Source organism: Equus asinus, chromosome 15 (assembly GCF_041296235.1).
Source record: "Equus asinus isolate D_3611 breed Donkey chromosome 15, EquAss-T2T_v2, whole genome shotgun sequence".
NCBI lineage: Eukaryota > Metazoa > Chordata > Mammalia > Perissodactyla > Equidae > Equus > Equus asinus.
In genome coordinates this window covers 21,230,280-21,302,368 of record NC_091804.1, presented here as the reverse complement: position 1 = coordinate 21,302,368, position 72,089 = coordinate 21,230,280, and the positions used below count along the sequence as shown (strand labels likewise).

Genomic DNA, 72,089 nt, shown 5'->3' with positions numbered 1-72,089 from the left:
CACTCATACAATTCAACAACAACAATAACAAAAATAACTCAGGCAAAAAATAGGCAGAGGATATGAACAGACATTTTTTCCAAAGAGGATATACAGATGGCCAACAGACACATGAAAGGATAAACATCACTAAACTTTGGGGAAATGCAAATCAAAACTACAGTGAGATATCACCTCACACCCACGACAGAGGTTATTATTAAATAGACGAGAAATAACAAGTGTGGGAAAGGATGTGGAGAAAATGGAACCCTCATCCACTGATGGTGTGAATGTAACTTGGTGCAGCCACTATGGAAAACAGAAAGGAAATTTCTCAAAAACTTAAAAAGAGAAATATCATAAGATTCAGCTATTCCACTTCTGGGTACTTATCCAAAAAACACAAAAACAGTAATGTGAAAAGATATATGCACCCTTATGTTCATTGCAGTGTTATTCACATATCCAAGACTTGGAAGCAACCTATTGGAAGCAACCTAAGTCCCCATCAATGGATGAATGGATAAGAAGTTGTGGCATATATATATATACATATATATATACAATGGAATATTACTCAGCCACAAAAAAGATGAAAGTGTGCCATTTGCGACCACTTGGTTGCACCATGAGAGTATTATGCTAAACGTAATAAGTCAGATGGTGAAAGACAATTACCATATGATTTCACTCATATTTGGAAGGTAAACAAAATAAACAAACACACAGATAAGGAGAACAGATTGGTGGTTACTAGAGGGGAAAGGGGTGGAGGGAGGATGAAAGGGACAGAGCAGCACGTATGTATGGTGATGGATGGAACCTAGGCTCTTGGTGGTGAACACAATACAGTCTACACAGAAGTCGAAATGTAACGATGCATACCTGTAATTTATAGAGTGCTAGAAACCAATGTAGCCTCAATAAAATAAACTGTCAAAAAGAAAAAGAAGGGGTATGTCAGCATTATGGTGGAGTGAACTTGCCCAGGACTCTCTCCCCTGCAATATACAACAAAAAGGAGCAACCATACTCCAACAGAAAATATCCTAACAACACAAAAACATTGGAGAGACACGCAGCCACACAACGAAGGGCAGAGAGTCTGGAGACCCCTCTGATGAGAATGGAACAGGGTAAGAGAGAACTTCGCTCCCTCCCCTAAAGACTGTGGTCACAGCGGCAGGACACTCCATGAGGGAAGGAGCAGGGGAGGGGTTGCGTGTCTGCGGGATCACCCAGGACTCCCTAGGGCCCTTGCAGCCTAGAGGGAAGCCCTCTAACGGGGCAAAATCTTTCATGCAGGGTGACCTCATCAAGCCAAGACCCCAGGAGACCAGGTAGCGAGAGCTGATCCAGAAACCCTCACTGCACGCAGGCGAAAGCACCCCTCCCCCGACCTGCACCATCTCTGCTGAAGGTGGAGGGCTCAGACTATGCAGCTCCAGACCCCCACCCAGTGGTGATAGGCTGTAACTGCAACCAAATAATATTAGAATGAGGAAGAGCCAACCTTCCGACATCAGGCACTACATCAAGTCTCCAGACCAGAGGGAAAATGACAAGCACCCAGAACTCAGTCCTGGGGACACAGAAATGTGTAAGCTAAACGGCAATGACTTCAAAATAGCTGTCATCAAAAAGCTCAATGAGGTAAAAGAGAATATAGAGAAACAATTCAATGAGTTCAGGAGCTACTTCACAAAAGAGATTAAAACTATAAAGAAGAATCAATCAGAAATGTTAGAGATGAAAGGCACAGTGGAAGAGAAAAAACAAAATACGGGTTTCCTGAACACTTGAGTGGACATCATAGAGGAGCTTATCACCACAATCTAAGACAGACATGTTGAAATGCTCCAGACAGAGGAGGAAAGAGAACTAAGACTGAAAAAAAATGAAGAAAGTCTCCGAGAAATATCCAACTCAATGAGGAAATGCAACATAAGAATTATAGGTATTCAAGAAGGTGAAGATAAGGAGGATGGAGCAGAAAGCTTGTTCAAAGAAATGATAGCAGAGAACTTCCCAAATCTAGGGAATGAGAGGGAAATATGTTTGGAGGAAGCTTCTAGATCTCCTAGATTTGTCTATGTAAAAAGACCTATTGCAGGCGTATAGTAGTAAAAGTGGCAAAAAGAAAGAATACTCAGGGCAGCAAGGCAGAAGAAAATAACCTACAAAGGAACCCCTATCAGGCTTTCAGCAGATTTTTCTGGAGAAACCTTACAAGCTGGGAGAGAATGGAATAACATATTCATAACTTTCAAAGATAAAAATCTTCAGCCAAGAATACTCTATCCAACGAAAATATCCATCAGGTATGAGGGAGAAATTAAATCTTTCCCAGACAAACAAAAGCTAAGGGACTTCATAACCATGAGACTCCCCCCCTCCCCCCAAGAAATCCTCAAGAAGGCCCTCATACCTGAAAAAAGAAAAAAGAGAGAAAGGGTCACAAAACACAGAGTAAGGAGATAATAGGTAGGCAGAATCAGAATAGGATAGCAAATACTCAAGTATAGCATTAGGCTAAAGGGAAGGAAAACACAAAAAACAAAGACAGTCTTGTCACTTTAACCACAAACTCACAACACAAGTTGGAATAAGATATGAGACAAACAACTTAGGAGGGGAGGAGGAAAAGGACTGAATCAGTTTAGACTAAGGAAATAAGAGGCCATCAGAAAATGGACTATGTTATCCACAAGATTCTGAATACAACCTTCAGGGTAGCCACTAAGCTAAAAAGCAGAACAGAGACACAAAAAATAAATAAGGAAAAAACTAAGAAGCACAGCATAAAAAAAATTCATAATTCAATGGGTAGACCCCAACACACAGGATGAGAAACAGAGGAAATGCAGGAAAACCAGAAAATGAGTGATATAATGACAGTAGTAAGCCCTCATATATCAATAATCACCCTCAATGTAACAGGATTGAATTCTCCAATAAAAAGACACAGAGTAGCAAGATGGATTAAAGAACAACATCCAACAATTTGTTGCCTCCAGGAAACACACCTCAGCTCCAATGACAAACACAGGCTCAGAGCGAGGGGCTGGAAGATGATACTCCAAGCTAATGGCAAACAAAAGAAAGCAGGTGTCACAATACTTACATCAAAGTAGACTTCAAGATAAGGCAGGTAAAGAGAGACAAAGAGGGGCAATATGTAATGATCAAAGAGACACTCCACCAACAAGAAATAACGCTTATAAATATCTATGCACCCAGCAGAGGAGCACCAAAGTTAGTACAGAAACTATTAACAAACCTGAAAGAAGATATTAAAAATAACGCAATAATAGCAGCGGAGCTCAACACCCAACTCACATCAATGGATAGATCATCCAGACAGAAAATCAACAAGGAAACAGTGGAATTAAATGAAAAGCTAAACCAGTTGGACTTTATAGACATATATAGAACACTCCATCCAAAAACAGCAGAATACACATTCTTCTCAAGCACGCAGGAAACATTCTCAAGGATAGACCATATGTTGGTAAACAAGGCAAGCCTCTATAAATTTTAAAACATTGAAATAAAAACAAGCATCTTTTTCTATCATAATGCTATAAAGGTAGAAATTAATTACAAGAAAAAAGCTGAGAAAGGGGCGAAGATGTGGAGACTAAGCAATATGCTATTGAACAAGCAATGGATCATTCAAGAAATTAAAGGACAAATCAAAAAATATCTGGAGACAAATGAAAATGATAACATACCATAGCAACTCATAGGGGATGCAGCAAAAGCTGTATTAAGAGGGAAATTCATCACAATACAGGCACACCTTAACAAACAAGAAAAATCCCAAATAAGCAATCTCAAATTACACCTAACTGAATTAGAAAAAGAAAAACAAAGCCCAAAGTCAGCAGAGGGAGAGAAATAATAAAAATCAGAGCTGAAATAAAAGCTATTGAAACAGAAAAGCTAGTAGAAAGGATCAATGAAACAAAAAGCTGGTTCTTTGAGAAGATAAATAAAATTGACAAACCCCTAGGCAGACTTCACAAAGAAAAAAAGAGAGAAAGCTCAAATAAACAAAATCAGAAATGAAAGAGGAGAAATAACAGCAGACTACACAGAAATACAATGGATTATAAGAGAATACTATGAAAAACTATATGCCAACAAAATGGAGAACCTAGAGGAAATGGATAAATTCTTAGACTCGTACAACCTCCCAAAGCTGAGTCAAGAAGAAACAGACAATCTGAACAGACCAATAACAAGGAAAGATTTTGAAACAGCAACCAAAAACATCCCAAAGAATAAAACCCCAGGACCAGACGGCTTTCCTGGGGAATTCTACCAAACTTTCACAGACGATTTAACACCTATCCTTTTCAAGCTATTCCCAAAAATTAGACATAATGGAACACTTCCTGACACATTCTATGAGGCCAACACCGCTCTAATAGCAAAGCCTGACAAGGACAGCATGAAAAAGGAGAACTACAGGACAATATTGCTGATGAACATAGATGCAAAAATTCTCAACAAAATTTTGGCAACCCGAATTCAGCAATTCATCAAAAGGATCATGCATCACGATCGAGTGGGATTCATACCAGGGACACAGGGATGGTTCAAATATCTGCAAATCAATCAACATGATACGGCACATCAACAAATTGAAGAGTAAAAACCACATGACCACCTCAATAGATGCAGAGAAAGCATTTGACAAGATCCAACACCATTTATGATAAAAACTCTGAACAAAATGGGGATAGAAGGAAAATTCCTCAACATAATAAAGGCCATATATGTATGACAAACTCACAACCAAAACCATACTCAATGGGCAAAAACTGAGTGCCATCCCCCTCAGAACAGGAATAAGACAAGGATACCTTCTATCACCACTCTTGTTCAACGTAGTTCTGGAGGTTTTGGCCAGAGCAATTAGTCAAGAGAAAGGAATAAAAGGAATCCAAATAAGGAGTGAAGTGAAAGTCTCGCTCTTTGCAGATGATGATATTATATATAGAAACCCCAAAAATATCCATCGGAAAACTAATAGAAATAATGAACAACTACAGTAATGTTGCAGAGTACAGAATCAACTTACAAAAACCAGTTGCTTTTCTATACTCCAATAATGAACTTACAGAAAGAGAACTCAAGAATACAATTCCATTTGCAATTGCAATTAAAAGAATAAAGTACTTAGGAATAAATTTAACCAAGGAGGTAAAGGACTTATACAATGAAAACTAAGACATTTATGAGAGAAATTGATGATGACTTAAAGAGATGGAAAGAGGTTCCTTGCTCATGGATTGGAAGAATAAACATAGTGAAAATGTCCATACTACCCAAAGCAATCTACACATTCAATGATATCTCAATCGGAATCCCAATGACACTCTTCACGGAAATAGAGCAAAGAATCCTAAAATTCATATGGGGCAATCAAAGACCCCGAATTGCTAAGGCAATCATGAGAAAAAAGAACAAAGCTGGAGATATCACAACCCCTGATTTCAAAATGTACTACAAAGCCATAGTGACCAAAATGGCATGGTACTGGTACAAAAACAGGCACACAGATCAATGGAACAGAACTGAAAGCCAAGAAATAAAACCGCACATCTGTGGACAGCTAATCTCTGACAATGGTGCCAAGAACACAGAACGGAGAAAAGATAGTTTCTTCAATAAATGGTCTTGGGAAAACTGGAGAGCCACATGCAAAAGAATGAAGGTAGACCATTATCTCACGCCATACACAAAAATAAACTCAAAATGGATCAAAGACTTGAAGATACGTCCTGAAACTATAAAACTCCTGGAAGATAATATCGGTGGCACACTCTTTGACGTCGAACTAAAAAGGATCTTTTCAAATACCATGGCCTGTCAGACAAGGGAAACAAAAGAAAAAATAAACAAGTGGGAGTTCATCAGACTAAAGAGCTTCTGCAAGGCAAAAGAAACTAGGATCAAAATGAAGAGATGACCCACCAATTGGGAGAAAATATTTGCAAATCATATATCTAACAAGGGGTTAGTCTCCATAATATATAAGGAACTCACACAACTGAACAATAAGAAAGCAAACAACCCGATCAAATAGTGGGCAGAGGAGATGAACAGACATTTCTCCAAAGATGATATATAGATGGCCAATAAACATATGAAAAGATGTTCAACATCACTAATCATCAGTGAAATGCAAATCAAAACTACACTAAGATACCACCTTATGCCTGTTAAAATGGCTATAATCACTAAGACTAAAAATAGCAAATGTTGGAGAGGGTGCAGCGAGAAGGGAACCCTCATACACTGCTGGTGGGAATAAAAACTGGTGCAGCCACTATGGAAAACAGTATGGAGACTCCTCAAAAAACTGAAAATAGAACTACCATACTACCCAGCTATCTCACTACTGTGTATCCACCCAAACAACTTAAAACCAACAATCCAAAGTAACATATGCACCCCTATGTTCATTTCAGCACTATTGACAGTAGCCAAGACATGGAAGCAACCCAAGTGCCCATCGACCGATGATTGGATAAAGAAGATGTGGTATATATATACAATGGAATACTACTCAGCCAGAAAAAAAGACAAATTCATCCCATTTGCAATAACTTGGAAGGACCTAGAGGGAATTATGCGAAGCAAAATAAGCCAGTCTGAGAAAGATAAACACCAGATGATTTCACTCCTATGTGGAATATAAACAGGTACTTGGACAAAGAAAACAGCTCAGTGGTTACCAGGGAAAGGGGGGTGAGGGGTGGGCACAGGGGGTGAAGGGGAGCACTTATGTGGTGACAGTCAAGAAATATTGTACAACTGAAAGAAAAAGAAAAACTCCTGGATTTTAGCAATCCTGAGCCCCAAAAGGACTGAGCCACCTTAAGAAAATAGTGGAGTACTCACCAAGGACAACGCCTTGAACCCCCGGGGACAGAGCCTTGAACCAGGTGAACAAAGTCCCTACTTGGAGAGAGCAAAGCCTCTCTCGATCCTGAATAAAGTCTGAGAGCTCAAAACGCAAGGAGAGCTGAGCTCAGAATCCGAGAGGAGACTCACCGAACCAAAAGGAGGCGCGACTAACAGAAGCGACGAGCACAAGTGGTTCATTGGGGAACCTCGCTCCATTCTGGGGGTCACGCTTCTCCAAATCGCCTCCTTTGGATCCTACTTTTCTGACACCATATATGTCGACTTAAAAAGAAATTCACCTGTTATTTTACCCTCAAAAGAAGTTTACTTCAGAATAGCCAAAAGAATTGCAATTTTGGATGTGCATGTTCGATGAATCATATGCAAATCCAGAAAACAAAGAAGGGGAGCTGCTTTCATAGAGAAAATGGAAAGTGGGGAGGGGCTGTTTTAACGAAAGTCCATTGGGGAAAGTAACGGTTCAGGGTGACAGCACTCGTCGTTGGCTGAGCTGCGGAGTTTCTCATTGGCTGAGCTGTTGCTGAGTGGGGAGAGAAATCCTCCTGAACTAGTAAAGTAGTTTTACTTCCTTCCAGGATGCGAGGGTCTATTCCTGTCCTGAGTAATTGACTATGTGTGACAGGGTGTGAGAGCTCCCTCTGCAGGCCCTCTCGACTTCTATTTAGTTCAGGTTTCTTTTAGTAATTTCCACACCTTCCTTCCTTCCTTCCTTCTTTCCTTCCTTCCTTCCTTCCTTCCTTCCTTCCTTCCTCCCTTCCTTCCTCCCTTCTTTCCTTTTCTTCCTTCCCTTACTCCTCTCTCTCTCTCTCTCTCTCCTACAACTTCCAGAACTATCTTGACTCAGAGTTGAGAATGGACATCCTTGCCTTGTTCTTTATCTTAGGGAGAAAGCCTTCAGTCTTTCACCATTAATTATAATTATAGCTGTATGTTTTCCTGTAGACATTCTTTAGCAAAGTGGGAAGTTTGCCACTATTTCTAATTGGCTGAAAGTTTTCATCATGTATGGATGTGGGATTTTGTCAAATCATTTTTCTGCATCAATTGGTGTATCATGAAACTTTTCTTCTTTAGCCTGTAGAAGTGATAAACTACAATGATTGATTTTCAGATGTTGAAACAGTTCTGCTTACCTGGAGTAAATCTGACTGAGTCACGGTATATAACTTTACACGTTGTGCAATTCTATTTGCCAACGTTTTGTTGAGGATATTTGCATCTAAGTTCATGACAGAGATTGGTCTCTAGGTTTTTTTTGCTTTGTTTTTGGTACCATCTTTACCATCTGGTTTTGCTGTCAAGGTAAGAATGGCCTCAAAAAATGAGGAAGGAATGTTCCCTCCCCTTCTATTTTCTGAAAGTGATTGTATAAAATTGGCGTTAATTCTTCATTAAGCGTTTGCTAAAATTCTTCAGTGGGCCTGAGTGTCTCATACATTTCATTCTCTCTTCAAACATCCACACCTTCCTCTTGCTCGGATAATGGTCCTCATTCCTCTGTCATCTAGTTTGAAAGCCTCAGGCTGTCTGGTCCAACATGGACCAATGGCCTTGGGGAGTGGACTCCACATACCTGTTCAGCTTCTTCAGCAAGTAGAGGCAGAGCCGTGCAGTTCTGTTGGGGCACCTGCACGGCTCGGCTTCCATCACTGACCCAAAGGGACCTCTAGTGACCACTGCTGGCCTGTGTTCCATGAGCACAGAAATCTCTGCATAACTTTAGCAGTGATTATCTCTGGATGGAGGCATTGTGGATTCTTTTCTTGCTTCATAATTTGATGTTTTCCGACACGTTTTCCTCAGTTGAGCAGGTAGCATTTGTACGTTGGTAATATGTGTAAAAGACAGATCCTCGGTTCCCAGGGGCGGGGGATGAGAGCTGTGATGTGTGCTGTGCTCAGCCCTGTGACCATGGAGGTGAGTCCATTACCTGCACAGAAGATATGGAACAGACACAGCCCCTGGGAGATTTTGTGAGCTGGGGACCATCCCATTCTAGTGCTCCAAATTCTGCCTGAATACCTGCCAAAAGAAATTCTTGAAGAATAGTTGTAGGGAACACAGCAAACATGCAGAAGGAGTCCCCGTCACACACACCTGAGGGCCCACTCACCTGTGAGTCCCAGCAGCAGAGAGTGCAGAGGTGGATGGGCTGGGAGGCAGGGACAGGCACCCTTGTGTCCCTTGGAGCCTGCTCTGTCTGAAAGTGGTCCTGGAGAGGTTCTGGGCTTTGCTCTGAGGAGAGAGCACAGTTCCTTCCTCCATGATGTCAGTGGAAGGGGATCGTGATGAGAGGAAAGGCCATGGGACTCTGACAGTTTTTCTCTACAATTATAAATTTCACTGACAAGGTTGCTACAAGCCAAGAAGTTGCTGCTGGAAATGTCCATGGTTTCCAGAGTGGAGGACGCAAACTCTGCAGGATTGTGCTCCTTCCTAAGCCTTGGTTCATCTGAGGTTCTCCCCAACCCCATAGACCTTGACTATCTAGGAGCCCCTGGGATGTGATGTGGGCCAGGGGATTCTGGAACCTCGTGATGGGCAGGTGTGGTCCGCCTTCTGCATGAGCCCAACATCTGGGCCTCACTGAGCTGCACAGCTACAGGGAGGAGCCTGGATCTCTATGGCCTCGCTCTCTGGCAGTAGAGTTGAACTTCACAGGAGACCCCTTCCCTCACTCCAGAGCTGTCAGAGGTAAAAATGAGCACTGATGCAATGTCTTCTGTGGGCTCCTGGTTTTGCTATGGATCCCTGCATACAATCCAGGAAGTTGTCTCCTTCTCTTTCCTGCAGAGGAATTGTGTTTGACTAGGAAAGAGGTGAGAGCTTTGGAGATTGTGATGATTTGTGCTTTAGATGGTGGAAGAGCCTTCAGGGAAGGTGAGGCTGGGGGGAAATTCTCCAAGAGGGAAAGCAACACACCTATAAACACACTTGGAAATGTGAGGGCTGTCTCTCCACTTTGTGCTGTGTCTGGGGCCACCTCCTGAGAAAGGAAGTGGAGGACAGGAGAAACAGTCTCAAAAAGAGAAAGGAAACAGCATGTTGGCCTCCTTCTTCTTCACCTCTGGGATGGTCTCTATCCAAGCACAAAGCTTGTGTCGAGGGATATGTTGGCCAACACTCAGCTGGTGACCCTTTAATGTCCAAGCATCCATAGTCAAGCACTGACTGCTATGGCTGTTCCCCATTGCTTCCTTTTGACCCCTGCCTCCTCCTCAGGGACTGACTGGATGTCAAGGCCAGGAGAGGTGTTAGAACAAGAGGAGAATGCAGAGCAGGCCCAATCATCCTCTATGAGGTGGCAAGACTCCTCCTCCCCTTGTGAGGTCTCCATTCTATCCTGTTGTTCTGAAATGATGAATTCCATTCTGGGAGGCCCATCCATGGCCCCTGCTGAGAACCAGACAAACCCTTTGCTTCAGCCTCCATCATATTACCCTTCCTCACAACTCCAGCAATCTTCCCACCTTCCATCAGACTCTAACCTCTTTGGAGGGTAGGGTTTTTAGTACCTTGATGGTCAAGAGCATTGGATTTGGAGCCAGGTACAATGTAGGTTCCCTATCCTGAATCCACCCCCCAGTAGCTGAGTAATCTTGAGTCTGTCATCCAGATGTATGTATCCTTTGACTCTGAAATCTTCATTGCTATATCTCAAATATTTGAAACCGAGTTCATAATCTGCACTCAGATATTCTCTTCTCCCGTCCCACCCCGTTCAGTATGTGGAACATTATCTGTGCATTTGGCAAAACCGAGAAGGGACAGATAATCTACACCCTCGCTCGTGCACTCACATCTGTCTCCTCCCAGACCCTGTTAGTTCTACCTCCTAAACCCCTCCTGATCATCTCTTACCTGAATGAAAACGATTACCTCTTAACCAGGCTACCTCCATCTTCTTTCATCCCCTGTAATCTCTTGCTCCTAATTTATCCAGAGTGGTCTTTTATAACACAAATCTGACTACTCCCCTCTCTGGCCTAAACACTTCTGTGGATTCTCATTGCTCTTAGTATAGTAAGACTATATGGTCTATGGTATATGGTAGTATAAACAATCCCTCCTTCCATCACTTCTTGGCCCTTAGAGACAAAGGAGTACCCACTTTTTCTGGTACTCAACTCAGCCTCTTTCTCCCAGGTCAGATAGCTTGGGAAATAGACTCTGAGATGAAGATTAACAAGCAGTTCATTTTTCAGAAGGATCTTTAGCATCAATATCTGTGAAAGGAAGGAGAAGAAAGCAGAATTGGGAGGAGAAGTTGAGATGCCATGAAGTCCCAATGAAGACCTCAGCTGCCTCCCATGGAGCTCTAGTGCTGGGATGCTCCTTCAGAGTGTCCTGAGCTGGAGTGAGAGCTCTGGGCCTTCATATAACCATGTGGATGAGTCATTGGTTGTGGCATGTTACCAGGCATGACCTTTTGCAAGCTAGCTCTCCTCACCTGAGGCAATTCCAAAGAGGGCTGACAGCTGAGGGCCGTCTTCTCCAGACTGGTGCATCACAACATCCACCAGCCTCTTCAGAATGTCTTCCACCTGGGAATCCTTGGACTTAGGAAAGGTTGTAATTCCCCCACTGTGAGATCCTCAAACAACCTCACCTCACCCGGGTAACCTAAAGTTCTTGGGGCCCACTTGTTCTGACCTGCACTTTACCAATTGGAGAAATTTAGGATGAATATTATGGAGGACTGAGGAGCAGCTTCCTCTGGGATCTCTGAGTGCCTGGGTCTGGAGTGAACTCTGACAGAGGACAGAGGAAGGAGGAGAAGGAAGCTCAGATGTGTGGAGTGAGGTAAAACTTGAGTATATTAACACAGAAGTCTCCCACATTTCCTTGTGTTGTTCCTCTAGAAGGTGCAAGAAGCAGACATCCAACTGAGGACAAAATGGTGAATTTTCTTTAATAGATTTTTTTAAAACAACTTTAGATTTACAGAAAAATGGGGCTATAATAGGGCATTCCTATATACCGCTGCATACAGTTTCCCCTATTATTAACATCTTTTTAAAGTATGGTACATTAGTTTCAATTAATGAACCAGTACTGGTACATTATTGTTAACCAAGTTCATTGTTTATTTAGATTTTGTCTTAGCTGGGGCTGCTATAACAAAACACCATAGTCTGGATGCCTTATAAACAACAGAAACTTATTTCTCACAGTTCTGGAGGCTGAAAGTTCAACGTCATGGTGCCAGCGTGGTTGCAAGAGGCCCCTCTTCCAGATTACAGATTTCTCATTGTATCCTCACATGGTGGAGGGGGTTAAGGAGCTCTGTGAGGTCACTTTTATAGGAGCACTAATTCCATTGATGAGGATGGAGACCTCATGATCTAATCACCTTGCAGAGGCCTCACCTGCTACCACCATCACTCTGGGCATCAGGATTCTAACATATGGAATTTCAGGGGGACAGAAACATTCAGATCATAGCATAATCCAATACTTTATTTATTTTTTGCTCAAATTCTTCCAGCTTTGGCCTTTGGGAGCTCTTTCACTTGGTTCCCATATCCCTTTGACACATTCAAATCAATGAGGTTGTTTTTGTGGTGGTGGTTTTTTTTCACTTCCTTCTTTTCTAGACGATGTTGAATTTTTCATGGGATTTGCTTGATGCTGAGGAAGATTCACCCTGAACTAACATCTGTTGCCAATCTTCCTCTTCTTTTGCTTGAGGAAAATTAGCCCTGAGCTAAGATCTGTGCTAGACCCCTCTGTTTTGAATGTGGGGTACCACCACAGCATGTCTGACTAGTAGTGTAGGTCCACTCCTGGGATCCCAACCCACAAACGCAGGCCACCGAAGAGGGTCACGCCAAACTTAGCCTCTACGCCATGGGGCTGGCCCCACATGCGACTTTTTAAACACAAAGAAGAGAAAGTAGTCTTTAAAGAAAGGGCTTTAGAAGACAAAAGTCAGGTGATTGAATGAAGGAAAGTTTTATTTTGAAACCCAACATCAAGTAGAAACCAGCGTACTTGATAGAGTAGTCATTCAAATATTTTTTTAGAATGTGATGCTCTGCTATATGACAGTCACTGTTCTGGCAACTGAGGATGCAGATAGTCCCTTCTTGGTTAGACTGACATCTATTTGAGGAAGAGACACACACACAGGCAGATCTCACTTTGCACGGCGCTGATATGCATGAAATTCAGATGCCACAGCTGAGTTAAATAACATCAGGCCCTCAACACACGATTCAAATTCCAGTTACCACAGTAAGATTACTGTGAGCAATTCCATACATGCAAACTTTGCCTCCAGCTCTTCTTCAGTCCACAAATCACTGTGTAACTAACAGATGCTCATCACGATCAGTAACCCACCACGTGACTTCTTTCACAGTCTGCAGTGACTGATCACTGTGACTCTGTTACTCAGTTAATGCACAGACTGCAAGATACATTTTTGTATTGTCTCCTTGTCTCCCAGTGTTTTCTAAAACATGTGTTTTAGAAAAGTGAATTATTGCCAAAGGAAATGGGCAACAGAGGTGAAAGTGCAGCAGAGAAACAAAAAGTGATAATGCGGGAAGTGAAATACAAATAGAATGTAAGTGGAGTTATAGAAGAAACAGCTGGCCGTGGGGATGCTGACACTGATCCTGCTAGACAGATTTCAGATGTGCAGCCTGAGGAACTCAGTGACAACAAAACTACCACATAAAGGAGGGAAGCTGTGGTGAGGAAAAGGGTGAAAATGTCCCAGAGGCAGTGACACCACAAATTACAGGAACTTTCGTAAACATTTCACGACAGTGAGAGCACAAAGGATAAAATGTTAGAAGCTGATGCACACTTAGAAAGGAGTGTGATGATTCACCAAGGCGCAGGAAAGACGCTCGCTCTGTATCCTAAGTTATACAACACGAAGAAGGCAAACACTGTTCAAACTGCTCTCGATACATTTTCACAAAGAGATAAAACACTTTAATTTTCCATGTTTTTCATGTTTCACATGACAGCAATATTAGTTTTTCTATTTCTTCATTTTCCTCTAAATGTACAACCGAAGGTAAGAGAGTTTCTAACGATTGAAAAAAATTTTGAAGTCACAGCACAATCATTATTAGTCCCATTGAGTATTGAGGTCACTTTCCATGGTTTCAGTTTGCAGGTCATTCTTACGGTCCTGCAGTACCGTGCAAAGTGAGCACTGCCGTGTTTAGTGTGTCAGATGGTAGTAAGTGCTAAGGAACCAGACCAATCAGGTCAAGAGGAATTGGAATGCCAGGTGAGAGAGGAATTGATAGTCTATATAGGGTGGTTTACAGAAGGGGCCTTTAATGAAGTGACATTTCAGCAGAGTCTTGAAAGAAGGAAGAGAGTGCACCATGCAGGTATGTTGGGGGAGAAGCAGAGGAGTGATAGGATCTGACTTACATTTCCAAAGACTCTCTGTGGTTGAAACAGGAAAGCCAGTTAGAGACATAGTGATGGCGCAGGAAGAGATGATGGTGGCTGGGACCAGGGATTGGTAGTGGGTGAGAAGTGTGCAGATTTTGGATCTATCTCAGTGGTGGGCAGGTGAAGGCTTGGACAGGCTCATGAGAGCTGACTGTTACATTTTCAGGAATTTTTGAAGGTGGTTATTAAACGGTTGTTAGGTTAAAATTGTGCACACTGGGAGTGTTTTACTCCACAGAAATTGCCAAGCACTACAAATCAGGGTTGTCTCTTTTTCTCTTGTAGAATCAGTTGTTAAACATTTGCCATCTCACCACTGGACATAAGCATGTTGAAGGAGGAATTGAATAGGAGAAAAGAGATAAAGAGAAATCAAAGATGACTCCAAGGCTTTTGGACTGACAGCACGTTACCGTGAGCAACAGAATTTGGAAGGATGCAAGATGATAGAAGAATTTAAGAGTTCACATCACAGAGAGAGGAGGGAAAACTTCTTTTTGGGTTTGAGGAAAAGGACATTTAGGGAAAGAAGAAAGAGAATAAATTTTTATTCTTAAAATCAGGATGGGGGGTTCACTTGACCTCAAGAGGTGATAGAGAACCTCAATAAGGTTGTGAAGTCGAGGATAGACCAGAGCCCAGAAGACAGAATAACTCTGGATGCATGGAATAAGGTGCTTCATGCACAAGTCCCAAGGCGATGGATGAGAGCTATCCTGATATGGGTAGATTGGACTTGTTTCTCACATTCTAGGGAGATGAGGAGCTAGTTCCCATGGCCACTGCTCAGGACCATGTATGAAGACCCAGCTCTGGGGGCATCGCGGACTGTGGGAAGGAACAGCAGGAGAGTGTGAGCAGGCAGGTCTCCAGGGAGGGGAGGCATGTGGAGCAGAGTCGTGGAAGCTTCTAGTTGGCTCCTTCTACTAGGCCGGGCCCCTCAGGGAAGGAAGGAGGCAACAGGCACTGAGGGTGGCATGTAGCAGGAGAGGCAAGAAGGAGCTGTGGGAAACATGTCCACATTTCACTGTCTGCTCATCATTACGGAAGTCTTCCCTGTGAGCCTCCTCTGTTCCCGGTGCTGTTCTCCTGGGATGCCTGTTATGAGAGGACAGGCAGCCATTGAAAAGGACTCTGCCACCTCAGCCTTCCTCCCCAAGGCCTGGTACCCTTCCCCATCCCTTCCACTCTGTCACTCAGAAGGTCAGAGCAGGAACAGCTCTCAGAGCAGCAGATCCGGGACTTCTCAACATTGCTCTAAAATGTGGATTCTTTGCCCCTGGAGCCCCAATGTTCTAATAACCTAGAGATGGTCTCCACAGGAGCCACCCACTCAGCTGCCCCTCATTCAGCCTCTCCCTTCCCACTTCTACCACAAAACCTCTAGGACTCTGTGGACACTCTGAAAACTCTTGATCCAGCCCACCTCCTACAGGACCCCACACTGTTCCTGGGATTGAGAACCTCCTAGAGGATCCACGATACTCCTGAGGGTATTGAGGGAGATGTATCCCCTTCTCCTCATTCCACGTGGGCCCTGACTCTGTGTGACCTGTGAGCTGGCCCCTCTTACTGATTTTCCCCTTTATGGAACAGACCTTGTCCTGCACTCCCTGCCCCACAACTTACAGTCAGGCCCTCCGCTTCCTGTGGACATAGAAGGCAGAGACACCGATGGCCAGCAGCACCTTTGTGCCTAGGAGGAAGACAACCAGAGGGGTAGTAGACAGCTCTCGGCCTGGAAAGCAAGGGACAGGAGGAGCCATTAGAGGGGCCACACAGGAGTCATTCCCAGGCCTCCACTGACTCCATCTGAGGCCACCTGGGCCATCAGCCTTCTGAAGCTTTTGAACCTGCGTCCTGCCCTGCACTCAGGCTAGAGGCAGAAATCAGGGTTCAGAGGTTCCTCATTCTCACTCACCCCCTTCTCAGGCTGCCAGGGCTTGTACTTCTATGGAACACATATTATTATCCTCATTCTGATGAGGAAACTGAGGCTCAGAGAGTTTGGGGGGGGGGGGTGCGTCACAAGACTAGTGGGATTCAATCCTAGGGAAACCCATCACTTTTGTCCTGTGAAATGACCCAGAGATCTTCCCTTGTGGACCAAGACAAGTCCAGTGTCTCAAGGTCGTAGGAATGAATGTGCTCACCGTGTGCAAGTGGAGTGAGGACAGGTTGCACAGTGGGTGAGAGAGCTACAAGGCTGCCCTTGTTTATACTAGGGGTGAGGCTGGATGACCAAATATTCCAAGGAGCTGACGAAGGCCTCAGGTAAGCTGACCTCATGAGACCTGCTGTCTGGAGAACACTTGGTGAGTCGAGGAAATGGGATCTCACGCTGGGGAGGGGCTCCAACACCATCCATCCCACTTTGAACCCAGTGAGGATGGCAGATGAAATCTTTCTGTTTGCCCTGGAAAACTATCTGGAGAAGCACACTGTGGGGTTCTTTTTATTTACAATGAGCAGTTTTGCTTTTAAAATTAAATAAACATATTAACATAATTTTTAATAAATCAAATCATCCTTAAGGAAGGAGAGGAGACGTCACCCTCTTTTGCTCCTGGGGCTGTTGGAGGATGACAGTTCTCATTGAGCGGCTCTCTGGGACTTACTCTCAGGTGAAGGGAGCTGCATTGCCTGAGTTTGCACCTCCTTCTGGGGGGCAGCTCGCATCAGAAAGACTGGCTGAACTGGAGTATAGAGGCTCAGCCCTCTTCTCTCCATTGAGAACAGCTCTGAAAGACCCCCAGGCTCTACAGCTCTGTGAGACCGCTGAGTCTTTGTTGTGCCTGCTTTGTAGGTCAACAGCTCCCTCTCCCAGGCCTGCTCCTTCACAAATGCATGTTGATCCTGGCAGCACTCCACAATAAGCTTCTACATTCTCATCTCCTTTTCAGAGTCCGCCTCCCAGAGGACTGACCTAGGGGAGTTCATCTGGGAGTGCTCTGGAAAGTAAACTCTAAATGCAGATTTGGAGCTGGATCACTGGGCTGGCCAAGAGGACCCCAGCACTGTCAGGAAGTGGAGCAGAGGGAGGCCTGGGCTTCCCCTCGTGGTGCAAGTGTTCAAAGTTCACCAGTTGTGAACTGGGTGGGTATGACCAGAGGTAGGGAATACTTTGGGTCAAGCATTTGAAATTCAGTTGGGAAATGGTCATTATAAGGACTGTAGAATTGCATGGCTGTTGCTGGGGCATCAGTCCTTTGGAGAAAGACAAGGAAAATTAGAGAGATTAGTCCCCTGTTAAGGTTAAGTGTGAGAGCCAGAGGACTTCCTGGCAGCACTGCAGAGTCTTATCTCCTAGAGCCAGAGGGCAGAGGATGATGAGGATTGGGCCCAGAACATGATTATGTTAGCAGAGCTGCAGAGGAGGTTGAATTCTCAACTTCACTGGGCCTGCTCTGCCAGAATAGGGCCCTGATGGGAAAGGACACACCCTGATACGTGGGACAGGCACATATTGGACAAAGCACTCAGGAATCTTAGGTGACTCCTGTGTGCTGAGGACAATGCCCGCAGCACAGCTCCTTGTCTCCAAACACAGCCTCTCCAACCACAGGAAAACACAGAGGGAAAAGTAAATTGTACATAAAACTTGATCTCAGTATCACTTGAAAAAATCCTAGAACTGCAAAATAACTATGAGTTAATGAGAAATATCACCAAACCCTAGTGCACAATCGGTCACTAGGCTGCCAACCCAGCCTCAACCTGCCGCCAGGAAAAGCGACAGGGCAGCTAGCAGAGGAGCCTCAGAGTTATTGGGAAATCCCACCGCCAATATTAAATCTACCTTAAATTTGAAAATGTTGGAAATGTGTCCTCCAGGTAGGAGCACAGATCATAGGAAATGGTTTCAAAGTCCACCTGATTGAGGGTTCTTTCTCACAGAATCCTCAGAATCTGTGAATATGTTACTTACATGGTAAAAGGCATAGTATTGGTGATTAAGTCAAGGATCTCAAGATGGGGACACCATCCTGGGTTATCGAGTGGAGCCAGTGTGATCACAAACATCCTCATAAGAGAAAGAGAGAGGCAGGAGAGTCAGAGAAGGAGATGTGAAGACAGAGTCAGAGGTCAGAGTGAGGGGGGCTCTTACCGAGGAATGTGGGCCTCCTCTAGGAGCTGGCAAAGGCTATGACAGGGAGTCTCCCCTGGAGCCTCCAGGAGGAGCGCAGCCCTGAGCCCATTGTAGACTCCTGACCTCTGGAACCGTAAGGTTGTAAATTCATGCTCTTTAAAGCCACTAAAACTGTGGTGATTTGTTACAGCAGCAATAGGATCCTAATACAAGGAGGTTGGGACATATAAAGGACAGATGTGACGAAAGGGCTAGGCTCAATTTAAAGTGCATAACTTCTAGGGCAAAAAGGCAAAAAGAGAAGGGAAAAATACTGTTTGGGAGTTGAGTAGGAAAGAAAAGAAGGAAATGAAGGGAGGGAAATTTAAGGTTCTGAAAGGGAAAGAAAAAGTAAAAACCTCAGAGGCCTCAGAACCTTTCTCCCACTGTCAAAACCAACCAACCCAAACTCCATTGACACACCTGGGTTATGCTGTATTGAAAGAAGAGAGAGCCATTAAGCTAGAAATATTGTATAATACGCCAATACCATAAAAATGGACACAAAGATGTGCGTCCTCACATTAGACCCATTGCACCCAGGACTGCAGTGGCCGAAGCCCTCAGACACCTGGGGAAGCCTGGGCATCCTGCGGCAGCAGGGTCACACGGGCATCTTGCACTTTGCTCCAGCCCCCAACCTAGACAATCCAAAAACCATGTCCAGCCTCAATACACTAGCAAGCCTTTCGTTCAGGCACACTGAGAGCACCTGGAAGTAACAGCCCTTGTCTGAGCCTTTGCAAAGATGAACACTAAGGAGCAAACCCAGCTGATCCAGACAGGATGGTGAAGACCCATCTCTCCCTGATCTCCCTGCTGACCCCAGAAACAACACGAGGTACCAGCACAGGAGGACTCTGGAAGGAGGATGAGGAAGCAGACTGGATGGGCCCCTGAGGACTGGAGTGAGAACACAGTCCCTGGGGGTCTAATCCCCCTCTCCCAACTGCCCAGCACAGGAGGAGACCAGGATGGCATTAGACAAAGGAGAAGTGTAAAATCAGTCATCACATTCCTGCCTCAAGAAATGAGAAAAGGAGGAACAAAAGAAACCCAAAGCAGGAGGAAGCAAATAGCAAAGAGAAGAGAAGAAAAATCAATGAAATTGAAAACAGAGAAGCAGTAGAAAAAATTCCTGAAAGGAAAAGCAGCTTCTTTGAAAGTATCTATAAAATTGAAAAACTTTTAGCAGGACTGATGATAAACAAAAAGGAAAAGTGACACATTTCCAGCATCAGGAATGAAAGAGGAGGCATTGCTACAGACCCCGCAGATGTCAGAAGGATAATGAGGGGAGACTGTGAGCAAGCCTACAGGCAGATGTGACAACCAGAGAAAACGGACCAAATTCCTCACAAAGCACAGCCTACCACAATGCACTCAACATGAAGTGAATAATTTGAATAGCCCTAAACATCAAGGAAACTAAATTCATAAACTAAAACTCATGAAAAAGAATCCTCAAGACCCTGACAATTTCACAGGAATATTCTACCAAGCATTTATAGATGAAATGCTTTCATTAAATTTGTAGACGAAATTAAACCAATTTTGGTGCAAAGAAAACAGTTATAAAAGATATTTGGGAAAATGTGAGCATATGCTCCATCTTAGATGATATTAGAGAATTACTGTCAATTTTATGAAGTGTGTGATGGTATTTGTTTTGTAGAAAAACCAGTCTCCTTAATGATATGACCACACAATAGTGGGTCCACTTGCACGCAGTTGTGCATAAATGACAAGTTATTAGTGGACACAGTTATGCAACTCTGTCGTCTTTTGTGTTAAGGGAAATTGTCTTCCTTTCCCTATCTTTACTCTTCTTTCAGGCAGGGTCATGGACACTCGGTGTCCCAGAGTTGACCCAGCAGATGAGGACAACACCCTAGAGCAGATGGAAGGAATGTGGCCCATTGAAAGGTCTTCTGGAGTAAAGACTCCTGGGAACCTGACCTGACTCCCTCTTGACATTACCTGGGAGAGAAATAGGACATATTCTGTTCATAGAAAGGGGAGCTCTGTAGGTCCTTGGGCAATGCCCAGCTGGGGGCATTGCTCTCTTATTGGCACCTATTTCCTGCACAGGTTGGTGGTCCCTGTTCTCAGGGACTCAGATTTACCTTGCTTAGGTTAGCCCAATCTCCTGGTTTAACAGCAAAAAGTCTTCAACATCATCCCCCACCTTGGTCCCTGAGCCTCTTCTGTAAAACTCCAGATCCCCAGGGTGGTTGAAGCAGGAAAAGAGATCACAGATGAACTGGCATCTGCATATAGTAAATGTGCAGTGAGTGGTTGTGATTATTACTGGTACATTGTCAGAAATCAGGGGATAAAGGAGGCCGGTGGTGTGACGAGTCAGGGTCGACCAGATGCCTGGTCCAGACTCAAACCTCGTGTCCTCAAGACTCTGCTTTCCAGAATTTCACAGAGTAGTAAGTGCAGAAAGCTGCGGGGGAGATATTACTAATGTGGGTAGAAAAATTTAGGATGGAATAGAGACTAGGCAGAAGTTAGAAAGAAGAAGGAGGAGGGAGGCAGGCTGACATGGATGGTGACGTCACCATTGTCAGGTGAAGAAAGCAGGAGGCAGGACGCTATGAACAGGATAAGCTCCCTCCCTCCCTTCTTTCTTTACTGTGTGTTTATGTCAAACATCTATAAAAATATGCACCAAACTCTTACCAGCGCTGACTCTTGGAGGGTGGGATTTAGGGGAGGGGAGCTCAGTTCCAAATGGGACTTTATATTTATAGACTTCTAGATTATTCTATAATAAGCAATAATTGCTACTTTTAACATTTAAAGAAACCCAAAATTTAAAAAGAGCCACGTCAGTAGGAGTGGAGGGCTCACCAGGGGTTCCACCTGTGTCCTGCTCCTTCTGGTGGGCAGAGGCCTTCAGCATATGCTGTTTGCTGATCGCCGGCTGTCTGTCATGCTCGACCTGGCAGGTGAGCACCACATCCTCCCTGTGGGCAGATGAGTTCACCAGGAGCCAGCTTGTCCAGTTAAACGTCCCATCCTTGTTCTCTATGAGGGTTGAGGCTGTTTCTGTTCGGATGATTTTTCCGTTCTCCAACCAGGTCAGCTTTAGGCGCGGAGGGTAGAACTTGTTCGCCTGGCAGGTGACGTTCACCAGGTTCCCTGCCATGGGGTGTTGGGAAACCTCCAAGGTGGGCGGAACTGAAACAGCAGAGGGCAGAAGCTCTGACCTTATGGAACAGACAGATCACAGAGGAGGGCTCCATAACTGACCTGCCACTACAGATGGGAATCACACGGGGCAGTGCCAGGCATGCAGCAGGTGCTCAAACGGTGAAGGTACATTCTGCATATGAATGAATCACTAAGCACAGCGCCAGGCACACACTAGGTGCTCAGGGGCTAGTAGCTCCCATTAGGGTCACAATGACTGAAATCAATAAGCACAGCCCTTGGCATGCAGTAGGAGATTAATAACGGTAGCAAAATATATAAAATCACTAAGCACATAGGGGCTGGGCTTAGAGTAGGTGCTCAGTAATTGCAGATGTTATTGGGAAAGTAGATGACATCACCTAGCACAGAGCTTGGCACATGGCAGGGTTCCACCTGGCAGCCACCACTAAAACAAGAGTGAGTGACCAGCATATCCAGGTGCCTGGTGATTGGGAAGGAGTGTCAGGAAGTGGAATCAAGGCAATTCAGGCCTGGAGGAAACAGCAGGGGGAGGAACTGGCTTGGGGGCTTGGGGACAGGTGCGGGCTTGGGCTAGGGGTGAGAGACGTGTACCTCGGATGGTCTCAGACAAGTTGGCCGTCCCACGAAGAGGAGGGGCCCCCTTCAGAGTGATGTGGGCCACTTCGCAGATGACCTGGGAGCGAACATCCCCCGGGGCCAGCACCACCTGGGCTGTGCTGGAGATGCTGTAGGACACGCTGTTTCCCTCTGGGTCCACGTTGGTCTGGGAGTCTGGGAGCTCATTGCCATTTTTGAACCATTTCAGGGTGATGTTTCTGGGGGAGAAGCCGTGGGACTCGCAGGTGAAGCTCACTGTCTGCTCGGGCGGGGCCCTCGCCGTGGGGCCCGAGACCACGGGGGCAGAGGGTTTGGCTACAAAAGGAGCATTTGTAAACAATAAACATAACTGTGACTGTATCACTGATCATAAGTGTGTGACACTGTTAAGAAACTTCACAGGCATTATTTTTCACTCCTCCTATTACTGCTGGGAGGGCGGGTCATCCTCATCTCACAGAGGAGGACAACAGGCTCCAGAGGTGGACTCTGAGTAAGGGGCACGGACATGGAATTCCAGGCCTGAGTTCAAGATCCACCTCTTGCTCTGCCAGGTGAATTCCCACCAATCTGGGCACAAGAACACAATTACTAGTGGGTCTCACTCTGTATTAACTGTTCCTGGCTGGCCTCCCCTGGAAACCTTACCTACTTCAGAGAAAGCCTTTACAGGAGTGAATGCATGTGAGCAGTGGCACAGCGGGACCACCATGAAACCTGGAACCAGGCTGGCCGGCTGATGAGAGGAGTGGCTGGGGCACATCCCAGCTCCTCCTCTGTGAGATGGGGCAGCTGGCATTTCACCTTCCCGGGTTACAGTGAGGGTTAAATCAGGCATTGGAAGCATTTTTGCTTTCAGTAAAACAGAAGATGCTTCACAAAAATAAACAAACATAGATGTATCTTTAACCTAGACTTAATTCATATCCAGAGCTCTCCCTGCAGGTTTTTATGAATTTACTCCATAGTTTTCTTTCTTTCTACAATTGATCCAGCAGGGTCTAACTGTGCCAATGCCTGAATTGGAAAGAGTCGGGGTGAAAGGATGTTTTTCTGAACCTGGATTCTTCTTTCGTGTCAGTTTTGGGTTGCAAACAAAGATCACTGAAACTGAGAAAGTGAAAGGCAGTTAATCTCTTAATTGTTGTTAAGTCAGAAGAGACACAGACACAGGCCTATGGAGCAGTGTTCTGAAACACACACAATTCAGTGAGTCTAAAGTGAGGGCAGCCTCTCCCTGTAGACGAATCCTATAGAGTGTCTCCAAATTGTCAGTTAGTACCCAACACCATCTGCTACAGTCACAAATATTTGCCTTTGTGAAGAATAAACTTGCTCCCTAAAACTTGTTAAACATTTTGAGGACATATTAAGGAGCTGTCACTTGAATGAGTCAAATCATAAAAACACCAGCAGCTCCGATGCCCCAAGACAGATGAGATGCTGTGATCCATCACCATTTATGGAGAGCATCTTGGGAGTCTGACCTTGTCTGATCCCTCTGGGCTCCTCAGCTCCTTAATCTGCCCGCCAGCCCTGTGAGGGAGGCCCGAGTGTGGTCGAATTTATGGGATGACGCTCAGAGAGGAACAGGGCTGGCCGAGGGCGCACAGCGGGTAAAGGGCAGAGCGCATCTCACCACACACACGGCTGATTCATTTTAGCGTCTCTGTTTTTCATCCTGAGCCTCAGTGTCTGTTTCTCTACAAAGTGGAGCAAGACACCACCTTCGAGATGGGGGAGGATGTGTGTAAAACCCGCAGCCTAGTATATAGTAGGTGCTTAATAAATAACACTTGTGATTGTTATCATACGATGTGGTCATGTCTGGTTCTGAAATAACCTACTAGTTTTAGGTAAAACAAAAGCTTTGCGGAAACACCAAGAAAAGTCTTGCACCCTGCTCGTGCAGCTGCCATAAAAAGCTCAGTAGAAACCCCTGATATATGATTCTCTCTCTCTTTTTTTAGTGATCCCCTCAGAAAACAAATTTGGCGAACTGGCTTTCAAAACACACAGGCGATCACAGGCATTTCCTGCAGATCAGCTCTTTACAGAAAACTGAGAAACTGAAAGGCTGGAGGACTGATTTCCTCAGCGACATCTTGGTGGGTGGAGGCAGGGGGTGCTGAGGGCTGAGCAGAAGTGTTTGCAGGGATCCCAGCCTGTGAGGCACATGTGTTTAGAGATGGGAAGCTTTCCCCAGCAATGAAGCTCGGATCTGAACGGGGTGTCTAGGCTGCCCATCCTCGGGGTGGAGAGGGCAGGAAGCTGCACTCAGCCCCAGGAGCACCTGGGAGGGGTCCTGACACTCCACTCGAGCTTATGTTCTTGGGCTCCGAAGAGCCGTCAGGGGCACCTGCTATTCTGAGGCACCCACAGCCCAGAAGCTGCTCTCGCAGCCCCAGCGGCAGGTGGAGCCACTGTTGTCAGGGGAAGAAATACAGCTTTTCCTCTGTGACCTCAGAGAACATCTAGCTCAGGGCTTCTCTGCCCTGGCTGTGCGTCGGAAAACTCTGAACTAGTTACAAAATTCAGCTGCCCAGGCCCATGTCTGATCAACTAAGGCAGAATTTTCAGGGTGGAGCAGGAGCTGGGGATCTTTGTCAACATTTCCCAGGTTTTTCTAATGAGCAGCCAAGGTTGAAAGCCACCCAACCCCAGCCCCCAAACCTGGTTTGTACTTGAGACCTAGAGAGGAAAGTGATCATCCAAGGTCCCATGGCTTCACACATCACAGGTCACACTGATGGAACGTTACTACACACCAGGCACTGCTCTGAGCACCATGAGTATTCCTCCTTCCGCCTGGCTGCTTGTCAGGACGGTACCATCACTGACAGATGAGGACATTCAGGCCCAATATGGGGAGTGATAAGTCAGAGGTCACAGAGCTGGGAACTGGCAGAGCTGAGATGTGAGCCCAGGCAGTCAACTTGGCCCATGCTCTCAACCATCGCACACTGATGCTCTGTGACACCCGACACCACCACATCTGGGGCTTTCTAGATGTCTTCTCCAAACCTCACAGACCCCTCGTTGGTGGCTGTGATTACCCCACTTCACAGCTGGGGAGACTGAGGACTCAGGGAAGCTGACTTGTCCGAGACCACACAGTTTTGGGGTGACAACACCCATCGCTCACCGAGTGTCTGTTTTCTCTCCAGGCTCCTGTATCCCTCATTGCATCCTGCAGAGGCTGTGTGATCATCCACCTTCTACAGGTGAGGACACTGAGACCCAGCAGAGGGCACTGGGTCCCAGCCTTGACATCACGACTCTATTTGGGGGTGATGCTCTGTGCTGGCTGATTTACACAGAGCGCCTCAGATCCTTTCAACTCTCCTAACAGGAATCCATGATTATCCTCATTTTACAGTTGAGGATACTGAGGCTGAGAGAAATGAAGGGACTGTCTCCTCCCCCCACTGCATCCCAGGGGGAATCTCCTGTGAACCCCAAGGTTTCATGTCCATCACAAGGCAAGTGCTCACCTCCATGAGCCCCTGCACCGACCACCACCCTGCCTTTCCCTCTGAGATCCCTGCCTTCAAGCATTTACAGGGAGGAGTCCCTTCAGAGTGCCCAGGCTAGTGATCCTGCAGCAATAAAGGGAGGACACGGGCTCCTGACAGCTGGTCTAGATAATGAACTCTTGCTCTCGCAGGGCCCCCGCACCTCTAGGAAATGCCTCCTCCTCGTCCTCAGTCTGCAGACTCAGGAACGGGCTGCACAGTGTTGCTGGGAGTGCGGGCCCCTCTCTGCTCATCCACACTGCCCTTCCCAGAGCTGCTCCCGCAGGCTGCTCGGTGAAGGAGCAACATCACCACACTGGGGGAGACTCCTGAGTGCTGTGACGCATGCTGAGCCCGGTGTTTTAGTAACAGGCTTAGCCCATCATGAGACACCTGCAGGATCTGTCTGACCTGGGGTTGGAAAACTAACCCTGCTTCCCACATAGGACTTTTTATAAAAATGTGTATAGCTGAAGAGCAGAGCAATGCAAGATTTTGAGGAGAAAGTTGGAGGTTCCTGCACACTGTGACAAGCACAGCGGGGTGCTGCAAAGCAGGGCAGTGAGTCAGGCTGCTGGGGGTTCAGCCTTGGCTCCCCTGCCTGCACAGGTCAGGTCCCCTCTCTGAGCCTCAGTGTCCTCCTCTGTTAAAGAGCTACAGCTGGCCCCTCCCTCACAGCACTGGTTGTAAGAGTAAGTGCTGTGATGGAGACACAGGTGTGGCCCACTGCTGCTCCCTGTCCCCTCTGCCTCCCTCCTTTCTCATCCAGGGCATCATCAGGGCAGCGGCTTGGGGAAGCGGAGTGAGCCCTCTACTAGGAGGCAGCACGTCTGAGTGGCAGTGCAGCCACTTACTAGCTGGGATCATCTAGGGAAGGGAGACACCTTTGGGATCTTCAGCAATATCTGCAAAATCAGGATAAAGCCACCTTCCCTGTCTATATCTGGGGTTTTGGGAATAGGAGGGAAATTTTTCAATACCCACACAAATTAAAATACACCCTCTGACCTACAATTCCCCCTCCAGTCGCATCACCTACATGAATAGGTGGTGCATGGACAAGGTTATCCCCTTCAGGGCTGTTTTAATATCCCAAGGTTGGGAGCAACTTCTATCCATGGACAGAAGACTAAAACACAAAGGATGCGATCTCCACACAAGGGAGCGTTATGCAGCTGTTGAAACACTGGGCAGCTCTGGGTGCTGGTATGGAATGCTTGACCGGGGATGCCGTGGCTGAAGTTTCGGAGAGGTTCTTAATTAACTCGGGCCTCAGGTCTGAATGAGGGGCGTTCTGAACCTTTGTGAAACTGATGGAAAGGAGAAGACTGGCTCCCTGTTCAGCTGTTTGCTGCAAGGACTTTTTATTCACGCCTACTACGCACCAGGCTCTTTGAAGGAAAGAGTGTCCAGCGATGGGCAAGATGGAAAGATGGAGTCTGCCTGAATCAGATCAGCTTCTGGAAAGATCTTTTCATTCACTGGAAATGTGACCATGGGCTAAGTCCTCTATCACCTCTTGGCCTGAGGCTCCCCATCTCTACATGGAGGTTGGGCTGGATGGGTCTAAACGCCCTTCCTGCGCTGACATTCTGGAATTCAGGATCCTGGGCCTCTGGCAGAAACCCTAGATGAGCATCTTTGCTGCCTCAGCAAGGAAGTCCTAAGTCACTCACATGGGGAACCTGTTCCCTGGGTGAGGGACATTCTGAGACGACCCAGCTCTGCCCAGAGCCTTCAGTGACTGTGTGAGTTGGTCCCTGAATCATGAGGGTTTTATGGACAGACACACAGCAGACACCCAACGTGTGCATCTCCTCCAGCCAGGCTGTCAGAATAAAGAGTGAGTCTGTGCCTCTCAGGGATTCTTAGTGTGATATTTCTGAAGATGAAATGAAGAATCATATGTTCTCCCCTCCGTGCCCTGCGAGGATTTCTCCTCACAGAAAGGAAAGAGAACGTGAGCTTCTTGGGCAAAAAGTCTTCACCTGCTGTGTCCGCTGCTGCTTCCCCAGCACCCAGAGCACAGCCTGGCACACAGTAGGTGCTCAGTAAGTGCTGAGTAAAGGGAGACTCAGCCACAGTGTGGGGCACTCTCTGGAGGCAGGGCGAGGTCTGGCCTTGTGACTGGGTGGGTCACTCAGACTTTCAGTTCCCTCGTCCCTGGAACAAAGGGCTGGACGGGATTGGAAAAGGCAAGGGTTGTGGAGCCAGGCAGATGGTGGTTCCAGACTCTTCCAACATTTACCAGCTTTGGGGCCTTGAGCAACTCGCACGACCTCTCCAGGCCTCAAGTTCCCTGATCTATAGAAGGGGGTGAAATCGGATCATGAGTATAGACACCCGCTGCCACATGTGATTCTTGTCGTTACTCAAAGAAGGGAGGGCGTTGTTTTCGACATGTTGTCACACACCAGGGGACAAAGGAGGCCCACTCTGTACTCACCACTCACGGTGAGCTGGGTGCCTGGTCCAGACTTAAACTCCATGTCAGGACTCCCTTTCCAGAACTTCACCCAGTAGTAGGTACCAGTGTCTGCTGGGGTGATGTTTCTGATGCGGATGGAAAAGTCCATGTTGTTTCTCTCTGCGTTGTCTGAAACATTTGTTACTCGGGGGAAGTGGCCTCCTTTGAAACTGTAGATTAACTCCCGGCCTGGCCCTGTCCCCCTGAACCACTGAGTGGGTCCCACGGGGTACAGGGAGGTCATAGTGCAGCGCAGAGTGGCCGTCTCTCCAGCTGCGACCGACACTGACTTGTCAGGCTGATTCACCTGCAGCTCCTCACCTGCCACTCCTGGGGGGAAACAAACATTATTTATTCATCCTTCTGTGATCCTGCCATTTTCTCAAGTGTTTTTCATTAACAGCTCTCCCTGACTGAGTGCACGCCGTGAGCCAGCCTTGAGCTCAGCACATTGCATGGACACCATGTGTAACCCTCATAACAAGGCTGGAGGTGAGACTACCACAAATGAGAAATCGAGGCACAGAGAGGTTAAGTAATGTGGCAGAGAGTGGGTGTGAGGGCCTGAGCCCTCTCTGGGGGTTTCAAGCTTCACCAAATACTTTTGGCTGTCCACTTTCTTTTTCTTTTAAGATTTTATTTTTCCTTTTTCTCCCAAAGCCCCCCGGTACATAGTGGTGTATTTTTAGCTGTGGGTCCTTCTAGTTGTGGCAGGTGGGACGCTGCACTAGCATGGCCTTACGAGCCATGTCATGTCTGTGCCCAGGATTTGGACCACGAAACCCTGGGCCGCTGAAGCAGAGCGTGCAAACACAACCACTCCGCCACTGGGCCGGTGTCTCTATTATTTTTTTTAAAAGATTTTATTGGCTGTCCACTTTCTGGCGTCAATGCATGTTGCATTTCTGGACCTTTGCATTGAATGGCATCATGAGACTTTTTAACTAATTAATTTTATTTTATTTTAATTAATTTTTTTAAAGGAATATTAGCCCAGAGCTATCATCCGCCCCAATCCTCCTCTTTTTGCTGAGGAAGATTGGCCCTAGCTGACATCTGTGCTCATCTTCCTCTACTTTATATGTGGGATACCTGTCATAGCATGGCTTGATGAGCGGTGCCAGGTCCATTCTCAGGATCTGAACTGCTGAATCCCGGGCTGATGAAGCGGAGCATGTGAATTTAACTATGCCACCGGGCCAGTCCCACATGAGACTATTTTAGACCATTGAGTTACGGATATAAGTGATGAAGAAATTTTGTGGGATAAGCATTTAACTGCAAGAACCTCTATGCATCAACTGCCCTCTTATGCAGAGATGCACATACTCATGATGGCTCTGCTCCACCAGCCTGGATCCTTGATTGAGTGATGAGCAGAGCTCCCAAAACACAATGAACAGGTGGTTTAATTAAGAAGTAAAACATTGTTTCAAGTTCCTGGGATTTTTTATCCATAGCAAAATCATTTTATATTAGTTTCCTGATCCTACAGTGTAACAAATTACCCAAAACTTAGTAGCTTAAAACAACAGAAATTTATCATCTTATACTTTTGGAGGTCGAAGTCCACAAATTGGGGTTACAGGGCTGAAATCAAGGTGTCAGCCAAACTGCATCTCTTCTGGAGCTTCTCTTCCTTGTGCTTCCAAATTCTAGAGGCTGTCCACGTTCCATGCATCACGGTTCCCATCTTCCTGCCACTCCAGCCTCTTCCTTCCGTTGTCACTTGTTCTTCTCTACCTTTGACTTTCTTCCCTCCTTCGGGTGAGAACCCTTGTGATCCAATTGGGCCAACTTTGAAAATCTAGGATAATCTCCCCATATCAAGAGTCTTAACTTAATCACTTCTGCAAAATGCCACACAAAGTAAAAATATTCACAGGTTCTGGGTATTACGAAATGGACCACTTTGAGGGGCCACTGTTTTGTCTACCACACAGATTTCTGCTGCCTATTTCGGAAACCAGTTTCCATAACAAAAACCTATGTAAATGGCATTGACACACAGGTTGAATGACAAGGCAACATATTGGAATCTGATAAAAGGGCAATTCAAGCAGTGCACTGATGAAACAGTAACTAAAATAAAACTAGAAATCAATAAGAGAAGGAGAACTGGAATATTCACAAATACGAAGAAATCAAACAACCCACTCTTAAAGAAAATCCATAGCCGAAGAAGAAATCACAAGGAAAGTAGAGAATACCTTGGGACAGATGAAAACAAAACCACAACGTGCCAAAACTTATGACATGCCTTGAAAGCAGTGCTAGAGGGAAACTGATAGCTGTAGCAGATACATTAAAGAAGAGGAAAGATCATAAATCAATAGTTCAACTATATACCTTAAGAAATTAGAAAAAGAAGAGCAAAATCAACTCAGAGCTAGTGAAAGGAAGGAAAAAACAAGGGTTAGTGCATAGCCTGATAAAATATGAATAACAGCAGAGAAAACTAATTCACCAATGCACTACAGGCTCCTAGATCAGCTCCTGGCACATAGTAGGGACCCAGGAAATGTTTGTATGATGTGTGAAGTGCCCAATGTGACACCTGCCTCAAACCCTGAAGTCTATCTTAAGTGGATGATCTCTATGGAAACTTTGTCAGATTCTGAGTTTCCCATGGGGGTGACTTCATGAAAAACAGGAGGAAATTGCATATACGCAAGACGCAGAAAGGCGAGCGGGAGAAAACGACAAACCCGCTTTCCCACAGCACCTTTCCCCACAGCCAGTGGCAGAAGCTGCAGAAATCTCATGGGATGGAGGTGGGGTAAAAGTTAAATCTGCAACCTCTGGAATCAGCTGCCTGAGTTCAGATCATGGCTCCACCATCGACCCTTGAGCAACCCTGAACTCTCTGTGCTCCTGTTTTCTCATCTGTAAGGTAGAGGGGACCATAGAATCTACCTTGGATATAATGATCTCATGAGGTAACAGCTGTAGGCGTTTCCAACAGCGTCTGGACATGGGGAGAGTTCAGGAAATAGAAGTGATTACTCATTAGATTCCTGAGGGATGGAGCCTTCAGCTGACATTAGATGATATGGATATGGACATGGATATAATTTAGACACAGATCAGATAGGCAGGAGTCTCTGGATCTCTGTCCTCCTCTCTCCCCCTCCCCTCTCTCCAGCATGGAATAGAGACTCCAAGATAGTAACGCATGAGTTTGCTTCTCTGAGGAGTTTGGGGAGCATAAGGATAAATTTAGAGAAGCAGGTGGGATGTTGGCTGAGACAGAAAGTTAAATGTCTGTTCAATGTGCATTTCATGTAGACTGAAAATGATTTGAAGAGAGCGATAAGGAAAGTCTTCTCAAAAATCCTGTGTGTGTGTACAATTCCTCACACTCACTCATATACACACAGACACACATGAATACATGCGTTCACAAATAGACACAAAAGTGTGGCCTAGCATGCTGGCAGAGAAGATTGTTTTGAGGATTAACTTAACTTATAATTCATATCAAAAGCTCAGTAACACAATTGGCACAGAGGAATCACCCAACACATGATTAACACAGGTCTGTGAACACACACAGCACAACTGGACTCTGCTGACCTCACAGTGCCACGATGCTAAGGACTATTCTTCTGTTAGCTTCTCTGTGCTTTCTGATTTCTCTACAATTAGCCTGGTCTGAGAAGCTGAGCAACATAACAGGGTTAAAGGAAAGAACTGTGGACCCGGTTGACCCGGCCTTGAATCCGGGCTGCTCCACGGCCTTAACACACACAGTTCTCCTTGCTGCTGTTTGAAGCATCATCTGTTTTGACGCCTCTGGCAACCAGCTGCAGCTGATGGATCCACAGAGAAAACTCTCAGATCCCAGATTTCCTGCTCTCAGATGACGCCCAGTCCTGGTCCTCCCGTGGTAGTTCTGGGTGGTGTACCCGTGTTTACCTGGAGGCCCTAAAAGCCCAGCGGCAGAGGGAGGGGATTCTACCCCAAGGAATGCTCACCTGTGAGTCCCAGCAGCAGAGTCAGCAGCAGGCAAGGAGGAGAGGGGTGGGGCTGAGAGGCAGGGACTAGCATCTTGGAGGCCTGAGGAGCTGCTCTGTCCAAGTGTGTGTGCTGGGGAGAACCCTGACCTCTGTGCTCTGTGGAGGGGAGAGATGGCCCACCTCCTGTGACATGAGAGGAAGTGCCTATGATGGCGTGACATGATTGTGGCAGTAACTCACTCTTAGATTCTACACAGTTCCTGCTTCTGGATTGTGAGATAGGAGTCAGGCAGAGAAGGCGGCTACAAGATGAGGAGTCACTCATCTTACATTTTCAGAGAGACTAGGACAGGCCTAGAAGAAATAATGCATCCTTCCTTCCTGGGCCTCTCCTCTCTCCACTGGGCCCTTCAGCCCATCTTGAGGTCTTCAAGGAGATTCCCCATTTGCGAGTCCCAGGCCAGGAAGGATCTACAGTTACGGGCTGTGTCCCAAACTCCCAAGCCCAAGATCCTATGATGTGGCCAGTTGTGGGCTCTTTCTGCACCAGCCTCAACTGAGAGCTACTCAGCTGGAGGAAGGAAGAAGGTTTGCCATTTTCTGCTCAGCTTTGGGATGGAACCAGGTCTGTTCCTGAAATGACTCCCTTTCCAACCCTTTATTGATGTAACTTGGTGAAACTTAGCCCAAATGCACTGTGCAATGTGGACCTCAGAACTTGTATGTGCCTGTATCCAACAAAGGGAGTCCTTTCCTGACTTCTTGCAGGAGAGGAAGTGGGTCACATGACCCAGCAATTAATCTTTCAGGCATTTATATCAAAGAAATGAAATCTCATGTCCACACAAAAACCCGTGCACAAATGTTTGTACCAGCTTTCTTTGTAATAGAAAACTAGGATCAACTCAAATGTTCAATAATAAGTGAGTAGTTAAATGAACTGTCTTGCATCCATTACAAAGAAATACTACTCAAAAATAAAAAGGAGTAAATTACTTATATGTGCAACAACTTTTAAGTTTCTCAAAGGCATTATGTTGAGCGAACAAAGTCAATCTCAAAATGTCACACACTGTAAGATTCTGCTTATTTAACATTCTTGAAATTATAGAGATAGAAAACAGATTGGCATTTTCCAGAGATTTGGTACGCTGGGGATGGGTGTCACTCTAAAGGGCCAGCACAAGGAGGACCTTTGTGGTAATGGAATTGCTCTGCATCCTGAGATGGTGGTGGTCACACAAACACACACATGAGAGGCCCAACCTAAGCAAAAGCTGGGAATGTTACAAGATTCAGCCACAAATAACAATCTCATAGTCATTGTAACATAGACATTGATGAGTAAGTTATCCAAAATTGTAGTATAATTAGATTCGAGTGATGGGGAAGAGAAAGTGTGCATGTGTGGTTTGAGGTCAGGAGTAACAGAAGATTGTATCCCCACCTTCTATAGTGTGAAGTCAGTAAATAACATCTAAGAGCGAGAAATCAAGGAGTAGCGATATAAGCAGACTGTATGCAATACAGCAGTAAAATCTAGAATAAACATTTAAAAGAGTTGAGAATAGTTGCCTCTGGGAGGTGGAAAATGATGGGAGGTTAGGGAGACTCCAGTTTCCATGTGTAGAACTCGTAGAATATTTAACTCTTTTAAACCATGTGCATATGTAACTTTGATAAAGGGAGAAACTAATTTTAGATAATTAGATTAGTGTTCTCAGAGGTACACAGAGAAAGAATGCTCATACTGTTAGAATTAGTAAGAGAGTTTTATAAGATTGATGCTTAAAACTCAATTACAATCCTATACAGTATTCAAAAACCACTGAAAACAGTATAAAAACTTTTAAAGATTCCACAAACTAGAAAGCATTATAGATAGCTCTAAGTAGGGATGCATGAGGGGAAACCTGTAAACCTGTGAATCAACGGTCATAAAGGAAAAACCTAAATAAATAGAAATGTCCATGAATGGGAAACCTCAATACTGAAATGATGTCAGTTTGCCTGAATATATATATAAACACAATGCAATCAAATACTAATTATGAAAGGGTTTCAGGAAACTTGAGAAAGTGATTAAAAAATGCATTTGAGTCAAGAATAGCCACAACAGTTTTGAAACCAGAAAAGGTGGGAAGATTTTTCCAAAAGAGATATCAAAACTTATCACAGGGACTGTCCTGGTGGTATAGTGATTAAGGTCAAAAACTCCAGTTGCACAGCCCGGGGTTTGCAGGTCCAGATCCTGAGGGCAGACCTACCCACCGCTTATCAAGCCACACTCTGGCGACATCCCACATATAAAATAGAGGAAGACCGGTGCAGATGTTAGCTCAGGGACAATCTTTCTCAAGCAAAAAGGGGAAGATTTGCAACAAATGTTATCTCAGTTTCAATATTCCTCACTGAAAGAAAAAAACTTATCATAAAGCTGTTCTAATTATGAGAGTGTAGTTTTGACAGAAAGATAGACAAGAAGCTCAATGGAACAAAGACCTCATAGACAGAACCACAAATTTATGGAAACTTGATACATGGCAAAGGTGGCCGTGCAGATCACTGATGCTGGATGATTTACCATTGTGGAGGAAAAAAAGTAAGATCCTTACCTCTTATAATCCACAGAGATGCACACACACAGCTGGAAAGTCTAGCTAGATGAAAGGTATAAATGACAAGAGCAAAACTTGATCAAAAATTAAAAACTTTTTTTCTCTAACAGAAACTCCCAAATGTTACCAACACTGCTGCTCTGGGGACTACACTAGAGGAACAAGAGGGACTGTCCCCTATGTGTCTGAGGAAACAAAGATAAGAACGTTGATTGGAAAGTTGTCCTAGAAAACCCAGAGAGAGCAGACATTTACTGTGGGAAGTCCATGTGGGAACCTGGGAGCTCACTGAGGATCGGGTCATCTGCCCAGGGCCCGCCGCAGAGGAGGATTTAGGTATGAGTTAACAGATGCATGAGTAAGTGTATGATTGAACGAGAGTTTAAATGCATGGGGAACGTATGCTTGGATGGATGGACGGATGGATGGATGGACGGAAAGATGGACGGGCGGATGGATGGATGGATGGATGGATGGGACTGATAAAAGCCATTCTAATTTTTCCTTTCTTATCTACTTTGGCCATGAGAGATAAAAAGATAAACTTTGTTTTCCATGTAAGAACCTATGAATCAGTTGACTCACCCTATGACTTGATGAAGATTCATAGGCTCTCATCTTATGAGTCCAAGATACTGATATTTTACATAGGGAGGAACCTGGGTTTAAAGAGGGTGGGTCACTTGCTCAAGGTCATGGGGGCAGAGCTAAGATAATGCTGGAGACAGTATGGTTTACCAAATGTGCTATTCTGGACCCAAACCCAAAGGCTACAAGAATTTATGATTCCTGGTGTCTTAAATTATGACCTGGAAAGATCATAATTTTTTCAACGAGATTTTCAACTGTGCAATAGAATGGATTCATAGTGAGGAAAACTAGGGGGATTTTTAAATACTATAAACATTAATTATTTCAATAGAATTCATATGAACATGCATGGTGCGGTTCTAACACTTGAACCGAGGGCTGGGAGGTCCAAATTCTGGTCCCTGCGCTGACACCATAGACAACCGCAAGGCCTTGTGCAAACCACTCCCCCTCTGTTATCAAGACAATTAAGAAATTGTCTAAAGTCCCATCAGCTCTCGTGGTCTAGTTAACACAGACTTCAGTTCCTAGTCTAGGGGAGAGAGAGTAACTCCTTATGTAGTGCGATGTGAAGGGCCTATCGGCATCTGACCCTAAAATACTTTCTTCATACTCCACCTGCCCAGGCCTACAAAATTCCATCAGTGATGCTGCTAATGGGTGGGACAGGCAGGGAAGACTTCATCCCCAGAAGGTGACTCTCTTTGCTCAGTCTTGCCTCCTCAGCACTTAGGCAAGGGTTCATACCTAGCAAAGCGCAGGACCCCGAGAAGGGGAAGCCAGGATGGCGAAGGCCTTGTAACTAGGGTGGTGCCCATGGAGAACAGGCCAGATTACCAGGTGTCATGGGCTCTAGAGTGCAACAAGCACTAATAAAAGGATGGAGAGGCTCAGATGTCCCATTCCAGCCACCAGTGAGTTCTCCTGGCTGTATGGTGTCCAGGGCAGCGTCATTGGGTCAGGAAGAGAGAGACTCAGGTACAGCTGATGCTAACTGCTTCCACACACTGAATGGCAGTGTTAGAGGCAGGGTGCACGTGTTATCTCATTTAATCCTCAAAAAAACGAATGCTGTAAAGACAGACAGCTACTAGGTATCAGAAAATGACAACAAAAGCCACTTAGAAGGAACCTGGCAGTATCAGACCCCAATTTCAATGAAGTTGTCAAAAACAACTTGCTTGAAACTAAATCTTGAAAAATATTTCAATTGTAAAAACAATTTTATTTAATTTATATTTCAATTAAATATGGAATATAATCACAAAATATACCAAGGGTTGGGAATGTAGGGAAGTTGGTATAATTTTTCCCAAAAACTTATACTATGGTACCAACAATTCCTCCTTTCAAATTTCACAAACACAGCACAATCATCACAAGCTCATTATGAAAATTTATTTGAAATAATTTGAGTGTTCTCAACATTTTCACAGGGGTTTTCTTTAACCCAAGTGTTCCTTTTTGAAGTGCCCACAGAATCATTAGCATCATAGATTGTTTTCTTCTTCTTCCATCTTCAACCACTCAGAGACTCCCCCTGTGATCCCAGCAACTCCCCAGCATCATTTGCATCAATTCTTGAAATAAACATTTTTTAGATCTCTGAGTCCACTTTGCAGGGTGTGGATTCCATTTGCACTGTGTGGTCTGACGTTGCCACACTTCAGTCAAGGCAAGACCCGCCTCCTAGAACAGAGGTCTCTGGGCTCCACACCACCTGCCCCAGGTGCCACATCCCACCTCAAATCTCAAACACTTCCCTGATGCTCTGCCTCAGGATTTCTCCATAACCTTAAAATGTCAGCAGCCCATGCAGGCACATCCCAGCCTCCCTCCTTCATGGGACAATCCTGAGGAATTGTCTATGTGGTTCCTCAGAAAGTCCCCAGTGACGTTGAGCTCAGTCATCCACAGGGGCATCCAGTTCAATAACTCATCCTTTCTTGGGCGTCCCACCTTCCCTGTCTCACCTGCCCCATCCCTTCTCCCAGCCTCTCTGGATCATCTCCCAACAACCCACACCCAAGTCCTAGGTTCAGGTTCTGATTCAGAGGAACCCAAATATAGATGCCCACAAAGACGTTTCTGTGACTGGACACCCAACTGAGATGCCTGCCGTGTAGACCAGGGTGGGGTTCTGCATGGGGGCTAATTTTATTAGTAATCAATTCACTTGTGAATATTTGTATTTTCTATGATTTTTGCTTCTCTACGCAACTGTCCCTACTCCAAGGGAATCATATCATAAATACTCAGATAAGGAGGATCCCTGAATTATCATTTTCCTATTTCACGGTCAAAGGTACAAAGGCTGAGAGAACTTAAGTAACCAGCAGGAGATCCCACAGCTGGTAAATGGCAGAGTCAGAAGCCTGAATTCACGTTAAAGTCTCTCAGTCACCAGCTTTACAACCTTGGGCAGCCCTCCATCATGGAACCCCAGGTTCCTTCTGTAAACCACGAATGCGGGAAACAGCAGAGGGCAGTGGTGCACAGTAACTGAGTCAACCCACACGACCGTGCTTCACTGACCGTGTGCTGGGCTCCTTAGAGACATTAACATGAGACATTAGCATACAGTTATTGATGTAAAATGATGTGTTTACTTCCATGAAAATAGGCACAAAAAGTGAAGGGGAAAACATTCTGTGCACTTTAATGTCCTATATACTCTTAAGGAATTAATGTTACTTGTGCAACCTCGGGCCACTAACTTGCCTTCTCCGACTTTAGAGTTGTCATAAACAATGGGATGGTCACTAAATTCCTTTTAGGCACGATAGGTCATGACCTCACTGAGTTTACAGACCTGTCACGTGTTGGTCCAGGCCAGGGAAATAAAAAAAAGACAAGAAAGGAAAAGATCAAAAGTTAGGCTCTTACTCAGGAATGAGTAATGAGCAAAAGACATTATACCGCTAAAATTTATACGTTTCAAAGACTTTTACATCCTCTTCATAAAAAATAATAATAACAGTAAAATTAAATTCTGGGAAGATATTTTGTCTCCATTTTAGAGTTGAGGTAATTGACCTCTGAGAGGTGATGTGAAAAGTAATAATAATGAATAAAAACAACAATTGCTCCTTCTGAGTGGTTACTGTGAGCAAGCCGTGTGCTCAGTCCCTTACAGGGATCAGTGCACTGATTCCTTGCCACGGCCAAGGGAGGGCTGTCCCATTTTTCAGATGAGGAAATTGAGGCTCAGAGATGTCCACAGCCCAACGTGGCACTGACCCAGCTGAGCAAAAAGAAAGTCCCTTCCATGGAGGTACTGATCCAGACCAATGGTTTTCTGGAAAACCAGTGTCACCTGTTCCCCACATGGCAGAGGAGGAGGGACAGCACACCATCAGCCTGCAGCGGGACAAGCACACTGCTGGTCACACCGTAGAAGTCTCCACTAGGGTGGACGCTGGTCTGGGGCTTTGGTAGTTTGTGGTCATTTCTAAGCCAGGTGACAGGATTCTGACATGTGGGGCTCTGGAGGATGTGTCCTTCAGTTGGATGCTTGTGCCCGGATCTGGGGGTGCCTTGCAAGGTGTGACAGTGGCTGCTCTGGCCTGCAAGGAGAGAACCCCCCATGAGAGGGCAACCAGGGGCCCAAACCCCAGTGGGAACAAATCCTCAGCATCTCTGTTGAGAAGCGCCAGTGCCTCATCTTTCACAGGGTTTGAAGGTTACGTTCCTGCAGGAGTTCGATTCTGAAGCTGATATCAGAGTCCAGACAGCGCACTACAGGAACAGTTTATAAGCAGTTTGTAAGGGGCTGACTCCCACCCTCACCTCCCGGCAAACACCGATATCCCAGGACGCTGCTGTGGGCTCTGCCTGACTCACTAGGATCTCACAGAGCCCTAGGAAGGGGAGCTATTACCATCCCATTTCACAGATGAGGAAACTGAGGCCCAGACAGGCTCAGTAAATTGTCCAACGTGCACACTAGTCAGTGGCAGAGCTGGTTTTTAGCCCGAGAGTCTGGCCCCAGGGTCTGTGCTCATGACCACTGCTCAGCTCTGCCCTCAGTTCCTGGAAAGGAACAAGCCCCTCACTGCTGACAGGCCGGGTCACAGGAAAGTGGGCTGCACAGAGAAGAGGTCAGGTGCTCAGGCTTTGGGGGTCACTGCACAATTTCTCCTATTATTAACATCTTATATTAGCCTGGTACATTTGTTACAATTAATGATGTGATTTTGCTACGTTATTATTAACCAGAGTCAATAGTTTATTTAGATTTTGTCAGCTGGGGCTGCTATAACGAGACACCATAGACTGGATGGCTGTAAACAACAGACATTTATTTATCACGGCTCTGGAGGCTGGAAGTCCAAGATCAGGGTGCCAACATGGTTGGGTGGGAGACCTCTTCGGGGTCACAGATTTCGCGTTGTATCCTCTTATGCTGGAAGGAGCTAGGGAGCTCTGTTGAGTCTCTTTTATAAGAGCACTAATCTCATTCATGAGGATGGAGCCCTCAATCTAATCAGCTTCCAAAGGCCTCACCTTCTACCACCATCACATTGGGCATTCGGACTCTAACATGAATTTCAGGGGGACATGAACATTCAGACCACAGCATAATCCAATGCTCTATTGATTTTGTTCCCCAAATTATTCCAGCTTACTGCTTTGGGAGCTCTTTCAGTTGATTCTTGCACCCCTTTGACCTCAATCCAATCAATGAGGTTTTTCTTTAATTTGGTGGTGGTGTTTTTTGGCACTTTATTTTCTCAAGGTGTTGAATTTTGGATGGAATTTTTTTTAAAGATTTTATTTTTTTCCCTTTTTCTCCCCAAAGCCCCCTGGTACATAGTTGTATATTCTTCGTTGTGGGTCCTTCTAGTTGTGGCATGTGGGACACTGCCCCAGCACGGCCCGAAGAGCAGTGCCATTTCCACACCCAGGATTCGAACCAACGAAACACTGGGCCGCCAGCAGTGGAGCGCGCGAACTTAACCCCTCGGCCACGGGGCCAGCCCCTTGATGGAATTTCTTAAACACAAAGAAGAGAAAGTAGTCTTTAGCAAAAGGGCTTCAGAAATCAAGAGTCAGGTGACTGAACAAAGGAAAATTTTATTTTGAAACCCAACATCTAGTAGAAACCAATGTCCTCAATGAAGTATTCATCCATTTATTTAAAAAAAAATGTGATGATCTACCACATGGCAGTCACTGTTCTGGCACTGAGGATACAGATAGTCCCTTCTCTGTTAGACTGACATCCTGTTTGAGGAAGAGACGCACACAAGCAGATCTCACTTGGCATGGTGCTGATCTGCATGAATTTCAGTTACCACGGCTCAGTTAAATACCATCAGTCCCTCAACACACGGTTCAAATTCCAGCTACCACAGTAAGTTTGATGAGAGCAATTGCATAAGTACAAGCTTGGCTGCTGGCTTTTCTTCAGTTCACAAACCACTCTGTAACTAACAGATGCTCTTTATGGTCAGTAATCAATTACATGACTTCTTTCAAAGTCTATAGTGATTGATCACTGGGACTCTGTTACTCAGTGTACGCACGGACTGCAAAGCATGTAGCTGTGTTTTCTCCTTGTCTCCCAGTGATATACCCAAATGACAGTTTATAAAAAAGAATTATTGCCAAAGGGAATGGACAACAGAGATGAAAGTGCAATGGAGAAATGAAAAGTGATGAGGCTGGAAGTGAAAGGCAAATACAATGTAAGTGGAGTTACAGAAGAAACAGCTGACCGTGGGGATGTTGACACTGATACTGTTAGATTCTGGGTATGCAGCAGGAGGAACTTAATGAAAGCTAACTTACCACATAAATGAGGGAAGTGGTGCTGAGGAAAAGGGTGAAAATGTCCCAGAGGCAGTGACACCAGCAAATACTTCAACTTAAAGGAAGTTTGTAAAGATTTCACAACAGTGAGGGCACAAGGGAGGCTGATACAAACTTAGAAAAGACTATGATGATTCACACAGGCAGAGGAATGATGCTCGCTCTATATTGTAAATTACGCAACAAGAAGAAGGTAAACACTGTTCAAACTGCTCTTGATACGTTTTTATAAATAAATAAAATACTTTCATTCTCAATGTTTCTCATGATTCAAGTGAAAGTATACTAAATCAATATTAGTTTTTCTATTTCTTCATTTTCCTCTACATTTAAAACTGACACTAAGAGAATTTCTAATGTTTGGGAAAAAATTTTAAAGGTCACACACAGCACAATCATTATTAGTTCCATTGAGTATTGAGGTCATTTTCCATGGTTTCAGTTTGCAGGTCATTCTTACGGTCCTGCACTACCGTGCAAAGTGAGCACTGCCGTGTTTAGTATGTCAGATGGTAGTAAGTGCTAAGTAAACAGATCAATCAAGTCAGGAGGAGTTGGAATGGCAGGTGAGAGAGAGGAACTGATATTTCATATAGGGTGGTTTACGGAACTTGACTTTACTAAAGTAACTGTTGAGCAGAATCTTGAAAGAAGCAGAGAGTGAACCAAGAGGGGATGTTGGCAGAAAGCAGAGGAGTGACATTCGCAAACAATTTCTGTGGTTGAAACAGGAAATCCAGTTAGAGACATAGTGATGGTGCAGGAAGAGATGATGGTGGCTGGGACCAGGGAGTAGCGGTGGGTGAGACGTGTGCAGATTATGGATCTATCTCAGTGGTATGCAGGGGAAGGCTTGGACAGGCTCATGGGGACTGATGGTCACATTTTTAGGACTTTCACGAACTGTTTGTTAAACTGCTGGCAGCTTCAATTGGCCTCATTGGCAGTGTTTACACCACAGAAATTGGCAAGCACTAGAAATCAAGACTTTTTTTCTTTTGGAGAATCAATTGTTTAACATTTGCCATCTCACCACTACACATAAGCATGTTGAAGGTAGAACTGAAGATGGGATATGGATAAAGAGAAATCAAAGATGACTCCATGGCATTTGGACTGACAGCATGTGGACCATGAGCAACAGGGCTGGGAAGGATGCAAGAGGATGGAAGAATTTAGAGTTTACATCACAGAGAGAGGAGGGAAATGTTCTTTCTGGATTTGAGGAGTAGGATGTTTAGGCAACAGGGAAGGAAAATAGTTTTTCTTCTCAAAGTCAGGATCTGGTAGGGGGCTGGCCAGGTTGCACAGTGGTTAAATTCTCACGCTCCACTTCAGGGACCTGAGGTTCACAGGTTCGGATCCTGGGCTTGGACCTATGCACCGCTCATCAGCGATCCACATACAAATAAAGGAAGATGGGCACAGATGTTAGCTCAGGGGCAAACTACCTCAGGAAAAAAAGAATCAAGAAGGAGGTTCATTTGACCTCAAGAGGCAGTAGAAAACCTCAACAAGGCTGGGGAATGAGGGGTAGGCAGGGATCTAGAAGATAGAATAACTCTTGATGCATGGACATGAGTGTGTAGTTCATGGCCAAGTCCCAAGGCAAGGGATGAGAGACATCCTGCTATGTGTAGATTTGACTTGTTTCTCACATTCCAGGAAGATGAGGAGTCAGTCCACAGAGCTAGTTGCCATGGACCCCACTCAGGACCATATATGAAAACCCAACTCTATGGGCCTCAAGGACTGTGAGAACAAGCAGCAGGAGAGTGTGAGCAGGCAGATCTCCAGGGAGGGGAGGCATTTGGAGCAGTCTTGGAAGGTTCTCGTCATCTTCTTTTCTTAGGCTGGGCTCTTCAGAGAAGGAAAGAAGCAGCAGAGATTGAAGGTAGCAGGTATCACCAAAGAAAGGTAGGAGCTGTGGGAGAATGGCTACGTTTAGTTATCTGCTCGATATTCAATAAATGTTCTCTATGTGCCTCCTATATTCCCGGGGCTGCTCTCCTCCTGGGATGCCTGTTGTGACAGGACAGGCCATGAGACATGATTCTGCCACCTCAGCCTTCCTCCCCAAGTCCTGGTCCCCCTTCCCTGTCCCTTCCACTCTGTCACTCAGAGGGTCAGAGCGGGAACAGCCCTCAGAGCAGCAGATCCGGGACTTCTCCATTTTATTCTAAGATGTGTTTTCCTTTTGCCCAAGCATTCAAATAATCTAGAGGTGATTTCCAAGGAAACCACCCACTCAGCTTCCCGTCATGCACACTTCATCTGCCCACTTCCTCCATAGAACCCCAAGACTCTAGGGACACCCTTTGAAAACGCTGATCCAGCCCACCTCTTGCAGGACCCCACAAGGTTCCTGGCATTGAGAAACTCTTAGAGGATCCATGATAATCCTGAGTGTTGAAGGAGAGGTGTCCCCTGACCCTGTGTGACCTGTGGGCTGGCCCCTCTTGCTGACCTTCCCCTTTATGGAACAGACCTTGTCCTGCACTCCCTGCCCCACAACTTACAGTCAGGCCCTCCTCTTCCTGTGGACGTAGATGGCAGAGACCACAATGGCCAGCAGCACCGTTATGCCTAGGAGGAGGACAACCAGAGGGATAGTAGACAGCTCTCGGCCTGGAAAGCAAGGGACAAGAGGAGCCATTAGAGGGGCCACACAGGAGTCATTCCCAGGCCTCCACTGACTCCATCTGGGGACACCTAAGCCATCAGCATTCTGAAGCTTTTGAACCTGTGTCCTGCCCTGCAGAAATCAGGGTTCAGAGGTTCTTCATTCTCACTCATCCCCTTCTCAGGCTGCCTGGGTTGTTCCCCTTAAGGCAAGGGTGGAGAGAACTTGTCCTCAGTGACTTGTTAATTGTGGCACCTGGTTTACTTACTTGATCTTCATACCTCTATGGAGCAGGTATTATCTTCATTCTGATGAGGAAACTGAGGCTCAGAGAGTTTAGGAAGGGTCACAAGATTAGTGGGATTCACACCTAGGGAAATCCACTAGTGTTGTCCTATAGAATGACCCAGACAACTCCTCTTTTGGACCAAAACAAGTCCAGTCTCTCAGGGTTATAAGAATGAATGTCTACACAGCATGTAAGTAGAGGGAGGACAGACTTCACAGTGGTTGAGAGAGCTACAAGGCTGCCCTCGTTCATACCAGGGCGAGGGTGGATGACCCCATGTTCTCAGGAGCTGAGGGAGCCCTCAGGTCTAGGAAATGGGGTCTCATGGTTGGGAGGGGCTTCGAACACCATACAGCCCTCTTTGACCCCACTGAGCATAGCAGCTGAAATCTTTCTGTTAGACACGGAATCTGGGGAAGCAAATTTTTGAGTTCTTGTATTTACAATGAGCAGTTTTGCTTTGAAATAAGAAAGGTATTAAAATAATTTTTTCAAATAAAATTCTGCTTGAGGAAGGAGAGGAGACGTCACCCTCTTTTGCTCCTGGGGCTGTTGGAGGATGACAGTTCTCATTGAGCGGCTCTCTGGGACTTACTCTCAGGTGAAGGGAGCTGCATTGCCTGAGTTTGCACCTCCTTCTGGAGGGCAGCTCGCATCAGAAAGACTGCCTGAACTGGAGTATAGAGGCTCAGCCCTCTTCTCTCCATTGAGAACAGCTCTGAAAGACCCCCAGGCTCTACAGGTCTGTGAGACCGCTGAGTCTTTGTTGTGCCTGTTTTGTAGGTCAACAGCTCCCTCTCCCAGGCCTGCTCCTTCACAAATGCATGTTGATCCTGGCAGCACTCCACAATAAGCTTCTACATTCTCATCTCCTTTTCAGAGTCCGCTTCCCAGAGGACTGACCTAGGGGAGTTCATCTGGGAGTGCTCTGGAAAGTAAACTCTAAACGCAGATTTGGAGCTGGATCACTGGGCTGGCCAAGAGGACCCCAGCACTGTCGGGAAGTGGAGCAGAGGGAGGCCTGGGCTTCCCCTCATGGTGCAAGTGTTCAAAGTTCACCAGTTGTGAACTGGGTGGGTATGACCAGAGGTAGGGAATACTTTGGGTCAAGCATTTGAAATTCAGTTGGGAAATGGTCGTTATAAGGACTGTAGAATTGCATGGCTGTTGCTGGGGCATCAGTCCTTTGGAGGAAGACGAGGAAAATTAGAGAGATTAATCCCCTGTTCAAGGTTAAGTGTGAGAGCCAGAGGACTTCCTGGCAGCACTGCAGAGTCTTATCTCCTAGAGCCAGAGGGCAGAGGAACATGAGGATTGGGCCCAGGACATGATTATATTAGCAGAGCTGCAGAGGAGGTTGAATTCTCAACTTCACTGGGACTGCTCTGCCACAATAGGGCCCTGATGGGAAAGGACAGACCCTGAGATGTGGGACAGGCACATATTGGACAAAGCACTCAGGAATCTTAGGTGACTTCTGCATGCTGAGGACAATGCCCGCAGCACAGCTCCTTGTCTCCAAACACAGCCTCTCCAACCACAGGAAAACATAGAGGGAAAAGTACATTCTACATGAAACTGGATCTCAGTATCACTTGAAGAGAAAATCCTAGAACTACAAAATAACTGTGAGTTAATAAGAAATATCACCAAACCCTAGTGCACAATTGCTCAGTAGGCTGCCATCCCAGCCTCACCCAGCCACCAGGAAAAGCGATAGGGCAGCTAGCTGAGGAGCCTCAGAGTTATTGGGAAATCCCACCGCCAATATTAAATCTACCTTAAATTTGAAAATGTTGGAAATGTGTCCTCCAGGTAGGAGCACAGATCATAGGAAATGGTTTCAAAGTTTACCTGATTGAAGGGTTCTTTCTCACAGAATCCTCAGAATCTGTGAATATGTTACTTACATGGTAAAAGGCATAGCCTTGGTGATTAAGTCAAGGATCTCAAGATGGAGACACCATCCTGGGTTATCGAGTGGAGCCAGTGTGATCACAAACATCCTCATAAGAGAAAGAGGGAGGCAGGAGAGTCGGAGAAGGAGATGTGAAGACAGAGTCAGAGGTCAGAGTGAGGGGTGCCCTCACCGAGGAATGTCGGCCTCCTCTAGGAGCTGGAAAAGGCGAGGACAGTGAGTCTCCCCTGGAGCCTCCAGGAGGAGCGCAGCCCTGAGCCCATTGTAGACTCCTGACCTCTGGAACCGTAAGGTTGTAAATTCATGCTCTTTAAAGCCACTAAAACTGTGGTGATTTGTTACAGCAGCAATAGGATCCTAATACAAGGAGGCTGGGACATATAAAGGACAGATGTGACTAAAGGGATAGGCTCAATTTAAAGTGCATAACTTCTAGGGCAATAAGGCAAAAAGAGAAGGGAAAAGTACTGTTTGGGAGTTGAGTAGCAAAGAAAAGAAGGAAACGGGGGGAGGGAAATTTAAGCTTCTGAAATATAAAGAGAACCAGAAAACCTCAGAGGCCTTAGAACCTGTCTCCCACTGTCAAAACCAACCAACCCAAACTCCATTGACACACCTGGGTTATGCTGTGCTGAGAGAAGAGAGAGCCATTAAGCTAGAAATATTGTAAAACACCCAAATACCATAAAAATGGACACAAAGATGTGCATCCTCACATCAGACCCATTGCACCCAGGACTGCGGTGGCTGGAGCCCTCAGACACCTGGGGAAGCCTGGGCATCCTGCAGCAGCAGTGTCACAGGAGCATCTTGGACTTTGCCCAAGCCCCCAACCTAGACAATCCAAAAACCATGTCCAGCCTCAGTACACTAGCAAGCCTTTCGTTCAGGCACACTGAGAGCATCTGGAAGTAACAGCCCTTGTCTGAGCCCTTGCAAAGATGAACACTAAGGAGCAAACCCAGGCTGTTTCAGACAGGATGGCGAAGACCCATCTCTCCCTGATCTCCCTGCTGACCCCAGAAACAACACGAGGTACCAGCACAGGAGGACTCTGGAGGGAAGACGAGGAGGCAGACTGGATGGGCCCCTGAGGACTGGAGGGAGAACACAGTCCCTGGGGGTCTAATCCCCCTCTCCCAACTGCCCAGCACAGGAGGAGACCAGGATGGCATTAGACAAAGGAGAAGTGTAAAATCAGTCATCACATTCCTGCCTCAAGAAATGAGAAAAGGAGGAACAAAATAAACCCAAAGCAGGAGGAAGCAAATAGCAAAGAAAAGAGAAGAAAAATCAATGAAGTTGAAAACAGAGAAGCAGTAGAAAAAATTCCTGAAAGGAAAAGCAGCTTCTTTGAAAGTATCTATAAAATTGAAAAACTTTTAGCAGGACTGATGATAAACAAAAAGGAGAAGTGGCACATTTCCAGCATCAGGAATGAAAGAGGAGGCATCACTATGGACCCGGCAGACGTCAGAAGGATAATGAGGGGAGACTGTGAGCAAGCCTACAGGCAGATGTGACAACCAGAGAAAACGGACCAAATTCCTCAGAAAGCACAGCCTACCACAATGCACTCAACATGAAGTGAATAATTTGAATAGCCCTAAACATCAAGGAAACTAAATTCATAAACTAAAACTCATGAAAAAGAATCCTCAAGACCCTGACAATTTCACAGGAATATTCTACCAAGCATTTATAGATGAAATGCTTTCATTAAATTTGTAGAAGAAATTAAACCAATTTTGGTGCAAAGAAAACAGTTATAAAAGACATTTGGGAAAATGTGAGCATATGCTCCATCTTAGATGATATTAGAGAATTACTGTCAATTTTATGAAGTGTATGATGGTATTTGTTTTGTAGAAAAACCAGTCTCCTTAATGATATGACCACACAATAGTGGGTCCACTTGCACGCAGTTGTGCATAAATGACAAGTTATTAGTGGACACAGTTATGCAACTCTGTCGTCTTTTGTGTTAAGGGAAATTGTCTTCCTTTCCCTATCTTTACGCTTCTTTCAAGCAGGGTCATGGACACTCGGTGCCCCAGAGTTGACCCAGCAGATGAGGACAACACCCTAGAGCAGATGGAAGGAATGTGGCCCATTGAAAGGTCTTCTGGAGTAAAGACTCCTGGAAACCTGACCTGACTCCCTCTTGACATTACCTGGGAGAGAAATAGGACATATTCTGTTCATAGAAAGGGGAACTCTGTAGGTCCTTGGACAATGCCCAGCTGGGGGCATTGGTCTCTTATTAGCACATATTTCCTGCACAGGCTGGTGGTCCCTGTTCTCAGGGACTCAGATTTACCTTGATTAGGTTAGCCCAATCTCCTGGTTTAACAACAAAAACTCTTCAACATCATCCCCTACCTTGGTCCCTGAGCCTCTTCTGTAAAACTCCAGATCCCCAGGGTGGTTGAAGCAGGAAAAGAGATCACAGATGAACTGGCATCTGCATATAGTAAATGTGCAGTGAGTGGTTGTGATTATTACTGGTACATTGTCAGAAATCAGGGGACAAAGGAGGCCGGTGGTGTGACCAGTCAGGGTCGACCAGATGTCTGGTCCAGACTCAAACCTCATGTCCTCAAGACTCTGCTTTCCAGAATTTCACAGAGTAGTAAGTGCAGAAAGCTGCTGGGGGGATATTACTAATGTGGATGGAAAAATTTAGGATGGAATAAAGACTAGGCAGAACTTAGAAAGAAGAAGGAGGAGTGAGGCAGGCTGACATGGATGGTGACGTCATCATTGTCAGCTGAAGAAAGCAGGAGGCAGGACGCTATGAACAGGATAAGCTCCCTCCCTCCCTTCTTTCTTAACTGTGTGTTTATGTCAAACATCTATAAAAATATGCACCAAAGCCTTACCAGCGCTGACTCTTGGAGGGTGGGATTTAGGGGAGGGGAGCTCAGTTCCAAATGGGACTTTATATTTATAGACTTCTAGATTATTCTATAATAAGCAATAATTGCTACTTTTAACATTTAAAGAAACCCAAAATTTAAAAAGAGCCACGTCAGTAGGAGTGGAGGGCTCACCAGGGGTTCCACCTGTGTCCTGCTCCTTCTGGTGGGCAGAGGCCTTCAGCGTATGCTGTTTGCTGATCGCCGGCTGTCCGTCACGCTCCACCTGGCAGGTGAGCACCACATCCTCCCTGTGGGTAGATGAGTTCACCAGCAGCCAGCTTGTCCAGTTAAACGTCCCATCCTTGTTCTCTATGAGGGTTGAGGCTGTTTCTGTTCGGGTCACGTTTCCGTTCTCCAACCAGGTCAGCTTTAGGCGCGGAGGGTAGAACTTGTTCGCCTGGCAGGTGACGTTCACCAGGTTCCCTGCCATGGAGTGTTGGGAAACCTCCAAGGTGGGTGGAACTGAAACAGCACAGGGCAGAAGCTCTGACATTATGGAACAGACAGATCACAGAGGAGGGCGCCACAACTGACCTGCCACTACAGATGGGAATCACACAGGACAGTGCCAGGCATGCAGCAGGTGCTCAAACGGTGAAGGTACACTCTGCATATGAATGAATCACTAAGCACAGTGCCAGGCGCACAGTAGGTGTTCAGGGGCTAGTAGCTCCTGTTAGGGTTACAATGAGTGAAATCAATAAGCACAGCCCTTTGCATGCAGTAGGAGATTAATAACGGTAGCAAAATATATATAATCACCAAGCACATAGGGGCTGGGCTTAGAGTAGGTGCTCAGTAATTGTAGATGTTATTGGGAAAGTAGATGACATCACCTAGCACAGAGCTTGGCACATGGCAGGGGTCCACCTGGCAGCCACCACTAAAACATGAGTGAGTGACCAGCATATCCAGGTGACTGGTGACTGGGAAGGACTGTCAGGAAGTGGATCAAGGCAATTCAGGCCTGGAGGAAACAGCAGGGGGAGGAGCTGGCTTGGGGGCTTGGGGGCAGGTGCGGGCTTGGGCTGGGGGTGAGAGGCGTCTACCTCGGATGGTCTCAGACAAGTTGGCAGTCCCACGAAGAGGAGGGGCCCCCTGCAGGGTGACGTGGGCCACCTCCCAGATGACCTAGGAGCAAGCATCCCCCAGGGCCAGCACCACCTGGGCTGTGCTGGAGACGCTGTAGGACACACTGTCTCCTTCTGGGTCCACATTGGTCTGGGAGTCTGGGAGCTCATTGCCATTTTTGAACCATTTCAGGGTGATGTTTCTGGGGGAGAAGCCGTGGGACTCGCAGGTGAAGCTCCCTGTCTGCTTGGGCGGGGCCCTCGCCGTGGGGCCTGAAAGCACGGTGGGGGGGTGGGGGGAAGGTGGGTAGAGCATTTGGCTACAAAAGGAGCATTTGTAAACAATAAACATAACTGTGACTGTATCACTGATCATAAGTGTGTGACACTGGTAAGAAACTTCACAGGCATTACTTTTCACTCCTCCTATTAGTGCTGGGAGGGCGGGTCATCCTCATCTTACAGAGGAGGACAACAGGCTCCAGAGGTGGACTCTGAGTAAGGGGCAGGGGCATGGAATTCCAGGCCTGAGTTCATGGTCCACCTCTTGCTGTGCCAGGTGGATTCCCACCAATCTGGGCACAGGAACACAATTACTAGTGGGTCTCACTCTGTGTTAACTGTTCCTGGCTGGCCTCCCCTGGAAACCTTACTCACTTCAGAGAAAGCGTTTACAGGAGTGAACGCATGTGAGCAGTGGCACAGCGGGACCACCATGAAACCTGGAACCAGGCTGGCAGGTGGATGAGAGGAGTGGCTGGGGCACATCCCAGCTCCTCCTCTGTGAGATGGGGCAGCTGGCATTTCTCCTTGCTGGGTTACAGTGAGGGTTAAATCAGGCAGTGGAAGCATTTTTGCTTTCAGTAAAACAGAAGATGCTTCACAAAAATAAACAAACATAGATGTATCTTTAACCTAGACTTAATTCATATCCAGAGCTCTCCCTGCAGGTTTTTATGAATTTACTCCATAGTTTTCTTTCTTTCTACAATTGATCCAGCAGGGTCTAACTGTGCCAATGCCTGAATTGGAAAGAGTCGGGGTGAAAGGATGTTTTTCTGAATCTGGATTCTTCTTTCGTGACAGTTTTGGGTTGATAACAAAGATCACCGAAGCTGAGAAAGCCAAAGGCGGTTAATCTCTTAATTGTTGTTAAGTCAGAAGAGACACAGACACAGGCCTATGGAGCAGTGTCCTGAAACACACACAATTCAGTGAGTCAAAAGTGAGGGCAGCCTCTCCCTGTAAACGGGTCCTATAGAGTGTCTCCAAAGTGTCAATTATTACCCAACACCTTCTGCAAGAGTCACAAATATTTGCCTTTGTGAAGAATAAACTTGCTCCCTAAAACTTGTTAAACATTTTGAGGACATATTAAGGAGCTGTCACTTGAATAATTCAAATCATAAAAACACCAGCAGCCCTGATGCCCCAAGACAGATGAGATGCTGTGATCCATCACCTTTTGTGGAGAGCATCTTGGGAGGCTGAGCCTGCCTGATCCCTCTTGGCCCCTCAGCTCCTTAATCCGCCCGCCAGCCCCTTGAGGGAGGCCCGACTATGGTCCCGTTTATGGGATGACGCTCAGAGAGGAACAGGGCTGGCCGAGGGCGCACAGCAGGTAAAGGGCAGAGCGCATCTCACCACACACACGGCTGATTCATTTTAGCGTCTCTGTTTTTCATCCTGAGCATCAGTGTCTGTTTCTCTACAAAGTGGATCAAAACACCACCCTAGAGATGGGGGAGGATGTGTGTAAAACCCAGAGCCTGGTCTATAGTAGGTGCTTAATAAATAACACCTGTGATTGTTATCATACGATGTGGTCATGTCTGGTTCTGAAATAACCTACTAGTTTTAGGTAAAACAAAAGCTTTGCGGAAACACCAAGAAAAGTCTTGCACCCTGCTCGTGCAGCTGCCATGAAAAGCTCAGTAGAAACCCCCGATATATGATTCTCTCCCTCTTTTTTTAGTGATCCCCTCAGAAAACAAATTTGGCGAACTGGCTTTCAAAACACACAGGCGATCACAGGCATTTCCTGCAGATCAGCTCTTTACAGAAAACTGAGCATCTGAAAGGCTGGAGGACCGATCTCGGCAGGGCCGTCTTGGTGGGTGGAGGCAGCGGGCGCTGTGGGCTGAGCAGGAGTGTTTGCAGGGATCCCAGCCTGTGAGACACGTGTGTTTAGAGATGGGAAGTTTTCCCCAGCGATGAAGATCGGATTTGAACGGGGTGTCTGGGCTGCCCGTCCTCGGGGTGGAGAGGGCAGGAAGCTGCTCTCAGCCCCAGGAGCACCTGGGAGGGGTCCTGACGCTCCACTCGGCCTTATGTTCTTGGGCTCCGAAGAGCTGTCAGGGGCACCTGCTATTCTGAGGCACCCACAGCCCAGAAGCTGCTCTCGCAGCCCCAGCGGCAGGTGGAGCCACTGTTGTCAGGGGAAGAAATACAGCTTTTCCTCTGTGACCTCAGAGAACATCTAGCTCAGGGCTTCTCTGCCCTGGCTGTGCGTCGGAAAACTCTGAACTAGTTACAAAATTCAGCTGCCCAGGTCCATGTCTGATCAACTAAGGCAGAATTTTCAGGGTGGAGCAGGAGCTGGGGAAGTTTGTCAACATTTCCCAGGTTTTTCTAATGAGCAGCCAAGGTTGAAAGGCACCCAACCCCAACCCCCAAACCCTGTTTGTTCTTGAGACCTAGAGAGGAAAGTGATCCTCCAAGGTCCCATGGCTTCACACATCACAGGTCACACTGATGGAACATTACTACACACCAGGCACTGCTCTGAGCACCATGAGTATTCCTCCTTCAGCCTGGCTGCTCTGTCAGGTCGGTACCATCACTGACAGATGAGGACACTCAGGCCCAATATGGGGAGTGATATGTCAGAGGTCACAGAGCTGGGAACTGGCAGAGCTGAGATGTGAGCCCAGGCAGACAACCCGGCCCATGCTCTCAACCATCGCACACTGATGCTCAGTGACACCGGACACCACCACATGGCGGCCTTTCTAGAAGTCTTCTCCAAAGCTCACAGACCCCTGGATGGTGGCTGTGATTACCCCACTTCACAGCTGGGGAGACTGAGGACTCAGGGAAGCTGACTCGTCTGAGACCACACAGATTTGGGGTGAGAACACCCATCGCTCACTGCGGGTCTGGTTTCTCTCCAGGCTCCTGTATCACTCATCGCATCCTGCAGAGGCTGTGTGATCATCCACCTTCTACAGGGGAGGACACTGAGGCCCAGAAGAGGGCACTAGGTCCCAACCTTGATGTCATGCCTCTATTTGGGGGTGATGCTCTGTGCTGGCTGATTTACACAGAGCGCCTCAGATCCTTTCAACTCTCCTAACAGGAATCCAGGATTATCCCCATTTTACAGTTGGGGAAACTGAGGCTGAGAGAAATGAAGGGACTGTCTCCTCCCTCCACTGCATCCAGGGGGAATCTTCTGTGAACCCCAAGCTTTCATGTCCATTACAGGGCAAGTGCCCACCTCCATGAGCCCCTTCACTGACCACCACCCTGCCTTTCCCTCTGGAATTCCTGACTTCAAGCATTTACAGGGAGGAGTCCCTTCAGAGTGCCCAGGCCGGTGACCCTGCAGCAATAAAGGGAGGACACGGGCTCCTGACAGCTGGTCTAGAATGTGACCTTGCTCTCGCAGGGCCCCCGCACCCCTAGGAACTGCCTCCTCCTCGTCCTCAGTCTGCAGAGTAAGGAACAGGCTGCACAGTGTTGCTGGGAGTGCGGGCCCCTCTCTGCTCGTCCACACTGCCCTTCCCAGAGCTGCTCCTGCAGGCTGCTCAGTGAAGGAGCAACATCACCACACTGGGGGAGACTCCTGAGTGCTGTGACGTATGCTGAGCCCGGTGTTTTAGGAACAGGCTCAGCCCATCATGAGACACCTGCAGGATCTGTCTGACCTGGGGTTGGAAAGATAACCCTACTTCCCACACAGGACTTTAAAAAAAAAACGTGTACAGCTGAAGAACAGAGCAATGCGAGATTTTGAGGAGAGGGTTGGAGCTTTCTCCACACTGTGACAAGCACAGAGGGGTGCTGCAGAGCAGGGCTGTGAGTCAGGCTGCTGGGAGTTCAGCCTTGGCTCCCCTGCCTGCTCAGGTCAGGTCCCCTCTCTGAGCCTCAGTGTCCTCCTCTGTTAAAGAGCTACAGCTGGCCCCTCCCTCACAGCACTGGTTCTAAGAGTAAGTGCTGTGATGGAGACACAGGTGTGGCCCACTGCTGCTCGCTGTCCCCTCTGCCTCCCTCCTTTCTCATCCAGGGCATCATCAGGGCAGCGGCTTGGGGAAGCGGAGTGAGCCCTCTACTAGAAGGCAGCAGGTCTGAGTGGCGGTGCAGCCACTTACTAGCTGGGATCATCTAGGGAAGGGAGACACCTTTGGGAACTTCAGCAATATCTGCAACGTCAAGATAAAGCCAACTTCCCTGTCTATATGTGGGGTGTTGGGAATACGAGGGAAATCTTTCAATACCCACACAAATTAAAATACACCCTCTGACCTACAATTCCCCCTCCAGTGGCATCTCCTACATGAATAGGTGGTGCATGGACAAGGTTCTCCCCTGCAGGGCTGTTTTAATAGCCATGGTTGGGAACAACTATATCCATGGACAGAAGACTAAAACACAAAGGATGCGATCTCCACACAAGGGAGTGTTATGCAGCTGTTGAAACACTGGGCAGCTCTGGGTGCTGGTATGGAATGCTTGACCGGGGATGCCGTGGCTGAAGTTTCGAAGAGGTTCCTAATTAACTCGGGCCTCAGGTCTGAATGAGGGGCGTTCTGAACCTTTGTGAAACTGATGGAAAGGAGAAGACTGGCTCCCTGTTCAACTGTTTGCTACAAGGACTTTTTATTCACGCCTACTACGCACCAGGCTCTTTGAAGGAAAGAGTGTCCAGCGATGGGCAAGATGGAAAGATGGAGTCTGCCTGAATCAGATCAGCTTCTGGAAAGATCCTTTCATTCACTGGAAATGTGACCATGGGCTAAGTCCTCTATCACCTCTTGGCCTGAGGCTCCCCATCTCTACATGGAGGTTGGGCTGGATGGGTCTAAACGCCCTTCCTGCGCTGACATTCTGGAATTCAGGATCCTGGGCCTCTGGCAGAAACCCTAGATGAGCATCTTTGCTGCCTCAGCAACGAAGCCCTAAGTCACTCACATGGGGAACCTGTTCCCTGGGTGAGGGACATTCTGAGACGACCCAGCTCTGCCCAGAGCCTTCAGTGACTGTGTGAGTTGGTCCCTGAATCATGAGGGTTTTATGGACAGACACACAGCAGACACCCAACGTATGCATCTCCTCCAGCCAGGCTGTCAGAATAAAGAGTGAGTCTGTGCCTCTCAGGGATTCTTAGTGTGATATTTCTGAAGATGAAATGAAGAATCATACGTTCTCCCCTCCGTGCCCTGCGAGGATTTCTCCTCACAGAAAGGAAAGAGAACGTGAGCTTCTTGGGCAAAAAGTCTTCACCTGCTGTGTCCGCTGCTGCTTCCCCAGCACCCAGAGCACAGCCTGGCACACAGTAGGTGCTCAGTAAGTGCTGAGTAAAGGGAGACTCAGCCACAGTGTGGGGCACTCTCTGGAGGCAGGGCGAGGTCTGTTCTTGTGACTGGGCGGGTCACTCAGACTTTCAGTTCCCTCGTCCCTGGATCCAAAGGGCTGGACGGGATTGGAAAAGGCAAGGGTTGTGGAGCCAGGCAGATGGTGGTTCCAGACTCTTCCCACATTTACCAGCTTTGGGGCCTTGAGCAACTGGCATGCCCTCTCCAGGCCTCAAGTTCCCTGATCTATAGAAGAGGGTGAAATCAGATCATGAGTATAGACACCCACTGCCATGCCTGATTCTTGTTGTTACTCAAAGAATGGAGGGCGTTGTTTTTGACATGTTGTCACACACCAGGGGACAAAGGAGGCCCACTCTGTACTCACCACTCACGGTGAGCTGGGTGCCTTGTCCAGACTTAAAATCCTTGTCAAGTTTCCCTTTCTGGAACTTCACACAGTAGTAGATACCAGTGTCTGCTGGGGTGATGTTTCTGATGCGGATGGAAAAGTTCCTGTTGTTTTTCTTTGTGTGGTCTGAAACAGTTGTCACTCGGGGGAAGGGGCCTCCTTTGAAATTGTAGATTAACTTCCGGCCTGGCCCTTTCCCCCTGAACCACTGGACGGGCCCCTCGGGGTTCAGGGAGGTCATAGTGCAGCGCAGAGTGGCCGTCTCTCCAGCTGCGACCGACACTGACTTGTCAGGCTGATTCACCTGCAGCTCCTCACCTGCCACTCCTGGGGGGAAACAAACATTATTTATTCATCCTTCCTTGATCCTGCCATTTTCTCAAGTGTTTTTCATTAACAGCTCTCCCTGACTGAGTGCACGCCGTGAGCCAGCCTTGAGCTCAGCACATTGCATGGACACCATGTGTAACCCTCATAACAAGGCTGGAGGTGAGACTACCACAAATGAGAAACCGAGGCACAGAGAGGTTAAGTAATGTGGCAGAGAGTGGGTGTGAGGGCCTGAGCCCTCTCTGGGGGTTTCAAGCTTCACCAAATACTTTTGGCTGTCCACTTTCTTTTTCTTTAAGATTTTATTTTTCCTTTTTCTCCCAAAGCCCCCCGGTACATAGTGGTGTAGTTATAGCCGTGGGTCCTTCTAGTTATGGCATGTGTGATGCTGCACTAGCGTGGCCTGATGAGCCGTGCCATGTGTTCGCCCAGGATTTGGACCAGCGAAACCCTGGGCCGCTGAAGCAGAGCGTGCAAGCCCAACCACTTGGCCACAGGGCTGGTCTGTCTATTTTTTTTTTAAAGATTTTATTGGCTGTCCACTTTTTGGCCCCACAGCATGTTGCATTTCTGACCGTTGCATTGAGTGGGATCATGAGACTTTTTAACTAATTAATTAATTATATTTTATTTTTAATTAATTTGTTTTGAGGAATATTAGCCCAGAGCTATCATCCGCCGCCAATCCTCCTCTTTTTGCTGAGGAAGATTGGCCCTAGCTGACATCTGTGCTCATCTTCCTCTGCCTTATATGTGGGACACCTGTCATAGCATGGCTTGATGAGCGGTGCAAGGTCCATGCCCAGGATCCGAACTGCTGAATCCCGGGCTGATGAAGCAGAGCATATGAATTTAACTACGCCACGGGGCCAGTCCCACATGAGACTATTTTAGACCATTGAGTTACAAGCAGAAGTGATGAAGAAATTTTGTGGGATAAGCATTTAACTGCAAGAACCTCTATGCATCAAGTTCCCTCTTATGCAGAGATCCACATGCTCATGATGCCTCTGCTCCACCAGCCTGGATCCTTGATTGAGTGATGAGCAGAGCTCCCAACACACAATGAACAGGTGGTTTAATTAAGAAGTAAAACGTTGTTTCAAGTTCCTGGGATTTTTTAATCCATAACATAATCATTTTATATTAGTTCCCTAATCCTGCTGTGTAACCAATTACCCAAAACTTAGTAGCTTAAAACAACAGAAATTTATCATCTTATACTTTTGGAGGTCGAAGTCCACAAATTGGGGTTACAGGGCTGAAATCAAGGTGTCAGCCAAACTTCATCTCTTCTGGAGCTTCTCTTCCTTGTGCTTCCAAATTCTAGAGGCTGCCCACGTTCCATGCATCATGGTTCCCATCTTCCTGCCACTCCAGCCTCTTCCTTCCATTGTCACTTGTTCTTCTCTACCTTTGACTTTCCTCCCTCCTTCTTATGAGAACCCTTGTGATCCAATTGGGCCAACTTTGAAAATCTAGGATAATCTCCCCATATCAAGAGTCTTAACTTAATCACTTCTGCAAAATGCCACACAAAGTAAAAATATTCACAGGTTCTGGGTATTATGAAATGAACCGCTTTGGGGGGCCACTGTTTTGTCCACCACACAGATTTCTGCTGACTATTTCGGAAACCAGTTTCCAGAACAAAAACCTATGTAAATGGCATTGACACACAGGTTGAATGACAAGGCAACATATTGGAATCTGATAAAAGGGCAGTTCAAGCAGTGCACTGATGAAACAGTAACTAAAATAAAACTACAAATCAATAAGAGAAGGAGAATTGGAATATTCACAAATATGAAGAAATCAAACAACCCACTCTTAAAGAAAATCCATAGCCAAAGAAGAAATCACAAGGAAAGTAGAGAATACCTTGGGACAGATGAAAACAAAACCACAACGTGCCAAAACTTATGAGATGCATTGAAAGCAGTGCTAGAGGGAAATTGATAGCTGTAGCGGATACGTTAAAGAAGAAGAAAGACCATAAATCAATAGTTCAACTATATACCTTAAGAAATTAGAAAAAGAAGAGCAAAATCAACTCAGAGGTAGTGAAAGGAAGGAAAAAACAAGGGTTAGTGCAGAGCCTGATAAAATATGAATAACAGCAGAGAAAATGAATTCACCAATGCACTACAGGCTCCTAGATCAGCTCCTGGCACATAGTAGGGACCCAGGAAATGTTTGTATGATGTGTGAACTGCCCAATGTGACACCTGCCTCAAACCCTGAAGTCTATCTTAAGTGGGTGATCTCTATGGAAACTTTGTCAGATTCTGAGTTTCCCATGGGGGTGACTTCATGAAAAACAGGAGGAAATTGCATATACGCAAGACGCAGAAAGGCGAGCGGGAGAAAACGACAAACCCGCTTTCCCACAGCACCTTTCCCCACAGCCAGTGGCAGAAGCTGCAGAAATCTCATGGGATGGAGGTGGGGTAATGGTTAAATCTGTGAGCTCTGGATCAGTTGCCTGAGTTCAGATCATGGCTCCACCGTTGACCCTTGAGCGACCCTGAACTCTCTGTGCTCCTGTTTTCTCATCTGTAAGGTAGAGGGGACCATAGAATCTACATTGGATACAATGATCTCATGAGGTAACAGCTGTAGGCGTTTCCAACAGCGTCTGGACATGGGGAGAGTTCAGGAAACTGAAGTGATTACTCATTAGATTCCTGAGGGATGGAGTCTTCAGCTGACATTAGATGATATGGATATGGACATGGATATAATTTAGACACAGATTAGATAGGCAGGAGTCTCTGTATCTCTGTCCTCTTCTCTCCCTCTCACCTCTATCCAGCATGGAATAGAGACTCCAAGATAGTAACGCATGAGTTTGCTTCTCTGAGGAGTTTGGGGAGCATAAGGATAAATTTAGAGAAGCAGGTGGGATGTTGGCTGAGACAGAAAGTTAAACGTCTGTTCAATGTGCATTGCATGTAGACTAAATATGATTCGAAGAGAGCGATAAGGAAAGTCTTCTCGAAAATCCTGTGTGTGTGTACAATTCCTCACACTCACTCATATACACACAGACACACATGAATACATGCGTTCACAAATAGACACAAAAAAGTGTGGCCTAGCATGCTGGCAGAGAAGATTGTTTTGAGGATTAACTTAACTTATAATTCATATCAAAAGCTCAGTAAAAACAATTGGCACAGAGGAATCACCCAACACATGATTAACACAGGTCTGTGAGCACACACAGCACAACTGGACTCTGCTGACCTCACAGTGCCATGATGCTGACGACTATTATTCTGTTAGCTCCTCTGTGCTTTCTGATTTCTCTACAATTAGCCTGGTCTGAGAAGGTGAGCAACATAACAGGGTTAAAGGAAAGAACTCTGGACCCGGTTGACCCGGCCTTGAATCCGGGCTGCTCCACGGCCTTAACACACACAGTTCTCCTTGCTGCTGTTTGAAGCATCATCTGTTTTGACGCCTCTGGCAACCAGCTGCAGGTGATGGATCCACAGAGAAAACGCTCAGATGCCTGATTTCCTGCTCTCAGATGACGCCCAGTCCTGGTCCTCCCGTGGTAGCTCTGGGTGGTGTACCCGTGTTTACCTGGAGGCCCTAAAAGCCCAGGGGCAGAGGGAGGGGATTCTACTGCAAGGAATGCTCACCTGTGAGTCCAAGCAGCAGAGTCAGCAGCAGGCAAGGAGGAGGGCGGTGGGGCCAGGAGGCAGGGACGGGCATCTTGGAGGCCTGAGGAGCTGCTCTGTCCAAGTGTGTGTGCTGGGGAGAACCCTGACCTCTGTGCTCTGTGGAGGGGAGAGATGGCCCACCTCCTGTGACATGAGAGGAAGTGCCTATGATGGCGTGACATGATTGTGGCAGTAACTCACTCTTAGATTCTACACAGTTCCTGCTTCTGGATTGTGAGATAGGAGTCAGGCAGAGAAGGCGGCTACAAGATGAGGAGTCACTCATCTTACATTTTCAGAGAGACTAGGACAGGCCTAGAAGAAATAATGCATCCTTCCTTCCTGGGCCTCTCCTCTCTCCACTGGGCCCTTCACCCCCTCTTGAGGTCTTCAAGGAGATTCCTCATTTGCGAGTCCCAGGCCAGGAAGGATCTATGGTTACGGGCTGTGTCCCAAACTCCCAAGCCCAAAATCCTAGGATGTGGCCGGTTGCGGGCTCTTTCTGCACCAGCCTCAACTGAGAGCTACTCAGCTGGAGGAAGGAAGAAGGTTTGCCATTTTCTGCTCAGCTTTGGGATGGAACCAGGTCTGTTCCTGAAATGACTCCCTTTCCAACCCTTTATTGATGTAACTGGTGAAACTTAGCCCAAATGCACGGTGCAGTGTGGACCTCAGAACTTGCATGTGCCTGCAGCCAACAAAGGGAGTCCTTTCCTGACTTCTTGCAGGAGAGCAAGTGGGTCACATGACCCAGCAATTAATCTTTCAGGCATTTATCTCAAAGAAATGAAAACTCATGTCCACACTAAAACCCGTGCACAAATGTTTGTACCAGCTTTCTTTGTAATAGAAAACTAGGATCAACTCAAATGTTCAATAATAAGTGAGTAGTTAAATGAACTGTCTTGCATCCGTTACAAAGAAACACGACTCAAAAATAAAAAGGAGTAAATTATTTATATGTGCAACAACTCGTAATTTTCTCAAAGGCATTATGTTGAGTGAACAAAGTCAATCTCAAAATGTCACATACTGTAAGATTCTACTTATTTAACATTCTTGAAATTATAGAGATAGAGAACAGATTGGCGTTTTCCAGAGATTTGGTACGGCGGGGATGGGTGTCACTCTAAAGGGCCAGCACAAGGAGGACCTTGTGGTCATGGAATTGCTCTGCATCCTGAGATGGTGGTGGTCACACAAACACACACATGAGAGGCCCAACCTAAGCAAAAGCTGGGAATGTTACAAGATTCAGCCACGAATAACAATCTCATAGTCATTGTAACATAGACATTGATGAGTAAGTTATCCAAAATTGTAGTATAATTAGATTCGAGTGATGGGGACTAGAAAGTGTGCATGTGTGGTTTGGGGTCAGGAGTAACAGAACATTGTATCCCCACCTTCTATAGTGTGAAGTCAGTAAACAACATCTAAGAGCGAGAAATCAAGGAGTAGCGATATAAGCAGGCTGTATGCAATATGGCAGTAAAATCTAGAATAAACAGTGAAAAGAGTCAAGAATAGTTGCCTCTGGGCGGTGGAAAATGATGGGAGGTTAGGGAGACTCCAGTTTCCATGTGTAGAACTCGTAGAATATTTAACTCTTTTAAACCATGTGCATATGTAACTTTGATAAAGGGAGAAACTAATTTTAGATAATTAGATTAGTGTTCTCAGAGGTACACAGAAAAAGAATGCTCATACTATTAGAATTAGTAAGAGAGTTTTATAAGATTGATGCTTAAAACTCAATTACAATCCTATACAGTATTCAAAATCCGATGAAAACAGTATAAACACTTTTAAAGATTCCACAAACTAGAAAGCATTATAGATAGCTCTAAGTAGGGACGCATGAGGGGAAACCTGTAAACCTGTGAATCCAAGGTCATAAAGGAGAACCTAAGTAAATAGAAGTGTCCGTGAATGGGAAACCTCAATATGAGAAAGATCTCAGTTTGCCTGAATATATATATAAACTCAATGCAATCAAATAGTAATTATAAAAGTGTTTCAGGAAACTTGAGAAAGTGATTAAAAAATGCATTTGAGTCCAGAATAGCCATAATAGTTTTGAAACCAGAAAAGGTGGGAAGATTTTCCCAAAAGAGGTATCAAAACTTATCACAGGGACCGTCCTGGTGGTATAGTGATTAAGGTCGAAAGCTCCACTTGCACAGCCCGGGGTTTGCAGGTCCAGATCCTGAGGGCAGACCTACACACCGCTCATCAAGCCACACTCTGGTGGCATCGCACATATAAAATAGAGGACGACTGGTGCAGATGTTAGCTCAGGGACCATCTTTCTCAAGCAAAAAGGGGAAGATTTGCAACAAATGTTATCTCAGTTCCAATATTCCTCACTGAAAGAAAAAAACTTATCATAAAGCTGTTCTAATTATGAGAGTGTAGTTTTGACAAAAAGACAGACAAGAAGCTCAATGGAACAAAGACCTCATAAAGAGAACCACAAATTTATGGAAACTTGATACATGGCAAAGGTGGCCATGCAGACCACTGATGCTGGATGATTTACCATTGTGGAGGAAAAAAAATCAGATCCTTACCTCTTATAATACACAGAGATGCACACACACACAGCTGAAAAGTCTAGCTAGATGCAAGGTATAAATGGAAAGAGCAAAACTTGATCAAAAAGTAAAAACTTTTTTTTCTGTAACAAAAACTCCCAAATGTTACCAACACTGCTGCTCTGGGGACTACACTAGAGGAACAAGAGGGACTGTCCCCTATGTGTCTGAGGAAACAAAGGTAAGAATGTTGATTGGAAAGTTGTCCTAGAAAACCCAGAGAGAGCAGACAATTACTGTGGGAAGTCCATGTGGGAACCTGGGAGCTCACTGAGGATCGGGTCATCTGCCCAGGGCCCGCCGCAGAGGAGGATTTAGGTATGAGTTAACAGATGCATGAGTAAGTGTATGATTGAATGAGAGTTTAAATGCATGGGGAACGTATGCTTGGATGGATGGACGGATGGATGGATGGACGGAAAGATGGACGGGCAGATGGATGGATGGCTGGATGGATGGGACTGATAAAAGCCATCCTAATTTTTCCTTTCTTATCTACTTTGGCCATGAGAGATAAAAAGATAAACTTTGCGTTCCCTATAAGGACCTATGAATCAGTTGACTCACCCTATGACTTGATGAAGTTTCATAGGCTCTCATCTTATGAGTCCAAGATACTGATATTTTACATAGGGAGGAACCTGGGTTTCAAGAGGGCGGCTCACTTGCTCAAGGTCACGGGAGCAAAGCTAAGATAATGCTGGAGACAGTATGGTTTACAAAATTTGCTATTCTGGACCCAAACCCAAAGGCTATAAGAATTTATGATTCCTGGTTTCTTAAATTATGACCTGGAAAGATCATAATTTTTTCAACGAGATTTTCAACTGTGCAATAGAATGGATTCATAATGAGGAAAACTAGGGGGATTTGTAAATACTATAAACATTAATTATTTCAATAGAATTCATATGAACATGCATGGTGCGGTTCTAACACTTGAACCGAGGGCTGGGAGGTCCAAATTCTGGTCCCCGCGCTGACACCATAGACAACCGCAAGACCTTGTGCAAACCACTTCCCCTCTGTTATCAAGACAATTAAGAAATTGTCTAAAGTCCCATCAGCTCTCGTGGTCTAGTTAAGACAGACTTCAGTTCCTAGTCTAGGGGAGAGAGAGTAACTCCTTATGTAGTGCGATGTGAAGGGCCTATCGGCATCTGACCCTAAAAGACTTTCTCCATACTCCACCTGCCCAGGCCTACAAAATTCCATCAGTGACGCTGCTAATGGGTGGGACAGGCAGGGAAGACATCATCCCCAGAAGGTGACTCTCTTTGCTCAGTCTTGCCTCCTCAGCACTTAGGCAAGGGTTCATACCTAGCAAAGCACAGGACCTCGAGAAGGGGGAGCCAGGATGGTGAAGGCCTCGTACCTAGGGCGGTGCCCATGGAGAACAGGCCAGATTACCAGGTGTCATGGGCTCTAGAGGGCGACAAGCACTAATAAAAGGATGGAGAGACTCAGATGGCCCATTCCAGCCACCAGTGAGTTCTCCTGGCTGTATGGTGTCCAGGGCAGCGTCATTGGGTCAGGAAGACAGAGACACAGGCACAGCTGATGCTAACTGCTTCCATGCACTGAATGGCAGTGTTAGAGGCAGGGTGCACGTGTTATCTCATTTAATCCTCAAAAAACCGAATGCTGTAAAGACAGACAGCTACTAGGTATCAGAAAATGACAACAAAAGCCACTTAGAAGGAACCTGGCAGTATCAGGCCCCAATTTCAATGAAAGTGTCAAAAACAAATTGCTTGAAACTAAATCTTGAAAAACATTTCAATTGTAAAAATAATTTTATTCAATTTATATTTTAATTAAATATGGAATATAATCACAAAATGCACCAAGGGTTGGGGATGAAGGGAAATTAGTATAATTTTTCCCAAAAACTTATACTACGGTACCAACAATTCCTCCTTTCAAATTTCACATTCACAGCACAATCATTACAAGCTAATTATGAAAATTTATTTGAAATAATTTGAGTGTTCTCAACATTTTCACAGGGGTTTTCTTTAACCCAAGTGTTCCGTTTTGAAGTGCCCACAGAATCATTAGCATCATAGATTGTTTTCTTCTTCTTCCATCTTCAACCCAGAGACTCCACCTGTGATCCCAGCAACTCCCCAGCATCATTTGCATCAATTCTTGAAGTAAACATTTTTTAGATCTCTGAGTCCACTTTGCAGGGGTGTGGATTCCATTTGCACCGTGTGGTCTGACGTTGCCACACTTCAGTCAAGGCAAGACCCGCCTCCTAGAGCAGAGGTCTCTGGGCTCCACACCACCTGCCCCAGGTGCCTGATCTCGGGGGATGGTGCTGGGCGGTGCCACATCCCACCTCAAATCCCAAACACTTCCCCAATGCTCTGCCTCAGGATTTCTCCATAACCTTAAAATGTCACCAGCCCATGTGGGCACATCCCAGCCTCCCTCCTTCATGGGACAATCCTGAGGAATTGTCTATGTGGTTCCTCAGAAAGTCCCCAGTGACGTTGAGCTCAGTCATCCACAGGGGCATCCAGTTCAATAACTCATCGTTTCTTGGGCGTCCCACCTTCCCTGTCTCACCCGCCTCATACCTTCTCCCAGCCTCTCTGGATCATCTCCCATCAACCCACACCCAAATCCTAGGTTCAGGTTCTGATTCAGAGGAACCCAAATACAGATGCCCACAAAGACGTTTCTGTGACAGGAGACCCAACTGAGATGCCTGCCGTGTAGACCAGGGTGGGGTTCTGCATGGGGGCTAATTTTATTAGTAATCAATTCACTTGTGAATATTTGTATTTTCTATGATTTTTGCTTCTCTCTGCAACTGTCCCTTCTCCAAGGGAATCATATCATAAATACTCATCGAAGGAAGATCCCTGAATGATCATTTTCCTATTTCACGGTGAAAGGTACAAAGGCTGAGAGAACTTAAGTAACCAGCAGGAGATCCCACAGCTGGTAAATGGCAGAGTCAGAAGCCTGAATTCACGTCAAAGTCTCTCAGTCACCAGCTTTACAACCTTGGGCAGCCCTCCATCATGGAACCCCAGTTCCTTCTGTAAACCACGAATGCGGGAAACAGCAGAGGGCAGCGGTGCACAGTAACTGAGTCAACCCACACGACCGTGCTTCACTGACCATGTGCTGGGCTCCTTAGAGACATTAACATGAGACATTAGCATATATTTATCGACGTAAAATAATGTGTTTAATTCCATGAAAATGGGCACAAAAAATGAAGAGGAAAACATTCTGTACACAGCCCAACTTGGCACAGACCCAGCTGAGCAAAAAGAAAGTCCTTTCCATGGAGGTACTGATCCAGACCAATGGTTTTCTGGAAAACCAGTGTCACCTGTTCCCCACATGGCAGAGGAGGAGGGACAGCACACCATCAGCCTGCAGCGGGACAAGCACACTGCTGGTCACACCGTAGAAGTCTCCACTAGGGTGGACGCTGGTCTGGGGCTTTGGTAGTTTGTGGTCATTTCTAAGCCAGGTGACAGGATTCTGACATGTGGGGCTCTGGAGGATGTGTCCTTCAGTTGGATGCTTGTGCCCGGATCTGGGGGTGCCTTGCACGGTGTGACAGTGGCTGCTCTTGCCTGCAAGGAGAGAACCCCCCCCATGAGAGGGCAACCAGGGGCCCAAACCCCAGTGGGAACAAATCCTCAGCATCTCTGTTGAGAAGCGCCAGTGCCTCATCTTTCACAGGGTTTGAAGGTTACGTTCCTGCAGGAGTTCGATTCTGAAGCTGATATCAGAGTCCAGACAGCGCACTACAGGAACAGTTTATAAGCAGTTTATAAGGGGCTGACTCCCACCCTCACCTCCCGGCAAACACCCATATCCCAGGACGCTGCTGTGGGCTCTGCCTGACTCACTAGGATCTCACAGAGCCCTAGGAAGGGGAGCTATTACCATCCCATTTCACAGATGAGGAAACTGAGGCCCAGACAGGCTCAGTAAATTGTCCAATGTGCACACTAGTCAGTGGCAGAGCTGGGGATCTTAGCCAGGCAGTCTGGCCCCAGGGTCTAGGTGTATGACCACTGCTCAGCTCTGCCCTCAGTCCCTGGAAAGAGACGAGCCCCTCACTGATGACAGGCTGGGTCACAGGAAAGCGGGCTGCACAGTGAAGAGGTCAGGAGCTCAGGCTTTGAGGGTCACATTCAGCCCAAGTCTGCATCCCCAGCCCCTCCACCGGGCGAGCCTGAGCAACTCAACTCTCTACGCCTTAGTTTCCTCCTCTGCAAAATGGGGAAGAATCTTAATTCGCAGAGTTAATGCATGAGTTAAGTAACCAGTGCAGAATATGAGGCACAGAGTAATCACTCTGTAATGGAAACTATCAGCATCATCATATACTCACAACAATCACCTGAGGAATTGCTACTAATCATATTTCTAATGTTAACAGAGAAAGAAAAGAATCAGAGAGGGTTAGTGACTCACCCAGGAGCCTCACAGCGAACAGAACCCACATTCCATCCCAGTACTTCTGATCCAAGTGAAGTCTCTGCCTTCTCCATCACAGCTGCCTCAACTTCTCCACACTTGGCCCCATAATAACCAATTTTCAGTGGTTCATAATATCATAACTTAATATTTTCCGACTTTGAGCCCAGCTCTGACTGGGCACCATGGGGACTGCTCAGTCATCACAGAGCACCCTCTTTCCGCCCCATTGTCCAGATGCCAAGCAGGGGTCAAGGAGGAATCCCAACAGGTCCCCATGAGGTGGGCAGAGCAGATGTCATTGCACAGATGAGGACACTGGGCTCAGAAAGGGCAGTGCTTTGCCTAAGGTCACAGATGGCCAGCGACAGCTCTGCCATGTGACACTGATGCATTTGACTCCAAAGTTTTGCCACATCCACACACAAAAGCCGGTATCTACTTTAAGAGTGTGAGGGTCTCATCATAGAGGACAGGTGGAAACAGGACGAAACCCTGGTCAGGGACTTGTAGAAAGCCCCGTAGGTTAAGTGACAATTGTGAGAACTGAAGGATGTGGACAGATATGCCGTTAAGAAAGAAAGAAACATCAGAAACTGAGAACTTAAGGTTGAGATTTGAGAAGAGATGAGATAACACTGAGGTGTGTATTCTCAGGCAGGATGGAAGAGAATAGCACAAAATAGCACATTGAATTTGTGAACACGCTGTGCTGCCTTTTAATCTCAGCTCTGAGACCTCTGATACCTGGGTCCCTCTTTGGCCCTTCCCAGCTGCCGTCTGTCAGATAACACATGTGAGGATGCCTGGGACAAGGTAAGGTCTAGAGGTGTAAGCAAAACATAGGGATGCATGAGGGGAGGGTGCTGAGGGAGGGTTTTATGGGCCATATTGGGAGGTGTAGCTGCAAAGGTAGGTTAACACCCAACAGAAGGGGCCCTGACTGCCAGGGAGGGAGGTGGCCCTTCCCAGGTGCAGAGCACAGGGCGCCTGGAAGAGCTGCATGGGAGAGGTGGAATCAAGATGCTGTGCTCAAGGGCTTAGCCTTGCAGCAGTGGGCCAGGAATACTCTGTGCAGGTGAAGAGAAAAATGAGACACAGAGCAGAAAACTTGGAGGGAGTCTTGAAGAAATGATAGAACTTCTTCCCATCAGAAAGGACCAGTGTAGAGTTTTTCACTCAGATCTGCACATCCACCAGGGTGAATGTTTTTCTGATTCCTGCTGGACAACAATGAAAAAGGGTACGCAGAAATTGAACAGGGAGTGGGATCATCCCCTGAGAATTCTTGCAGCAGGCAGGTGAAGGCCAGTTCTGTCAGGCAGAGAGAGAATGCAGGTCACAGCCCTGTTGCGAAGATGTGTTGTTTCGCCAGTCTGGCATCCCACCCATCCCTTCACTGGTAGTGGCATGGGCTATAAAACAGTCAGGCACAGGGGCTCACATTCCTGTGGGAGCTGTCCTTGCCCACTTCACGTGGTTCTGGAGAGCTGTCTGTCCACACCCTGCTTACCCCTGGTTCACCCAAGCCTAGACAACCCTAATCCACCCTTCTCCTCTGCCTGCCCCTAATCTCCTCTGAGCCAGTCCTTCATTCTCCAGAGCTGATGCAGCTGGACCAAGAAAAGCAACACACTCCGCTGGGTCTGAACTACTGGAGAGCAGCTCCTCCTAGTGGATAAAGTAATCTGAGGATACCACAGGTGAGATGGAGGGAGGAGAAGAAAGAGAATTAGGATGAGGAGTACAGGGAAGTCGGAGAAAAAGGAAGCAGAGGAGGAGAGAGAAGGAAAAAGGCAGAGAAAAGAGAGAGAGAGAGCACACTGAGTAGCAGAAAGGATGAGAACCCTGTACCTGCACCCACTCTGTTGCCCAGCTGAGTCAAGAATTTGGGTCTCGCTTTTAAAATTGACATCCAGAAACTTCCAGCTGAACCATCCTCAATTAATGGTCTTTCTAGATGGGACTTTGGCACCAAGCAGTCTGTGGTCTCTGCCATTTCCTGAGGTCCAGTCTTAAGGCAGAGATCTTTCAATTAGAAGAGCGCATGGAATTGGAGAAGGGAAGTCCCACTCCTTCTTCTTAGTGGGGGTGTGGAAAAGGAAAAGGAATTGGAATTTAGGGCAGAATAACTGCAAATTTTCTCAGTAGCACCGTCTGGAGGCAGAAGCAAGGTCTGGTCTTGTGACTGGGCAAGCCTCTCAGACTTTCAATTTCCTCATCCCTGGAAACAAAGTGCTGGATGGGATTGGTACAGGTAAGGATTGTTGAGCCAGGCAGATGAGGATTCTGGATTTTCCCACCCAAGAAAGTTGCTGAAGTCCTAACCCTGATCCTTGAGGGAATCTAAAAATAAAATAAAGTTGACAGATTCCCAGCCCTGATTTCAAAAGGAATCTGAAATCCAAAGAAAAACTCCTGAGTGACATCAGCATCACGGTGGAGTGAGTTGTCCACTTTCTCCCTCCTCTCTAAGCTACAACCTAGAGGATACCCATAGACCAGCAAAAGACTCCATGCCCAGCACACCTGATGCCTGACAGACCCATACATCAATCCATCTGAAGATGGGTGGACTGGACATCCATGAGGGAGAAAGCTAGGGGAGCAGCCTCCTTCCCTGACTCTGGCAATGGCAATCCAAAACAGGGATACCCCTGGCAGTGGCGGTGTTGCCCTGGCCTGAGGTTTCAAAAAGCACACTGGCACCAGAGTCTAGAGGCTGCAGGAGCCACAGCAATACCGTGAACCTAGCCTCCAGTGTAGCACACCTGATACCTGCCCTATTAGCAGAGGGGTTGCATACCAAACCCCGGGTCCCTGGCATCAACAGCAACACCTGTGAACCCAGTGTCCCTGATAGTAGTGCTGCCTTGCACCCCCAGATAACCCAGGAGCAGCTGCACAGGTGGTGCATGTGGCAGCAATACTTGAGCCTGAGGAGAGCCTGTGGGGGAATGTGAGACCCAGGTGACTCCGGAAGTAGCAGAGGTGCTTGCAGCCAGTGACCATGGTGATGGTACCCACGACTGAAGTGACCTTGGAAGCAGCAAGGAACCAGCAACGTGGAGGCACAAACCAAACCAGGAGGGCACTGATGATGCCTCTAGCTGAGGCAGTGGAGGGCGGGAAGTGCCAACTCTCAAATTAACCAGAAGCAGCTCAGAAACCAAAGTAACCAAAGGCTTAACCAAAGCAGAAAGGTGTTTACTACCACAAATGTGCCAGCAGAGGAACAACTCATGAAGCACCAGGAGCAACTACTGTGACACACTAGAACAGGAAGAAAACAACTTCTCTCCAGAACCAAACTTGATGTCACGGGAGATTATGACCTAACTGGCAGAGAATTCAAAGTAGCCATCATGAGGAAACTCAACTAGTTTCAAGAAAACCCATGAAGATAGTTCGATGCACACAAGAACAAAATTAATGCAAAGAAGGAGTGCTTCACAAAAGAGATAGAACCTCTAAAAAAATAATAAAACAAAATTCTACAGATGAAGAACACAATTAATGAGAGAAAAACATAGAGTAAGACATTGAAAACAGAGCAAACCATATGGAAGAAAGACAACTAGTGAGCAGGAACATAGAAATCTAGAGATGATTAAGGTGGAAGTGGAGGGGCTGTCCCCATGGCCAAGTGGTTGAGTTCGCATGATCCGCTTTGATGGCCCAGTGTTCACTGGTTCAGATCCTGGACGCGGACTTACACATCACAGCCATGCTGTGGCGGCACGTCACATAGAAGAACTAGAATGACTTACAAGTAGGATATGCAACTCTGTACTGGGGCTTGGGGAGAAAAAAAAGAGGAAGATTGGCAACAGAAGTTAGCTCAGGGCCAATCTTCCTCACCAAAAAGCATAACTTAAAAAAAAAGTGGAAGTGGAGAGAGAACTAAGATTTTTCAAAAATGAAGAAATCTTACAAAACATATCTGACTCGATTAGGAAAAGCAATATAAGGATATTGGGCATCCCAGAAGGAGAAGAGAAGGAGAAAGGATCAGAGAGATTATGTAAAAAACTCATAGCTGAGGGGCTAACCCAGTGGCATACGGTTCAGTTCTCATGCTAGGCTTCAGTGGCCAGGGGCTTGCGGGTTCACATCCCAGTTGTGGAGCTACACAATGCTCATCAAGCCATGCTGTGACAGCATCCCACATACAAAATAGAAGAAGATTGGCATGGATATTGGCTCAGGGACAATATTCCTCAAGCAAAAAGAGGAACATTGGCAACAGATGTTAGATCAGGATCAATCATCCTCACCAAAAAAAGAAAAAATACCAAGTGAAGAAACTGTATATACAAGTACATGAATCTAATAGAAATATTTATTATCTCAATACAAAAAAAGCTCTAGGTACATTATATTAAAACTGTCAAAAGCCAATTGCAAAGAAAGAATACTAAGAACAGGCAGAGAGAAAAAAATAATTTACAAAGCAACTCCCATAAGGCTATCAGTGGACTTCTCAGAAGAAACTCTGCAGGCTAAGAGAGAGTGGAATGATATATTAAAAATATTGAAAGACAAAAACTACCAGCCAAGAATACTCTATCCAGCAAAGCTATCCTTGAGATATGAAGGAGAAATACAGGCTTTCCCAGAAAAACAAAAGCTGAAGGAGCTCATCACCATAGACTTGACTTTGAAGAAATGTTGAAAGGAGCCCTCCTACCTGAAACAAAAAGGCAAAGTTATACAAAGCTTTGAGCAAAAGTGGTACACTTATGGATCTTGGTCTTAGCACCATCCTTTTGAATATCATGTCTCATCAGGCAAGGGAAACAAAAGACAAATGGGACTACATCAAACTAAAAAGCTTCCTCACAGAAAAGGAAACTATCAACAAAACAAAAAGACAATCCACCAAGTGGAAGAAAATATTTGAAAATTATATATCCAATAAGGGATTAATATCCAAAATATATAAAATACTCATACAACTCAACAACAACAATAACAAAAATAACTCAGGCAAAAAATAGGC

At 46.2% G+C, this 72,089-nt stretch overlaps 1 protein-coding gene and 1 pseudogene across 2 annotated transcripts; both read right to left on the bottom strand.

Annotated features, from left to right (window-relative positions):
* Nucleotides 1–15,980: 15,980 nt before the first annotated feature.
* On the bottom strand, nt 15,981–32,293 carry LOC139040267 (signal-regulatory protein beta-1-like). Of its 2 annotated transcripts, XM_070485418.1 has the most exons (6): nt 32,221–32,293; nt 28,223–28,573; nt 22,256–22,576; nt 21,338–21,667; nt 21,167–21,177; nt 15,981–16,079 (listed from the first exon to the last, which is right to left on the bottom strand). In XM_070485418.1, exons 1-6 carry the CDS (start codon nt 32,291–32,293, stop codon nt 15,981–15,983), a joined length of 1,185 nt encoding a protein of 394 aa, XP_070341519.1. The 2 variants fall into 2 exon arrangements, with proteins under 2 accessions (XP_070341519.1, XP_070341521.1); XM_070485420.1 differs by lacking the exon at nt 21,167–21,177 and having other exon boundaries at nt 15,981–16,087.
* Nucleotides 32,294–43,746: 11,453 nt separating this feature from the next.
* Nucleotides 43,747–60,087, bottom strand: LOC106829388 (signal-regulatory protein beta-1-like; annotated as a pseudogene).
* Between the last annotated feature and the right edge of the window lie 12,002 nt (nt 60,088–72,089).

Coding starts and splice junctions, on each gene's coding strand:
- LOC139040267 (XM_070485418.1), bottom strand. CDS start 32,293: ATGCTAGTCCCTGCCTCTCAGCCCCACCCCTCTCCTCCTTGCCTGCTG. Junction 22,577..28,222: donor CACCCAGCTCACCGTGAGTG/GTGAGTACAGAG, acceptor CTCCTTTTGTAG/CCAAACCCTCTGCCCCCGTG. Junction 21,668..22,255: donor CTTGTCTGAGACCATCCGAG/GTACACGTCTCT, acceptor CTGCTGTTTCAG/TTCCGCCCACCTTGGAGGTT.